General features: G+C 44.4%; 1 protein-coding gene across 1 annotated transcript; it reads right to left on the minus strand.

Moving 5' to 3' along the window:
• Positions 1 to 2,564: 2,564 nt before the first annotated feature.
• LOC146809255 (zonadhesin-like) lies at positions 2,565 to 31,606 on the minus strand. Its single transcript, XM_085614322.1, has 4 exons — positions 31,566 to 31,606; positions 14,568 to 14,625; positions 14,427 to 14,477; positions 2,565 to 3,063 (listed from the first exon to the last, which is right to left on the minus strand). The coding sequence occupies exons 2-4, from the start codon at positions 14,605 to 14,607 to the stop codon at positions 2,690 to 2,692; spliced, it is 465 nt and encodes a 154-aa protein (XP_085470448.1). The 5' UTR covers positions 14,608 to 14,625; positions 31,566 to 31,606; the 3' UTR covers positions 2,565 to 2,689.
• Positions 31,607 to 72,089: the final 40,483 nt, after the last annotated feature.

Genomic DNA, 72,089 nt, shown 5'->3' on the forward strand with positions numbered 1-72,089 from the left:
TCCACCACGAGTGACTCCTTCTTGATCACCGAACACTTTCACTTCCAGATCTAGACCAGCCCTAGAAACACACTTTGCAGCACCCTCGCCAACAGCCACCCCAGACCCTGCACTCCGTTTACCACTACCATCGATGACCTCATCGCCCCTCACCCCATCACCTCCACGAACTACATACTCATCAGAGACCTGAACTATCACCTCAAGGACCCCAGTGACGCCAACTCCGCCACCCTCCTGGAAAACCTTGCCAATGTCGGCCTGAAACCGCTCATCACCACCCCTACCCACAAGGCAGGACACACCCATGACCCCATCTTCGCAAGCGGGAACAACATCAGCTTCAGTTAAACCACACAACCCCCATGGATGGACCACCACTGCGTACACTTCACCATCAACAAACCCACGCACCCAAACCTGCACCTCGTCCTCCACAAAGAAACTGGAGCAAAGTCACAGAGGAGCGGCTTATCGCCACCCTCAACTGTGACAACTCTACCACCTGCACCTCCGCCAACCTCGCAGCCAAAGATCTCCACAGATAGATCTCCAATTACGCAGACAAGCTTGCACCCCTACATCAACCCGACAGACAAAGCCCCAGGAAGGCCACCTGTTCACTGCTGACCTCCAAGAATCCAGGAGTACCTGCAGACGTCTCAGTAAGAACTGGAGAAACAGCAAAAAGTCAGAAGATTGCACCCCCTACAAGAACGCCATGACTGAATACCACCAACGGTGTAGATCCACCAAAAGGACCTTCTTTCAAAATAAGATCCTCACCAACTCAAGCAAATTCAAAGAACTCTTCAGCGTCATCCAGGAATTCACCAAGCCACCCAGCGAAACCATGGACATTACCCCATCCCAGGACCTCTGCAGCAAGCTTGGCACCTACTTCCACCTGAAAATCAAGGGACTTTACAACTTCAACAACCAGATGCCCAACTCCGAAAACACCTCCCTCTCCAGCAACGCCAGCTTCGCTTCCTAGACCCCAATCACCACTGAGGACAAAACTTTGACCATGAAAGGCATCCACTCAGGGGCCCCCATGGACCCCTGCCCGCTGCACATCTTCCACAGAGATGCCATCGCTCCAGAACTACGACGCACCATCAATGCCACCTTCAAGACCGGCATCTGTCTCGACGACTGTAAATGCACAGAAGTAAGACCCCTGCTCAAGAAGCCCACAGCAGATCCCACGGATCTCAAGAACTACCGTCCCATCTCCCTCCTCTCCTTTGTAGCCAAAGTCACCGACAAGACCGTCAATGAACAACTAACAACATTCATTGAAGAAAACTACATCCTCGACCCCTCCCAATCTGGATTCCGCAGCAACTACAGCACTGAGACCACCCTACTCGCTGCAACAGATGACATCCGCACTCTCCTCGACCAAGGACACACCACGGCCCTGATCATACTCGACTCCACAACGCCGGCATACAAGGGACCTTCCTCGACAGGATCCACTCGTTCCTAACTGGCAGAACCCAAAGAATCAGACTAACAGCCTTCCTCTCCGAACCCCATGGTTCATTGTTCGGCCACAAGCTCTTCAACAGCTACATGGCCCCCCTCGCTGCCGTCGTCAGACAGCATGGACTTAGCATAGTATCCTATGCCGATGACACCCAGTTCATCCTCTTCCCCACCAAGGACCCCATCACCACCAGAATCAACTTCCAGGATGGAATGAAGGGTGTCGCATCCTGGATGAGCAACAGCTGTCTGAAGCTCAACTCAGACCCTCCACATCTACATGGAATATCACCTGGTGGCCCACCACTCTCGGCAGCCCTCCCACCCCCACGGACCATGCCCAGAACCTCAGCATCATATGCGACTCCTCCCTCTCTATGACCCGACAGGTCAACGCCGTCACCTCCAGCTGCTTCAACATCCTCCGCATCTCCAAAAGACCTTCACATGGACCCCCCCCCCGAATCAAGAAAGACCGTCACCCATGCACTCATAACCAGCAGACTCGAATACGGAAACGGCTTCTAGACCGGGATCAACAAGTACCTCTGCTCCACAAGCTCCAGACCATACAGAAAACTGCAGCCTGACTCGTACTCGGCATTCCTCAACACAAACACATCACTCAACACCTACAAAATCTCCACTGGCTCCCCATTGAGAAGAAAGTTACTTTCAAGATACTCACCCATGCCTAAAAATGCCTCCACAACACCAGACCCCAATACCTCAACAAAAGAATCTCCTTCCACCTCCCCAAGAGAAACCTACGATCGGCCGACCTCGCCCTTGCCAAAAACCCATGAGTCCGCAGAGCAAGAACAGGTGGAAGAGCCTTCTCCTACATCGCGGCCAGGACCTGGACACTCAATACCTGGCTTTTAGACTGAACGGGTCTGCTTACCCCCCTCCAGTGACTTGAGACCCTCACGGTTGAGTTGTGTGCTTACAATTCCCCTGATTGATTGATTGATTGATTGAGCTGCCATGTAACAACAAATCTATATTTCTAACTTACATTGCAGATCTTAGAGCGTGACAAAAGGAGTTGACAGGAATCTTTTGGCTCACATATGAATTTAATAATGCACATAAAACAGAACAGTTTTAGAAAAAACATGCATCATCGACAGTATATTCGGTGAACAAGAAGGTTACGCAAGAGAATGCATTAAAAGATAACTCTTTTTCTTTGTTAATTCTTCTTTAAGGGACAATCAGAGATGGGCACGCATGTGCGATCGTTATTAGAGCGGAACACATAGCCCCCATTGCACACACACCAGGGCTCGCAGGTTCTTCCGTCGACAGGTTTGGTATCCGGATTTGCACAGGTTGCATGATCGGACTTCAAACAAGGCTCATAATGCATGTTCGCCGGGCACCTAACTGGGCAAGTTTTGTATTTTACACATTCCTGAGAGCTGCTGGACTTGAATATGTAACCCGAAACACATTCACACCCGTTTCTGCATTCCATGGTACACTTAGGGACTGTGATATCGCTTAGCTTGTCGCAGTTTTCTCGACAGGTCCTCATGCAAGTACGTTCGGCGTTAGGTTGGCACACTATAGGGAGACACAAATGTGTAAGCCAAATTTTTGTTTTTATTTCAGCATCATTTGCAATAAAATATTACACACAATACCAGTAATAAAAAACAGGCATTCTTAAATATTACTGAGAAATATATGTAAATGCATCTTGTATTAACACCAGCTATTCTTTAACTGAAGTATCCTATCCACATTGCATTTATAGGACCAACTACTTCTAATTCCTCTGCCTTCTTCAAATCCTGCAGCTGGGAAATGGCATCATGATTGCGTCTATGTCCCGGTGCGGAGGTTCTCCTAATATTTTTGAAATTGCGCGCCCAGAGATGCTGCACCGGTGAGTCTGCAGGCATAGATGCAACTTGTCCAGTCCATTCAGATATTTGACCACCGTCGTCTCATCTGTTCTTTATAAAGGTGGATTCTCAAATGTCTGAATCGCAGTGGGTGACAGTCAGGCCTACCTCATGAATATTAATAAGGTAGTTCACTATAATTGGATGGCATCACAGGGAAGGTGGCCTGTGGGGGCCAGCAGACCATCATGTCTGTGCCTGACTTTCAATAAAGTAAGCTTTTTTTAAATGCCTCCCATTTTTCTTAAAGGAAACAGGATTACAGTTAAAAATAAAAGTGGACAATTTTTAATAATGTATTTTTTAAAAAGGGGACTCCTTTCTTTTTGTGAATGCATTATCACCTTCTCTAAGATGTCAGTAAAAGCCAACATTGTGTTCAATCATTTATAATGTTGTATAGTTTTTGGGCCATTTTACATCATTTTCACAAAGGAAATTACAGACATTTTGCTCAGGCCGTGTCACTTTTTAACCAAACCTCCCTTGTACAGAAGGGTAACCTAAAGCACCTGGAAAAAATTTAGTTAAGCAGTGTGTGCTAAGAATGCTAAGAATAAACATCAAACACCTTCACCAATACATAAGCCGTCCAATAAATACCAAGCCAATAGTTATTTTTCAATCTTTTCTAATATGCATATCAAAGCAATTTAGCAGTACGCCTAAAGAGTTGTCCCTCCCTACAGCAGTCTGCCCTGTTTTGCATCTTTCTGTGTCTACAAAGAAGATATAACCACCTCAAAAAGGGATTACATATGTAGGTGTCAGAAGTGATTTATTAATTAGGAATGGGGTGTCCCATCAACCAAATTTGGCAATTATTCTAGGCTACAACACAGTTCACTGTGAAATGGCTGGTGACCCATGAGTCGGTCGAGCACAAAGTTCCAGCCTTATTTTCACGAGAAATGCTGGCTACATTCAAGAAATACCAAACATGATTCAAGTGAAGAACACCATAACATTTTCAAACCAAATTAGGAAATCCTAGACACATATATTATGCTAAATGGCTCAAAATGCTTAAAGGACGGTTAAGGGAACAAGAGATATGAACCCATGAAGTGAATGTAAAAAAAAATCCTTTGCAACAATGGGGCTGTAAAAGTCACTGTTTAAAAACAGCCAGTAGAAAGGTAACAAGAATTACAAGCAATCTATTCTAACTGAGAGAGACCAGAACCTCAGAGGCAGAACAGGTTGCCTTCCAGGCTGGTACACTCCGATGCTTTCAATTTTCCTGAAGCTCTATTGCAGGACTCAAGTAGCATGTCCAAGAGTATGACAGAGTACCTTCCTCCTGATTCAGAAGGGGGATGGGAGCACACTGCTACCTCCCAGCACAGTTCGCCCCTTTGCATCCTGGTACATGCAGTTCAATTTAAATGCTTACTTGAAATTTTGCAGAGTGTCTCACCAAAGTTGGTGCAGGTTAGTGCTGTTAATCTCTAGACACATGTGTTTCTGGATTTCATCCTTCTTCAGTAGAGATAAAACAAAATTCTTCTGGGGTCTGCTGAGAAAGCTGCCACAATCCTCTCAGGTCTCTGTACCTCTCCCTGGCGCACAGGTGCCTCCCATGAGCTCGTCAGCCCAGTGGCTCAACGGAGCCTTTTTGAAACAGAAGGGGGGTGGGAGCACACTGCTACCTCCCAGCACAGTTCGCCCCTTTGCATCCTGGTACATGCAGTTCAATTTAAATGCTTACTTGAAATTTTGCAGAGTGTCTCACCAAAGTTGGTGCAGGTTAGTGCTGTTAATCTCTAGACACATGTGTTTCTGGATTTCATCCTTCTTCAGTAGAGATAAAACAAAATTCTTCTTGGGTCTGCTGAGAAAGCTGCCACAATCCTCTCAGGTCTCTGTACCTCTCCCTGGTGCACAGGTGCATCCCATGAGCTCGTCAGCCCAGTGGCTCAAGGGAGCCTTTTTGAAATAGAAGGGGGATGGGAGCACACTGCTACCTCCCAGCACAGTTCGCCCCTTTGCATCCTGGTACATGCAGTTCAATTTAAATGCTTACTTGAAATTTTGCAGAGTGTCTCACCAAAGTTGGTGCAGGTTAGTGCTGTTAATCTCTAGACACATGTGTTTCTGGATTTCATCCTTCTTCAGTAGAGATAAAACGAAATTCTTCTGGGGTCTGCTGAGAAAGCTGCCACAATCCTCTCAGGTCTCTGTACCTCTCCCTGGCGCAGAGGTGCCTCCCATGAGCTCGTCAGCCCAGTGGCTCAAGGGAGCCTTTTTGAAACAGAAGGGGGATGGGAGCACACTGCTACCTCCCAGCACAGTTCGCCCCTTTGCATCCTGGTACATGCAGTTCAATTTAAATGCTTACTTGAAATTTTGCAGAGTGTCTCACCAAAGTTGGTGCAGGTTAGTGCTGTTAATCTCTAGACACATGTGTTTCTGGATTTCATCCTTCTTCAGTAGAGATAAAACGAAATTCTTCTGGGGTCTGCTGAGAAAGCTACCACAATCCTCTCAGGTCTCTGTACCTCTCCCTGGCGCACAGGTGCCTCCCATGAGCTCGTCAGCCCAGTGGCTCAAGGGAGCCTTTTTGAAACAGAAGGGGGATGGGAGCACACTGCTACCTCCCAGCACAGTTCGCCCCTTTGCATTCTGGTACATGCAGTTCAATTTAAATGCTTACTTGAAATTTTGCAGAGTGTCTCACCAAAGATGGTGCAGGTTAGTGCTGTTAATCTCTAGACACATGTGTTTCTGGATTTCATCCTTCTTCAGTAGAGATAAAACGAAATTCTTCTGGGGTCTGCTGAGAAAGCTGCCACAATCCTCTCAGGTCTCTGTACCTCTCCCTGGCGCACAGGTGCCTCCCATGAGCTCGTCAGCCCAGTGGCTCAAGGGAGCCTTTTTGAAACAGAAGGGGGATGGGAGCACACTGCTACCTCCCAGCACAGTTCGCCCCTTTGCATCCTGGTACATGCAGTTCAATTTAAATGCTTACTTGAAATTTTGCAGAGTGTCTCACCAAAGTTGGTGCAGGTTAGTGCTGTTAATCTCTAGACACATGTGTTTCTGGATTTCATCCTTCTTCAGTAGAGATAAAACGAAATTCTTCTGGGGTCTGCTGAGAAAGCTGCCACAATCCTCTCAGGTCTCTGTACCTCTCCCTGGCGCACAGGTGCCTCCCATGAGCTCGTCAGCCCAGTGGCTCAAGGGAGCCTTTTTGAAACAGAAGGGGGATGGGAGCACCCTGCTACCTCCCAGCACAGTTCGCCACTTTGCATCCTGGTACATGCAGTTCAATTTAAATGCTTACTTGAAATTTTGCAGAGTGTCTCACCAACGTTGGTGCAGGTTAGTGCTGTTAATCTCTAGACACATGTGTTCTGGATTTCATCCTTCTTCAGTAGAGATAAAACGAAATTCTTCTGGGGTCTGCTGAGAAAGCTGCCACAATCCTCTCAGGTCTCTGTACCTCTCCCTGGCGCACAGGTGCCTCCCATGAGCTCTTCAGCCCAGTGGCTCAAGGGAGCCTTTTTGAAACAGAAGGGGGATGGGAGCACACTGCTACCTCCCAGCACAGTTCGCCCCTTTGCATCCTGGTACATGCAGTTCAATTTAAATGCTTACTTGAAATTTTGCAGAGTGTCTCACCAAAGTTGGTGCAGGTTAGTGCTGTTAATCTCTAGACACATGTGTTTCTGGATTTCATCCTTCTTCAGTAGAGATAAAACGAAATTCTTCTGGGGTCTGCTGAGAAAGCTGCCACAATCCTCTCAGGTCTCTGTACCTCTCCCTGGCGCACAGGTGCCTCCCATGAGCTCGTCAGCCCAGTGGCTCAAGGGAGCCTTTTTGAAACAGAAGGGGGATGGGAGCACACTGCTACCTCCCAGCACAGTTCGCCCCTTTGCATCCTGGTACATGCAGTTCAATTTAAATGCTTACTTGAAATTTTGCAGAGTGTCTCACCAAAGTTGGTGCAGGTTAGTGCTGTTAATCTCTAGACACATGTGTTTCTGGATTTCATCCTTCTTCAGTAGAGATAAAACGAAATTCTTCTGGGGTCTGCTGAGAAAGCTTCCTCCTGATTGCCGTTTCAGCAAGGGCTCACACTTTCTTGACTATCATAGAAAAGTCTCCTCTGGTCTCTCCCAAATCTCTCAAAAGGCTCCTAGGGTGCAGGCCTCTCTCCAACCTGAGCTCCCATATAATCTATTCTGTTGCAATTCATTTCCACCTCGACAGCTAAATCGTCCTCAAACGAAATAAATCCTTCTCCATCTTCCTGTGTCCATAAGTCAATACATAAGACCATTGGGTGTAGTCAAGGCTGCCACTTGTCATAAGGACAGAGAATATGCCCTGCGAAAACCACTAGCAGTGTCATGATCCTCTGAATCTTAATGCCAGCACAAAGCAGTCCATAAAAAGGCGAACATCTAATGAGACCTTGCAGAAAACATTACATTTCTAGAGTATGTATATTTTTGTGCATGTAACCACATTACAAACGTTACTTGAGCGCAATGGAGGAACAGCAGCACAGAAGACACGTGAAAGTTCATGGGCATCTAAAGTGATGGAGCGAGAAGGTGGTAACTTTTCGGGTAAGATGACATTATTCTGTGGAGATGTGGCTCTTCAGTGGCCTTCTAAATCACAGTGGAGTTGAGCAGGTGTGATGTCTACGGGGATATGCTTCCAGGTAATGGGCGTATAGACTGAAAAGGAATGGACTTTTCCTTCCTGCGTTAGCTTGTCTATAATCTAGCAATAGCCTGGCTCTAACTGTGGAATTGAGAATGCAAGGGGGCTCATTTCTCTGCAGGTATAGTTAAGTGTTGCTGCTGAAGGTCTTGTAGGGGATGCTGGTGGTTTTGAAAATGATGCAGGCTGTGAGGGGGAGCAGGTTAAATGATCAAATTGCTCCCGGTCCTAGATGAGTCGAACTTCCAAGTGGTGGATGCCTTTGAGAGGAGTCAATGCAGTCAGTGATGTAGTAGACTAGAGCATTGCCACTATCTAGTTAGGAGAGAACTGGTCATTGTTTAACAGAAATCAGATTTAAGTAGGAAAGGTTTACATTTTTTCGGGTGAAAGAGCTGGTTCCATGCGATCATGTTGAGTATAAATCAAAACGATTTTGCATTTGGTGTCAGGTTGAGGGTCAAGAAGTCTAGGCTCGTGCCTGCTAGCAAAGCTTGAATAAAAGGTTGATTGACATTGTTGGAGAACAGTAAATATTCTGGGGCAGATTTACAAGCCCCATGCATCACTTTTGCACTGTTGTTGCGTCACTTTTGTGATGCATCGGCAGCTTAAAAGTTGTGGCCCATTTACAACGTGACGCATCTAGGAAGATGCGTCACGTTGTAAAGCCCTGCGTGACATTATACCTGCGTCAGGTATAATGTATGCAGGGTAGGCGTTCCCACGCAGGAAAGCCTCGTAAAAGTGACGCAGTGAAATCTACAAGATTTCACTGCGTGACTTTTAGGATGCCACTGCGTCAAAACTTTACGCCTGCTTGAAGCAGGCATAAGGAGTGACGCAGTGTATTGGGAATCGGCTGCAACATGCATTGCTGGAGTTGCGCCGTGCTGGCGACACAACTCCAGCAATGCGTGACTTTTCCATCAACAGATAAGTCAGAATTTTTTACGCATCTGTCAATCTTTGCACCATGGTGCGCCGTATTGTAAATACGGCGCATCCATGATGACGCAAGAGTTTTGCATGGTGGCCCAGAGAAAGTGACGCATCTCTACAGATTCATTACTTTCTTGTAAATCTGCCCCTAAATATTTATCAGGTTAAGCTTTAGGTCAGAACTTGGCATTCAGTTATTAATTAGCTTGAGGCAGAATTTAAGTGGCTGAGTGTCATCAACTGGACTGATTTTGAGATACAGTTTTGTGCTTTTGTGTATATTGGCACTATTGTGAGTAAGTAATATCCCCTGGGGTTCCAAATTGATGTTGAAGTTGTGGGTACAGTATGCATCTTTGAGAAACTACAAACTATACAGGGAGTTTCTGCAATCTTGTGGCTCCCATTAGGATGAATTGGTTGTTGTTGACAAACTGATGCTGTAGTTTGATAACACTGTTCTCTAAATTATTCTTCAGATAAATGGAAGGTGGTTGGTTGGTAAGGTTGTCCGAGGTCAAAGGTGGGTTCTTCAGCAAACAGATGCTCTGTTGTGGTTTGGGATCATCCACAATGTTCCCTGTCAGAGGCAGGGTTGATGTTTTTGAGGTTTGCTTTTAAAGCATTTAAATGAAGCGATTCTATGATGAATGATCACAGTGTATTGTGTAGGAGATAGTGATGAGTGACATTAGAATACCTGTTTATTTAGCATGCAAGAGGAGCTCCAAAGCTATCCACTTGAAGAAGATGCAGAGTAGGTTTGTCTGTTTCATGTTCATGTTGGTCAATAGCACTGCAATTGTTGACTTATTGTCATATTCTGTAATCTGGGAGTAGTGTAATGCAGTGCTTGAGAGACTTGAAGAGAGATGTGTTTATATTAGTCATTGTTTAATTTCTATCTTGTAGAGGAGGCTGTGTTTGAGTTGATTCACTGGCTTAGTGGAGTGCTTTGAGTTGGATGAGGTTGCCAAAGGCATTGGCCTGTTTCAATTTCTTATCTTAATTTCACATATTTCAATTATTATCTGTTAGTTCATTGGTTTACTAATAGTGCACATGGATTTGGTTTGGAGGACCATGTTTTAATGATCCATTTATTGGCACATGTGCTGTTTTAGGACAGTATTGTATTTGTTTGGATGTTTGCTAACATCTTATGAGGTCTGGTGGTGTTTGAGACTTTAATGAGTTCCATTTAAAAGTCATCCTTGACAAAGTCTTAAAGGAAAATGTTTTAGATGTTCTCTTTTTTGTTGGGTGTGATGCTTAAATGTAGTGTGGAGAATAGCATAGTATTTCATTTCAGTGGTAAAGGGGCATTGCCTTGTTATGATGCAGGGTGCTGCTCTGAGAGTAAATAGGTTTGATGAGTAGTTTCTTGGTGTCAGACACTTGCCAAGTGTATATACAGATTCTTTCACTGCTTTGGTTCCAAAGATGTTCAGAAACATTGAAGTTGAACATTGAAGGAGGTTTTGGTGGGAGGGCTGAATGGGGGAGTAAAAGTAGGTGGTAAGCCAGTCACAAAGGGGAAGGGGTCCCCAGGTCTTTGTGACTGGCAGCGAAAACTTTTGTTTACGAGCAGGAAGTGGTCCCACAGACCATTGCCTTCTCTTAAAAATGAAAGAGAAACTTTTTTTTTCTTTTTGAAACACATCTCGTTTTCCTATAAGGAAAACGAACTGCATTAAAAAAAAAGTTGCTTTTTTAAAAAGCATATATAGAAATCCCCAGCAGGCCACGATCCCAGTGTTACTGCTCATTCCCAAAGGGTTGCAAATTGCGACCTGCCTCGTGAATATTGATGAGTTAGGTCCATAGCGACCCCATTGGGAATCGCTAATGCATCTGAGACACATTAGTACATTTAATTTTGCGAGTCTCTAATTGCGACTCACACAAAAATAGCAATTACAGAAACAAAATAAAATGGTTTTACATGTGACCCAAAGCATGATATTTAGGAGCTTGTGTGTAAATGGTCTTTGCATGATGCAGAGAGGTTGAAATGGGAAGTGAAGAGGTTGTATTATGATTTGGGTGGTACTTGTTCTGTGAGAAGGCAAGGCGAAATATGATTGTGAATGATGGCAATCCCCACTCTCCCCATTCAGTGTATGGCCATTATGTTCAGTGATATAGTCTGCTGTGTCAAAGACATGATTGGGGTGGAAGAGGGTCATATTTCCGTGATAAAAAAATGCATTGTTTTTGTTTCTTGCAATAGTGCAGCCTATTTCAAGACAATGTATGGCTGCAGAGTGTGCATTATTCAGCATGAGGTAGCGAATTTGTTTTGTAGTTGGTGTGTGTGCACTAGTGAGTAGAATGCAATTAAGGTTTTTGGAGATTGCTCAGTAGTGAGTGTATTTTGTGTGTGGTGTGTGTGCATGTGTAGCACAGAGTATAGGTATCTCATTAGAGGCTCAGTGTTCTAGGTCTAGGCACTTCCTGCCCTGAACAGGCCTAAAGGCGTGACAACATTGTCAGTGTCTACCTGGTAGACGGCACCTTAAAGCTGTGGAAATTAAATGGCAAGCTCTGGTTGGCTAGAATACGTGGGACTCAAGGGAGCTTTCTGTGCCGTATAGTCAGGGGCATTACTTGGTTGTCTCCCCCCATCTCCAGATGTAGGCCCGCCCTTTATCAAACGCGGTTTTTAAAGAGCGAGTCCTGGCGATGATGAAGCACGACACCTGGTGGTGTGTGAGGACAGTCCTTACATTTTTTTGAGATGCCCAACACCACATAAATTACCGGCCTAGTGTGCCTCATCCTTCACTAAGAATCAGACACTTAGTCAGGGTAGTTTCTTTTTGTGTGATACATGTTATATAGGAGGCCAGCTGAACCTGACTGCCCGTAGCCTTCCGCTCCATCCCCTTTTGAATTAAAGGGTTTTGTGCGTATATGTGGTGGAAGTGGGCCATATTTACGTGATAACAAAATCTACAATGGTTGTTTTGTGCAATCATGCACCTATTTTATGAAAATGTATGGCTGCAGAGTGTGCATTATTCAGCATGAAGTAGCGAGTTAGAAGGTTTGTTTTGTAGGTGGTGTGTGTGTGCTAATGAGTAGAATGCAATTAAGGTTTTTTGTGTTTGCTCATTGATAATCTGTGACAGAGTGCACTGTAGTATGTGTATTGTGTGTGTGGTGTGTGTGCATGTGCAGCACAGAGTATAAGTGTCTCATTAGAGGCTCAGTGTTCTAGGTCTAGGCACTTCCTATCCTGAACAGGCCTAAAGGGGTGCCAACATTGTCATTGTCCACTTGGTAGATGGCACCTTAAAGTTGTGGAAATTAAGTGCCAGGCTCTGATTGGCTACAATAAGTGGGACTCAATGGTGCTTTCTGTGCTCTAGAGTCTGGGGTATTACTTGGTGGTCTTCTGTCTATGGGAGCACTAGTTCTGCTAATGTGTAAAAGATGAGCTTGGCTCTGTTTGGCTCGGTCCAGCAGGAGGTGAGGAAAATGTCTGTGTGGTTCTGGCTGGGATGTTCCTCAGTAGCCTGCTAGCCTGAGAGTGCTGCTTGGCCTGGTTGAAAGTAGTAGTTATGTTGAAAAATGTGGTGGATTTTGTTGGGCTGCGCATCGGAGCTGTGAGTTAAGAAAATACCCACCATTTTCTGAAATGTTTCCTAGATGGTCATTAGACACTGAACACCGGAACACTGCTGTCCAGTGCCCACTCTATATGCTCTAACCCCTAAAAGGCCTAGTCCCTGGTTGGCTTATTTAACCTTTCTATAAGGCCATCTTTTATGGTGTGAAAATAGACTTATTGTGCCATCCACTTTTGTGACAAAGGAAAACATGGCTGCAGGCTTAGCATTGTCGCCTGGTTGCTGCCAGTGTAAACCATGCATTGCGACCTGTTATCATAACCCTTTTAAAGAGTTTAAGGAACCCAATTTTAAATATTAATAAGTCAGTTCTATGTAAGTATGTTAGCCCACAAGCTAGGTTGCATGGTATTTAAAAGGGGGGACATACAGAAAAGTAATGTTACCATGTCCCCACACCAACAGAACCCTAAAAGCTATATTCACTGTGGCAGGGGTAGCTACCATGTGTAAAAAATTGAAAATGAAGATCGCTATGTAGAGAATGGGACAAGCTAATAAAATAATGAAATAACTATCTTTAATAGGTGTTGAAAATCCAATTTAATGGTAAAGTTTGTTTTTAATAAATATTTTAAAAAATGAACATTTTAAAACCTACCCTTAACCTGCCTGAACTGATAGAAGGCACATTAGCACAATCTTCTGCAAGCTTCTATTCTATGCTCAAGCACAGGAATTGATGTGAAATGCCCTAAAAGAGCAAACAATAGGTTCACCTGAATAGGCAGGGATGACCCTTCTGAACTCCACAGAATATTCTGTGTAGGGCATTGTGGGCATTCTGTTGATACCCCAATGTCAAATCCTGATTGATATACATGTCATACCACATATAATACTTGGGGCACATTTGAAAGGGAGAGAACAGGATGCCAAGAGAGTTCTTGTGTATCCCCTCTTCAGTTTCTGTCACAGGGTTTAGTACCTGATTCAAGCTGGATTTTAATGCAAGTTGTTAAGAGGACACTGTGGATTTCCCTATGACACTCCTGTACACAGCCGTCGGAGCCCAGGTTTAGTGTGGCTGTAGACATTTGTTATCTTTAAAATGCGCTGTCTCATTGCATTTTAAGCTTGTTTGCTGTAACGCAAAGGTCAGCAGTTTACCCTCAAAGGCAAATGTGCGTTCTGGAGACATACTACTCAACTATAGAATTGATTGTAAAGTCAGAGAGTAGTGAGATGGTTTGGCAAAATATCACTTTTACTTTAAAAAGATAAAGGCCAGAAAGATAGTTGGGGAAGATAGGTTTGCATAGAGGTAGTTGTAATATATGTCATGTCAAGCTTCACAATTGAGAGCAACAAAAGGACCTGTAATAAAAGGGCCTGGTTGTGTTATACTCACATGAATGTATGTTTTTTAGAAAGAGGGGATATTTTTAGCTTTAAATGTACATTGTTCTTTGCTTGATTCATCTTCTATTGGCTTTCAGGACATTAGCTTTTGGGCAGCTTCTTCACTGCCAAATATTGTATTAAGCTGTAAGTGAGATTGGAATTTAGCAAAGCTGCATGGTAACAAATGTGCTTCCTCTGCCATTTTGCAATGTTGAACATGTGATTCCATTAGAGGAATGTAGCACCTTCTGTTTAGTGTCCTCCTAAAAAAACTGCTTAGAGTTGCTTTGCCACAGAACTGGCACTGAAAGTGATCAAGGGACTGCACGAGGAAAGGGATAATCAATGTATTTAAAAAGTCCAAACTTCACCAAATGACTATGACATACAGAACAAGTACTTTGGGGGTAAAATGTCATACCTTTTGGAGGAAAATCAGCCAGAAGTGGGTTCACAAAGATCAGTAATAGACCTGAAAAGATACATAGTGTGTTAATGAGCAGACTGGGTTGTGGCAGCATCAGTGCCATATCACCCTTTTTCTAGGTAAATGCTTACTCACCTAACATCAGTAGCTGAAGGTATGAGCTGGGTAGCTTCATGTTGTCCTCTCCTTGTTTCTGGAAACAATCAGTACCAGAGCAAAATGATTAAGTAAGTATTAAAAGGCAGCTATAAAACCATAAATGCATAGATGCATTCCAAATAATACCCTGTGAATAGAGAGATGTGGCATACAGCTTAAACCCACAGTTGGGCAAATGGGAAGGAGTTGGGATAGTCTTGAGGTCAAGGTTAAAACACTGTGAATGATGAGCTGACCAAAGGAAAGCTACAGTCGACAGAAGGAAATATGAAACTACTTCACATGCACATACATGGACACAAAAACATTCATACAGAAACACACTGCACACATATACTCACATATACATACACACACACACACGCAAACATTGCGGTGCAGTGAACACAGGTAAGAGAAACAGCACATATCGGAACATACCTACCAGTATTTACATTTTTGAACATCAAAAAGAATATTGTGAAGATAAGTATATGTGGGTAAGTAGGTAAGTATAGGCTTACTGTATTTCACTTCTCAAATTTAGTGCCTAGACAGATATATAACACAAAGGTTAAAGTGATGTTATAGTTAGGCTCAGATTTTACTCATACAAAGTCAGTGAAATTCAGCACTTAATGTTACCTGAGCTAACTATAACTTACACCCCCGTAATGCACTGCTTATGACTTCACACATAACATCACTCATGACATGGTCAGTGACATCACTGATGACACCTCAAATGACATCCCTGATGACATCAAAGTGAGCGAGTGCGTGCGAGTTTGAGGAGGTTATCGAATGGGTGTGTGAGTCTCCATGTGGGTCTGTGAGTGGGTGCCCGAGTGTCTAAGTGTGTCTGTGAATGGATGTATGAGTATCTCAGTGGATCTGTCAATGGGTGCGTGGGTCTCAGAGCATGTCTGTGAGTCAGTGCGTGAGTGCTTGAGTGACCCTGTGAGTTGGTACATGACTCTCTCAGTAGGTACGTGAGTGGATGCATGAATCTCTGAGTGAGTTTGTGAGTGGGTGCATGAGTCTCTGAGTGGGTCTGATGTCTGTGACTGGATATGTGAGTGTCTGAGTGAGTCTGTGAGTGGGTGTGAAAGTCTCAGACAGGGTCTGTTACTGGGTGCGTGAGTTTCTTAGTGGGTCTGTTAGTGGGTGCATGAGTCTCTGAGTGGGTTACCAGCTGAGCTGTGAAGTGTCTGCTTTTTAAAGGGGCATAACACAGGCCCCTGCACCTAAGGGGCTGCAGAGGCGTGTGTTACTCTCCTCACTATCCTCTGCAGCTCCAACCAGGATTTAATGTGCTATGGGACTGCGGGGGAGCCTCAAGGCCCCCGTGGTTCCAGCAGACTCTTCGCTGGCATTGCTATATAGATATATAGATATATATACACATACACACACACACACACATATTTATATGTGTATGTGTGTGTGTGTGTGTGTGTGTGTGTGTGTGTGTGGATGTGTGTGTGTGTGTGTGTGTGTGTGTGTGTGTGTGTGTGTGTGTGGTTGTGTGTGTGCACATAAAAAGGTTGTTCTCTGATGAAGCCATATTTTAAATTCAGCAAACTCAGTAATGTAACATCGGATTTGTCCACTGGAGTATGATGAACTTTGTTTTAATTTCAAGCTACAGCAAACCCATTTGGGTAAAGGGTATAGTGCAGGACCACAATTACCGACATGCACTGTTTTGAACTCACTTAGGAGGCCCACTGAAGGGCAGCATTGTTATTTAACAGGGTGAACAGGTGCCTGCAATTAGCTTGCTGTACCGCCAGGCATTTGGCCTGTGAGCAAATGCTGGGGAAGTCCGAAACCCTTTAGGCTTCATGAAAAAAAATTCTATATTAGTTGCTAGTTTTGCTGCAGTCTGCAATAAAGAAATTCAGAACTGACTGTGAGTGCGCCTGCATCAGAGGACAACCTTTTCTTGTGGAAATAAAGTATATATATATATATATATTCACTGAAAAAACCATAGGTTTCAGGGGCGTTATAGTTAGCTGGACTTTTCACTCGTACAAAACCATTGAAATTCACCCGTTATAGTTAGTTCAGCTAACTATAACTCACGCGCCCGCAATGCACTGCTGATGACGTCACATATTACATCACTCATGACATGGTCAGTGACATCACTCATGACATCACTGATGACATCCCATTCAAAGGGGATTTGACAAAAATTCGACCAAACTATGCAAGAAACCCCCCTCACGGTTAATAGAATACACATCCACCACCGGATGTGTAATACTTTTTATTTTACTCTCTGGAAAGGAGATGAATCTCACTTGAGAGTCACAGCGTGCTCCGGGCTGAGCCCAATGCTGTGTTACACCCACCAGTGCCCGCCGAGTGCCTCACGCCTCTGTGTTGTATTCCACCAGCTAGTGCGTATGCTATGACACTCTCTAGCCCATGTGCACTGTAACACCACCCCGTGAATATGTCATGCCACACTTGCCTTCGCACGGGTTATATTGCCCCATCTAACGTGCCTTCCTCGGTGCCTATGTTATAACGCACAGCGCTATGCCATACATATTACAATCTGGGATCCATATCTTTGTCACAGTGCATATGCAACGTTACACTCCCCAGCACATATTTTATATTACAACTTTAGATACTAGTTAGGTTACACAACACTGCCCTGTGCATATTACACTCCAAGGCGCATATTGCATAGCACACGCTAGTGCCTGTGCTATCTCGCGCTCTCCAATGAATCTGTCATTGCGCACAATGTATTGCATATTATATTTCAAGCCCCGGTTCATCTTATATCACACTTTTTGGTGCATAGTTTATACCATATACTATATCTAGTTTTCATTTTCAATCGTGCTCTCAGGACTTTGTTCTATATAACACTGCGTCCACCTGCCCTTTTCACGGGCATTACATTTTGCGATGGGGGTGGAGGGTCAGGGGCTGTTTCTGCCAAGTGAGCCCGGAGTCACAGTCAAAAATGTCCTCTTCTTCCTGAATAAAAGTGAGATTATGCTGCATACTTGTTCATATTTTAAGTAGTTCGCACAGACACACATTTTAAAAACAATAAAGTTCCTAATACCCACCTTCTCTGAACAGTTAGCTTGCTGCCCCATCCACCTCCTCCCTATCCTCTGTTGTCTGAATCCATGGACTAGCCTCCTCCCTCCTGCCATGCATGGTCTGATGTGCTGCCACTGAGCTCCATTTAGCATGATGTACCAGTCCACTCCACCTGCCCTCCATTGCCCAATTCTATGGCCCATCATTGACCTCCTGCTTAGCCTCAGTGCTTAGCTTGCCGCCCCTATTCTCCTTCCCCCTGCCCTCCGATGTCTTTGTGCATGCCCCTGCTCCATCCTTTTTGCCCACCATGTACCATGGACCTGCCACTCCTATCTACTCTGAGTGTTCTGTTGAGCTGCCACTCCCCTCCCACCTGCCTAGCATTGTCAGATGACTGTAACTTGTCCCTGCCACCTCCACCCTGCCTGTCCACATGCCATGCCCCTATCCCCTTCCTCCTGTCCTCCAAGGTCCATTTTACTGCCACACCCTTCTGCCCTCCCTGGTCTGTTGTGCTGCAACTGCTCCTCCTGCCTGTCCCGCGCGGTCTGTTGAGAAGCCCGTTCCCCTGAACTCTCTTGTCTGTGCCAGGTCCTGACCCTCCCTTCTATCCTCCATGGTCTTTTGTGCATTCCCCTGCACCCTCCTTCCTGCCCATCATAGCCATTGTGCTGCCACTAACCCTCCCACTTGCCATGCATGGTCTTCTGTGCTGCCATGGCCCCTCCCACCTTCCCTGTGTGGTCAGCTAGCTGCCCCTGACCCCATCCCACCTTCCCTTCATGGTCTGTGTGTATGCCATCATAGTCTCATTGTTGCTCTCCATGGTGTGTCTTGTTTCTAGTGCCCATCATGCCTGACCTCCATGGTCATCTTGCTGCTCCTGTCCTGTCCTCTTGCCCCCAGCCCTCTGTTTCCATGTGCAGACCCCTATTCCCTCCCTCCTGGCTTTTCTGTTCCATTGTAATGCCCCTGATCCGTCCCTCCACCATTTATGGTCTGTTATGCTGCAGCTTTCTCTCCTGTCTGTCCATTATGGTCAGCTAGCTACCATTGCCTCTTTCCCCTCTGTTCTCTGTTGTCCATGTGCATGGTCCTGTCCCCTCCCTATTGCTTTCTATGGATTGTTGTGCTGCACTCCCGTCCCGCATGCTGTGTGGTGTATTGTGCTGCTGCAAACCCTGATGCCTGCCCTGTAGGGTCAGTTTGGTGCACCTCTCCATGTCCCTCCTGTCCTCTGTTATCCAAGTCCATGTCCCTACCCCAACTCCTCCTGCCTACCATGATACAATGTACCATACTTGCGAACATTTTGAACTTGGTAAGAGGGAGATGTTGAAAAAAACTGGGGTATTGATTTTCCCCTTTCAGTTACATTGAAAAAGAGGAGATTGTAGACAGGAGACAGATCAAATAAAGCCCATTTGAGCTGAAACGGGTCTGTTGGCATGTATGGTTGTACTACCACTGCCTCTTCCTTCTGCCCACAATGGTCTATTATATTGCCACAGCCTCTCTTGCCAGTCCTGTATTGTTGGTTTGTTGCCCCTGCCCCCCTTTCCACTGCCCTCCCTAGTCTTTTGTGCTGCCACTGCCCTTCCTGCCTGCCCAATGTGGTAAAATTGTTGCCTCTGCACTCTCCTACCTGCCTTCAATTTTCCGAGTCCGTGCCCCTGGCCTCTACCTCTCAACAGTATCCCAATGAACAACTAGATTGCTAACATTCTATATTTATTACAAAAGTGTGGAACGCCTGACGTCATCTTGATGTAATCAAACCTGTAATACCTAGAGTATTTCCTTTAGAAATTACATATATGAGAGGGTCTTCTTTGCATCAAAATTATGGTTAGTGCTCTAAAAACACTAAAATGAGGACATATTTTCTGAGTTTTCAAATAGAGACAAAGAACTTTTAAATTATTTGTAATCTTTATGTTTTTTTATCCAGTTGACCACTTGAGTAAATGTTGCACCTAGGGGAGAGGATGTGGTGTTACTTCCAGAGCTGCAGACTTTGCAACTGGGGAACCAGGTTGGAGTTTCTGCTTCAGCTCAACATTCTGTGCTTCTGGTCAAATCCCTTGATCTCCCCATGTCTACAACCAAAATGAATTTGATCTTGTGTGATGTAACCAATGCTCATGTACAGCACTCCAATACCTGACAAGTCTGCCCTATATAAAACTGCAAATACACAAAAAATAAGTGTTTTGCACACTTCTGTCATTGGGCTACATCTGGGCAACATCTGGGTGATATTTGTGCTGCATTTGGGCTCTTTTGTCTCTGGTGGCCATCTTGGGAGATTTATTTGTTATGAAGTATTAAGTGTTACCAGTTTATTCCAATCAAGATGGCTTCATGTGCGCCATACTTTTGTCATAAGTAAGACAGTAAGCGCTCTAGTTGTTCTTAAGAACACTCTGGGACATTCTGTCATCGGGCTATACTTGGGCTACATCTGGGTGATATTTGGGCTACATTTGGGCTCTTTTGTCTCTGGTGGCCATCTTGGGAGATTTATATGTTATGAAGTTTCCTAATTTCCTCATTTACTGCAGTCTCCTCAGTGGGAATACTTTCAGTTATTTATTTTGGTTCCATCAAGAAGGCATTCAGATGTGTCACACATTTGCCATAAATTCTGAATGTTAGCACTCTAGTTGCTCATTAGATCACTGTAGTAAAACTACTGCTCACCAGGGAAGTCTGCTGCTGGTATTCAAAGTGCATGTGTCAGTCTGCATGTCAGAATTTGTTTATGAAATAGAGGAGGATTTGAGAAGTCAAAATGTGCCCTAATTTTTTTTTCTGCAGAACTAATCATACTTTCTATGGCAAAATGAACCCCCTCATGTTGTTCCTTGGTAAATTAAATGTTTTAAGTGTTACCACTTTATTACAATCAAGATGGCTTCAGGTGCGCCATACTTTTGTCATAAGTAAGACTGTTAGCGCTCTAGTTGTTCGTTAGAACACTCTGGGACATTCTGGCATTGGGCTATACTTGGGCTACATCTGGGTGATAGTTGGGCTACATTTGGGCTCTTTTGTCTCTGGTGGCCATCTTGGGAGATTTATTTGTTATGAAGTTTCTTAATTTCCTCATTTACTGCAGTCTCCTCAGTAGGAAATACTTCCAGTTTTTTACTTTGGTTCCATCAAGAAGGCATTCAGATGTGTCACACATTTGCCATAAATTCTGAATGTTAGCACTCTAGTTGCTCATTAGATCACTGTAGTAAAACTACTGCTCACCAGGGAAGTCTGCTGCTGGTATTGAAAGTGCATGTTTCAGTCTGCATGTCAGACATTTTTAATTAAATAGAAGATGATTTGAGAAGTCACTCAAAATGTGCCCTAATTTTTCTTTCTGCAGCACTAATCATACTTTCTATGGCAAAATGAACCCCCTCATTTTGTTCCTTTTTAAATTAAATGTTTTAAGAGTTACCACTTTATTCTAACCAAGATGGCTTCAGTTGTGCCATACGTTTGTCATAAGTAGGGCTGTTAGCGCTCTAGTTGTTCTTTAGAACACTCTGGGAAGCTGCAGTAGAACACAAATGAATCAACTGACAGTCTCTGCCCTTGTTGGATGTACATGTTTTATTGAGAATGTCAGACTTCATTCTCACGTGACTGAGAAAGATAATGTGAATTTACAGAAAATATGTTCTCAGTTTAGCTTATAGATCACCTTCCAAACCTCTGTGGGAAAAGCATGAGAAAATAGTTTTCTCTCAAACATGATTCATGATATCACAGCAGAAGGCTTTTTCACATGGTAAAATCACCTTAGAACACACCACAATACCTAAAATGAGTATGGTACCACCAACAAATGATTTATAATGTAACTAAAGTCTTAAAACCTTCTATTAACTGCAATGCTTTTTAATGAGGTGCTATCATGTATATTCGTCCCAAGATGGCTGCCAACACTTCTTGGATGAAGTGCTGACAGCCAATCAGATCTCACGATGAGATGTGTAGTTAGGCTCCGCCCAGATATATATGTGATTTTACTTTTGATTTTCTCAGGAACTACAGAACAGATTGACACCATATATGCAAAAGGCACATGCCTGACCTGAGGACTACCTCTTTGCCAAATTTCAAGTAATTCTGTTCAGCCGTTCGGGCTGTGCCTTCGACTAAAGGTCCTATGGGAAAATGCATGGGGAAAACGCGTTTTGGGACCCCCTTTTTTTCTCAGCCCCCGCTTGACGAATCACCCCGAGACTTTCAGGGTAGGAGCTGAGCGGAGTGCCCCATTAGTTTTGAAAATTTCACGAAGATAAGTCAACCGGCGCCAAAGTTATTCAAAATAGAATTTTCAGATTTCCTATGGGAACTCGGTCCTAACTATAACTATCTACTGGCGATCGCCAGTAGACAATATATATATATATATATATATATATACATACATACATACATACATACATAGCGCGAGCAAACAAAATTCGTTATCTTTATTTTTTTAGTGACTTACCTGCAATCGGCCGCTTGCCACATTTTGCAACCCCCCACCCTGCCCCTCCTCTGCCCCATGTCACCGCCCCGGTAACACGCCCTATACGGGCCATCGCTGTTCAGTTTTACAGTTGAAATTCCCTGTGATGTTGAATTTTTGTGGGCTAAAAGGAGTGGCATATTGAGTGGTGTTTGTTCCGAACTTGCAAGCCCTGCAGCTGGAACATTTTACAAATCCCGGCTGGGGTTGTAGCCACATTTGATCCTTACTCAATTCTGAAAAACTTTTTGTAATTTGCGTTCTCATTGAGGGCTCTTTCCTATATATAATGGTCGGAGTCGCAGGGAGTCTAGGAGCCATAACTCCATCAGTTAGTAATATGGGCCAGCTTTTAGTTATAATGGCTCTGATCTGTCTTTCTTGGCGATTATAAGTTGTTATAAATCTAGGAGCCGATTCATTGTCTTTTTTGTCTTTTAAGTCAGGATTTGCATCAATTGTATCTTTTGCTCTTAGGATCAGGTCCCTGGGCTTGGCATTTATTTTATTGACTGCCTGTTTTAGGATAGGCTCTTTGTATCCTCTCTCTTTAAATCTCATAAGGGCCTGATTAGTACATATGGCTAAATCTTCTTCCGTGCTGCAGATACGTTTAAGCCTAAGTAGCTCTCCATAGGGAATATTATTGATGACATGTATGGGATGAGCACTGCTGGCATGTAGTATGGAATTTCCAGCAGTGCTCTTCCTATGGAGGGTGGTAGCTATTCGTCCCTCACGGATAAAGATGGTAACATCTAGGAACACTACCTGTTGATTGTTGATATTACTTGTAAACTTAAGATTTTCTTGATTTATATTGATGTTGTCAACAAATTCAATGGCAGTTTTCTCATCTCCTCTCCATATAATAAAAACGTCATCAATATATCGCATCCATTTTAAAACATGATTGGCAAAATAGAATTGTGAGTGCGCTTGAGGACCTGCTCCTCCCACCAGCCCACGTGTAAACACGCGTAGCTAGGAGAGAAGCAGGCCCCCATCGCCACACCACGCTTCGGTAAATGAATTTCATTGCCAAACATAAAATAATTATTGTCACCAGGATACTAGTTCCATAATCATTTTGTTGTGATTCTAACATTGTAACGGTCTAGTACCCAAAAAAATATTCCAAAGCTTTTAATCCAGCAAGATGTTCAATACTAGCATAAAGGAACTCAATATCTAACGTAATAAACATTAAGTCCTCAGCCCATGGAATATGCATGATCTTAATTAAAAAATCTCCGGTGTCTTTGATATAAGTTGGTAAACCTGTAACCAAATCATGTAAAAAATAATCAATGTATTGGGTGATATGTTCTGCAACACTCTGTATTGCCGATATGATTGGTCTTCCAGGGACTGGTACCGTTCTTTTATGCACTTTAGGTATCAAATATAATCTAGGTAGAACAGGATTTTCAACATGCAGGAACTTGGATTCCTCCGCTGAGATCATGCCCTCTCTTTTCCATTTTAGAAGTGTTTTTTTAAGATTGTCTCTTGCATTATTATATTCTTTTAGGGTAGATTTCTCATAGCATGTCAGATCATTCAATTGTCTCCGAGCTTCTGCAATATATTCATTTTGTGGCCAAATAACAATATTACCACCTTTATCTGACGTGGTAACAATAATTTGATGATCATTGCTCAATTTTTAAATCAATGCCGTGTATTGATTTTCCTGCTCACTTTTATACCTTTTTCGGTGTTTGATTTGATAGTGCAATTTCTTCAAATCTTCCACTATGACATCATGGAAAGTGTCGATGGCATCCTTGGGCATGTTCGGCACAAAAGTGGATTTGGACTTAAAAGGACTTGTGTGAGCTCCTATTTGCGAAATAGCTGCTACAGTTAATTTTTGTTGAGTAGACATACTCTGTTCTGAACTGCTATTATCCTGAACAAGTTGGTGCATAGAAAGCAGGGTTCTCGTGTCTGATGCCATGAGTTGGATATTGGCCTGATTGTCAGAGATAGCTTGCTGGTCCTTTAGCCACTCTTTCATGCTAAAAAACTTTTTGAGCTTGAGTTTTCGAATATAGCAGAAGACATCAACATGTGTCCGTGTGTAATCAAAGTAATTGCAACAGTATCTCAGTAGGAGTTATTAAATTATTTGTAGTCGTATGTACAAGACATTACAAACACACAAAGAGAAAAAAGAGGCTACAAGAGTTTTTTGGTTAATGCGCCCGTAGGCGTCATATATTAAGGGAAGATTAACAAATTATAGCAGCACTATACAGTACAATTACGAAAACAACCCTAAGGGAAAAAGTGTACAATGTGCTCGTGACATAAGTGTGACGGCGCAAGTGACAACGTGTATAAAACCATAGCAAGGGGCGCAACACAGTAAATACAAGGTATGTACAATTCAAGGTTCCAAGTAATAGTTCCAATTATTCATTTAAAAGTTCTCAGGGAGTAATTTTCGGGGAACCAAAAAGATCAAAGAGCGCCAAAAGCATTTGGAGCTGATGGGAACAGGTCGACGACGTTTCGATCCTTAATAATTCCGGATCATCCTCAGGACCAGGGTCGTTAATTTCAGGGAGTGCTGTATAAAATAAAGGTCAGTATCAGAGCGGTGGTGGGAAAACGGACATAGGAAACAGGCGAAGGAGAAGGTGGGTCTCGACTAAAGCCTACCTGTGGCCCAGGTTAAGGGGACTTGGTTAGCTAGGGTTCCGGGTAAGTAGATTCACGGTCACGGTGTGTCTAGGAGAGACATCGAGGGACTCGGAGTAAGTTCAAGCGTCTCTGCGGGATAAGAGGGTGAAATGAGCCAGGGAATAGGGAGAGTGAATGAACAGGGGAGGATAGCCTGCGCTATCGAGTTTTCCACTTACCGCAGTAGCGGGGCAGCGGAACCGGAGGAGCGCAGAGAGGCGCTTCAGTGTTTTCCTGCGAAAGGAGAAAAGGATCGGATGAGTAATTCCGCAGACTTAGCAAGGGATGAGAGGGAAGGGGAAGGGAGAGGGGTGTCAACTTACAGAAGGCAGGTCAGGGGAGTCGTGGTCCAAAATTCCACAAGGTACAACAAGCCGCCACGGACGTGTGCGGAGCTCTACCGAAGCCTGTGTAGAGAAGCCGGGCTCTCTTCTACATAAAGGAAAATAATCGTCATGGTGAGGAGCGCCGATTGGACCAATGTGAGGGGGGAGGGACGGTAACTAAGGACGCTGGGGCAGTGACCAATGCGGGAGTGGGGGGAGTGAGTAAGGAAGGATGATAGGATCATGGGTGGTAACCAAGGACGCCTGGGCAACGTGAATAGAGGGAAAGAGAAAAGTTACGGAGACGCGTGAAAACTAATCACGTAGGCACGGCGGGAGTGGCCGAAGTAAATTAAGATGCGATGGCACGATCATGGTGATTGTAAATTACAATCTCCACTGAAGGTGATAAAAATTAATAGTAAATTAAGATGCGATGGCACGATCATGGTGATTGTAAATTACAATCTCCACTGAAGGTGATAAAAATTAATAGGGGGGGGGGGGGGTTGAAAAGGGAATTGCTTAGTGGGCGAGAGACAGGACCAGAAGGGAAATTCGTCTTCTGTTGGCGATGTCTGGTTAATGATACATGTAAGTGGAGACCCAATGAGAACAACAACAACATGTATAAATCATACAATTTCTGGAAAATCTATTTAACATAAATTTCAGAATGATCAAAAAAAGTTAAGCATGACTAATTCAGAAAGGGGGCAGGGGAAGAGGAGAAGGACCACTGGGAGATCATGGAGGAAGATAAATGGTGCTATTCCACTCATCGATAGTGTTCAAACCATGGTTCACTGAATTACAACGAGTAATCCATTTGCATTCGCATTTGTTCAAGAGTTGTTGTAAATTACCCCCACGGGGAGGAAGCCGCGGTTGGTCAATAACTTGCCACTTCATGTCAAGTACATCATGGTTTTTTTCAAGATAATGTGATACCAAAGGAGCTGTAATGACCTTACAGTTTATCCTGCTTTAACCATTTGAGTTGTCTGACCGATGTAGAGGAGATGACAAGGGCATTCAATGGCGTATATCACGTTTTGTGACCGACAGTTGGTAAAAGTGTTGAGGGAGTGTGTTTGGTTGTCAAATTTGAATTCCTTTGTATTGATGGTAAGATCGCACACACTGCATGACTGGCATTTGTAGTGACCTAGTACAGGTGGTAGTCCCCACGCGGTGGTGATGGCATTAGAGTGAGCAGGTTTGATGGGCCAGGTGATAGCATGCACCAAATGGTTAGAAAGATTGTTGCCTCGTTTGAATGAAAAGAGCGGTGGCTCTTGGAAGGATTTGTTGGTTCTCAAAATAGTCCAATTTTTTGAAATAATCTTTTTGATTTGGTTGCTGCTGGGACTGAATTTGGAAACAAAGGGGATGCGAGAGTTTGTTTTTTTCGGCTGTGGTGTGAGAAGGACGTCGCGATGGCAATACCAAGCTCTTTTGCGGGCGCGTGAGGTCAATCTGCGAGGGTAACCTCTGTCTGTAAGTTTTTTGAGTAAGACATCGGATTCCCTGAAATAGTCTTTACGCCAGCTACAGTTTCTTCGGATGCGAAGGAATTGGCCATAGGGTAAGCCATCTTTGAGTCCACGTGGATGGTAGCTGGAGTAGTGTAGTAAGGTGTTCCTTTCCGTCGGTTTGCGATAAAGCGATGTACCAATTACTCCTTCTTCCGCATGTATGTTAAGATCAAGGAAAGGAAGGTCATTGCTTTTGTATTCATAGGTAAACTTCAAATGTGGTTGGGAGTTGTTCAGCCAATTTACAAAAGCTGTGAGAGTGTCAGCCTCACCTTTCCAAAATAGGAGGACATCATCTATGTAGCGTCGCCATAAGGAAATTTGAGGTCGGAATGGATTGTTGGGACTGAGTATGAGGCATGTTTCAAGTTTGTGAACAAACAGGATAGCAAAGTTTGGGGCAAAGCAAGCTCCCATTGAAACTCCCTTGACTTGAAGGTAGAAATCATCATGGTATAGAAAATAATTGTTCTCTAAGGCAATGCGTAGGAGACTCATGATGAATTCTGTGGGAATCCGTGTAGGTCTTGGTCTTTTTTCCAGTAGTTCTTGAATAGCTAGTAGACCTTCATCGTGTGGAATATTAGTGTACAAGGATTCGATGTCTAGACCCGCCATCAGTTCAGTTTCTGGATCAAAGGGTCTGTCTTCAATGGTTCTGATCAGGTCCATACTGTCTCGTATATAGGTATCCGTGAGAGGAACAAATTCCTTGATGATGGCATCTATGTATTTGCCCAGGGGTTCCAGAATAGAGCCACATCCGGAGACAATGGGTCTACCGGGGGGATTTTGAGTGTCCTTGTGGATCTTCGGTAGAACGTAAATCACTGGTGTACGTGGATGGGCATTGTTGAGGAAGGTAAACTCTTTGGGTGAGATGATATTTTGAATCTGTGCTTTCTTGGTAATATTGTTGATTTTAATTTTGAGATCAGGAAGGGGATCTTGGGTGAGTTTGCGATAATGGGCAGAGTTGGTCAGTTGTCTTTTGATCTCCACATCATATTTTTCATTGTCCATGACAACAATGCCTCCGCCTTTATCCGCTGGCTTGATGGTCAAATCTGTTCTCTTCTTGAGGCTGATTAAGGCTTGTTTTTCGACCAGTGGGAGGTTGTAGGGAACAAATTCAAAAGCCTTTTGTACATTTGCAACTTCATGTAGTACTATTCTCTCAAAGGATAGAATTTCAGGAGGCATGGTGTGTGAGGGTGGATTAAAGGTGGAAGGTGGATGAAAGAGATTGGTGTTGGAATGAATAGGACCAGGTTTATCTGCAAAGAATTGGCGTAACCTGATTCGTCGGAAGAACTGTAGTAGGTGTGTATGTAGTTCAAAGAAGTTACTTCGTTCCGTGGGTACAAAGCTCAGGCCTCTACTGAGTAGTTTAGTCTCATTCTCAGAGAGATTGTGTTTAGAAAGATTGAAAATGGGGATTAGGTCCAGATTGGAGTTGGAGGCAGGAGCAATAGAGTCCAGGTTTATGATGGGGGCATTTGCTGGCATCTCTGGAGTAGTTATTGCTGGGGGCCCCAGCGGTAGAATTTGTTTCTGGTTTGTCTCTCTCCGGAGTATTGATTTTGGTAGTGATTGCGTGTGTAATCAAAGTCTCTGATAGGGAAAAATGACAGACCATGGCTTAAAAGCTGTTTTTCCGCCTCTGATAATGTAATATTAGAAAGATTTACAATTGTGTTATCTTTTATTGATTCTTTCGCCAGTATTGCTTTCTTGATTTTTGTGAAAGCTTCCACTTTTTACGGTGCTCTTTCTGTATTTTATTGATTCTTGTTCTTTGTTCTTTTGACTTCGTGGTCTCAGTGTCTGCAGGCGAACGAAATCTAAAAAATCGATCTCTTCCCCCAGATCAAGGATCTTAGTTTTATCACATGTCCCTGTTCTGTTTAGACTGCCTTCATCTGAGGACATGCTGCTTATTAGTGATTCATTGTCACTACTTTCTGGGGCTGAGTTGATATTAGTGCTTGTTGTTGCCACTGCTTGTACCGTTGGTTTGACTGGCTTTGAATTTAATTTGGATTTTTTAGCGTTTTCATATTTTCGCGCAAAAGTGAAAATGCGCCCCTGCTCGTAATCTTCTTTGTCTCGCGCAAATTTATACACTTTGCGGGCTTTGATTTTGTCTTCCTGCTTGATCAGCCTTTCCTCTATTTCTTTTTTAGATTTTGTAATCAACTCATTGGGTTCAAATTTTGATAACTGTATAGTGTTTTCATCAATTTCTTTTACAAGAACCTGTCTGTCAATTTCTGAATACTTCACCAAAACCTTTACCAAGTTAGCCGACGCTTCCAAATTGCTGTGCCCCCATTCCTTGAGCATTTCTGGATTGGGGTTCTCGTAACTTGGGGCTAGTAAAATGCGTAGCCCCCTAGGTACTCGCCCCTCTTCAATATACTTTGATAGTGACTTATGCTCCCATCATTTGGTTACCTCAGAGCGCATGCACTTCTCCAACCGTTTTAATAAGTTTTTTATTTGGCCCTCATTGGACAAGTCCGTATTGCTAAGAGTTGCCGTTGTCGTTACACCTTTGTTGGTTACTTTGGGGAGATTTAAGAATAACAAATCAGCGGCTGCCTCCCTGTCACGTACTGCCTCTGCTGACATAATAATGCTGTCTCTATTCAATATAACTGAAAAGTATATACTACGGTTGCTCCGTGTGTGCCGCACAGTCCTCCCCACCGCTGCAGTAAAGCGTTTCACACCGCAGACAGGAAATGTTATTGGGCGAGGTGTAGCTCGCCTCGTTGTACTACCTTCGCTGCGTAGTCCGTGTGTTAGTCCGTGTGTTGCTGCAGTCAGGGGCCACCACCAAAACTTCGTTCTAGAAACATGAAAATACTGGTTGATGGCGGTAGCCTACTTCCGGAGAGTGGATTCGTTGCGGAAGCAACCACCTTCCACGTTTTCAATCAGGTAAAAAGCAAGCCGTCTCAACGTATCCAGGTCAGTGGATAGAGATCACACGAATCCCAAAAATCAGGCACAAGTAGATTTATTTAGTTAAAGAGCCAGCGAATCTGACGCGTTTCAGGCCGTTGCCCTTGTTCACAGATAGACAGATCTCGGCCCGCCATTTTTAAAAATATGCTTAAACATATATATATATTATGTATGACCCATTCCACTCAAGGTTTCAACTTCCGTGAGTCGCCCAACACTTAACATTGGAAAGATTTGGAATAAACAGCATGTTACAATTTGCACATATATATACATATATATTTGTGCAAATTGTTACATGTTGTTTATTTCCAATCTTTCCAAGGTTAAGTGTTGGGCGACTCACGGAAGTTAAAACCTTGAGTGGAGTGGGTCATACATTATTCCCCTCCCTCATATCTTCATGGTATATAGGTGTGGAGTTACAAATGGGCAATCTATGCATAGCAAAAAATTCTTACCTTCACAAAATTCTAGTTGAGATAATTGGGACAAACATTTTTGCATGTCACTTGGTCGTAAATAAATCCCAAGGCTTTCCCGAGGCAGGGTGCCTCCGTGTCTGTTAAAATCACCTTGCGGAGAACTGCAGCTTTTTAAAAATATCGAGTCTTTCTCCATCTAAAAGTCGGGTTTTCTCCCCTGAATAATTCTCCAAACGCTGCAGCGTTTCAAATAATGGTAGCACAGGCGTTTACACTTTAGAAAAACCTTCGTTCCCCCTTAAGAAATGTTGGCAAAGTCCACAATTGAAATTTCACAAGATTTTCCATCCCTTATTTCTTGCTTGATGTATTCCTGACCATAAACTGTATCATCAGGCCGCATGCACGTCTCCCTTATGTATTATGGCATTTCTATACCGTGTACCTAGCCAAAAGGCAGCAGAGCGCTCTCGTTTTCATGTTAGAGTAGCCATAGAAATGGCAGCTCCACACTAATTTGTAAAACGTTAAGGGCCAGATGTATCAAGCCCTTTTGCGTTCGCCTATTTGCAAATGCAAAAATTGATTTTCTGATGTAGCAAATCCGATTTTGCGATTCAAAAAATGGGTTTGCGATTCGGTATTAGGAAGGGGCGTGTTTAGGGCATCCCTTCCTAATACCGAATCACATCGGTATGTATGAATGTTTTGTGACCGCAATTGCGGTCGCAAAACATTTGCATTTTACCACCGACTTCAAGAAGGTGGTAACGCATTCGCAAACTGGAAGAGGACCCCAAGGGACCCCTTCCCCTTAGTGAATGTTTGTAAAACCATTTCTAAGAGCAAGCAGTGGTTCCACGGACCACTGCCTGCTTTTAAAAATGCTCTTGAAAAATGAAAAGAAAATTTTCTTTTTGAAAAGCATCTCATTTTCCTTTGAGGAAAAAGGACTGCTTTACAAAAAAAAATAGCTCTATTTAAAAGCAATCACGGACATGGTGGTCTGCTGATCTCAAAAGCCCACCATCCCTGTGATTTTTGCGATTCCTAGGAGGTCGCAAATTGCGACCTACCTCATTAATTTTCATGAGGTAGGTCATTTGCGACCCACTAGGAATCACAAAAGTTGTACTATACACCTTTATACATTGCATTTAGCGATCTCCTAATTGCAAATCCTTGTGATTCGCAATTAGGGAATCACAAAATGCTATCTTCATACATCTGGCCCTAAGATCCTTATCTTTCTTTTTCAAAGCAATGAGTTTAATTTAACACACAGATAAGAATAAAGGAACAAAGTAGCAGCATATTCATCAACACAAGAAGGAATCATGATTTTTAGCTCGTTATCCATGACACCATTTGATTCACTCATTTATTCATCCCTTGAATGACACATTTTTATTTATAAAAACTTTCTCCTAGAAACATACCTCTCTCTCGTTATATTGTGGATAGACTGTTCTGCACCTCCGCTTCTGACTTATTCTAACAGGCCACCTGCTTGCTTTTATATCCCATAGCAGGTCATTGGGCACAGCCCTTTGTATGCAAATATTATTGTTGGAGAAACAAACTTTTGCAACACTATTACCTAATAGAGCAACAGGAACTTCCCAATGTTAATTAAAGCATGAATCACAGGTGTCCTTGCCCAAGCCTATTGCTTGTAGGTTTATTCTGAAGTGTCAGTGATGGTTTATGCCAAGTGACGGTTGATGACCCACAAAAATTATGGGTCGACAGAAATAGAATATGTTTAAAAACATACATAAAAATAACGAAACATTTAACCCTTGCACTGCCAGGCCTCCCCGGTGACACCCTCTTTTTGGGGTACATTGCACCTAGACCCCCATAAAGTTTTGTCCACATAAGGTATCCACCCCAAATTTGCGACCTTTTCTTCTAACATCCTGAAGATTTTAAAAATACCAGGGGTTTGTGGATTCCCCTTAAGGGGGGATGAGAAAATATGCAAAATACATCTAAATGTGTTTTTTTGGGGGAAAATGTGTTAAAAGGGCTGCAGAAGAAAGCGTCTAGATTGTTCCCTACTAATGGTATTAATGAAGGGTTTATGCTGCTAAAATCACCATTTTCCCAGCTTTCAGGAACAAGCAGACTTTTGTCAGAAAAACAACATTTTCTATACGGGTTTGTCATTTTACTGGACATAGCCTATTTTTCCTATTTTTTGTTCTTTCAACCTCCTTCCAGTTATTGGTCAAAATGAGTATGAAAACAATAAAGGATCCTGGAAAGCTAGATGTGAGAAGTTGACCTGGCATATTTTTTTTTAAAATCTTTTTATTATTATCAGGACAAGAGGTCATTACGCCAATTCAGTTCAAGATACATAGCGAATTATAATAAAACAAATCAAATTACATTGAATCAGGAACGGCGGGAATACAAGATTCAAAATTAACCATTGTACATATTATAGTTATTCAAAAAAAAAAAAGAAAAAAAAATGTATTAAATTATTAAATGCAGGTCCCCTTCTCTTTCACATGAACGATGATCCCCGAATTCTTTCTATCTTCTGCAAGGATTTAACACCTCTAATCTTGGCGAGAGAAGATTCCATAATGTATGTTTCTTTAACCCCTTCAGCGCGGCGCGGATTTCCGCGCCGTGCTGAAGGTTCCGTGCGCGGGCGGGGCCGTGACGGAGCGGTTCCGTCATGCGCACAGCGCGACCGTAGTGCATGACGGAACCGCTCCGTCACAACCACTCCATAACATGGGGCTGATTGCTTAAAATCCAAGTTCTGGCGATTATCAATCTAGCACATCCAATTAAAATATTGATAAGGTCTGCTTGTGGATTATTTGAAATCTGTATGCCAAGCAATACACTTGTTGCATTAAGGGTTATTGGTTGAAGCAGTATCTGGGCTAACCCCTGGCTCACTTTCGACCAAAATTCAGTAAGTCCAGGACACGTAAACAGCATATGTTCCAAACTTGCGGCTATAGAGTCGCATTTGGGACATCTAGTCCGTTCATTACTCAAGTTGTTACTGGACCACTTTGAAATTCTTTCTGGAGTATAGTATAGCTGGAAAATAGTTTTATATTGTTGGATCCTCAAGCTAGAAGAGTGAATAGAGCGATTGAAGCTGCAGAGAGCGGCAGAGATCTGATTAGCAGTGATGTTTATACCTAATCTTGCTCTCCATTTCTCCGCTATTTTCCCACAGTCATCTAATTTATAAGAAATTAAACTTCTGTATCCCACACTAATAAGTGATCTAGCCTTAATAGAATAGAAGCATTTCCAAATATCAGAATCTAAGATATTTAATAGCTTCATTTTGCGTATGAGATAATCATAAATTTGGATGTATTTGAAACATGAAGTTTCAGGTAATTTATAGAGTGTTTTTAGTGTCTCAAATGCCATAAAGCCGTCATTACCGTATAAATCACCAAGTGTTTCTATTCCAGCCATATTCCAAGTTTTAAATGTCCCCTCATGAAATATTCCTGGCAGGCCAGGGTTCGCCCATAAAGATAGTTGAGGATGAAAAAACGTAGTGTTACATTTAGTTAAAATAAGTTGCCAGATTTTAACACTGTCTCTAATAGTCTTAAATTTCACTCGCTTGAAGTAGTTTGGATCATTCACTTTAGCTAGAAACATATTAGAATCCTCGCCCAACATAAATTGATAACAAAAATATTGTTGCCTGTTCCGAATAAACAAACTACGGAGACGACTAAGGAAAGCTGAGAAAATATATAATCTAAAATCAGGAAAGTTAAGCCCTCCTTGGTTAAGCGGCAATTTAAGCAGAGTAATTGATCTTCGGGCCTTCTTATAACCCCATATAAAACTAATGAGGATCCCATCTAACCGTTTAAAGTAAGTATTATTAACCAAGAGTGGTATGGACCTGAATAGGTACAGAAATTTGGGTAGTATACTCATTTTGATTAAATTAATCCGACCAGAGATACTAAGAGGTACCTTATGCCACTTTTTTAAAGTAATGACAGTTTCTTTAAGAAGAGCCTCGTAGTTAAGGAAAATTATTTCATTAAATTAGAAGAGATTTTGACACCAAGATATGTAGCTGTTCCACACATACCTACAACCGGAGCCGGTGGCTTATAATTCAAAATAACCTGTGTTTTATGAGTATTAAGTTTGTAACCTGATACAGTCCCAAATTTATTGGCCTCCTCAATAATACCCGATATAGCTTCTGTTACATTGGTTGAGTAAATCGCTATATCATCAGCATAAGCCGTAGTTTTTAGAAAATTCAAACCATGTTTAAATGGAATAATATTGGGATGAACCTGTAAAGCACATAAGAAAGGTTCCAAAGATAGCGCAAATAGCAGGGGTGATAAGGGACACCCTTGCCGTGTACCTCGAGCTATTGTAAAGTTAGCTGAAGTAATCCCAGCATAGCTAAGCTTAGCTGTTGATTGATCATAGAGAGCCTGTAGCCATTTAAGGTATTGACCGTTAAACCCCATAGTTATCAGTGTTGTCCAAAGATAGTCCCACCCCACTTGTTCGAAAGCCTTTTCAGCATCCAAGAGTATCATACCGAGTGGGGTGGAGCCAATCCCAGCAACATCAAATGCAGTGATGGCCATGTTGATATGGGCGGTGGTGTCTCTCCCCATAACAAAGCCATGTTGTTGAGGAGTCACCAGGTGAGGTATAAGTGGAGCTAATCGTGTGGCCAATACCTTGGCGAAAATTTTAGCGTCTGCGTTGATGAGCGAGATGGGTCTGTATGACCCACATTGGTCTCCTGGTTTGCCTTTTTTAAGAAAAAAGACAATCCTTGTTATATTCCAAGATTTAGGTGCCTTCCCAGTTATTCCTATATTGCCTATCACAGTAGAGAATAATGGTAATAGTTCCTCTATACATAATTTATAAATTTCTAATGGGATAGTATCCTCCCCAGCAGCTTTACCTGTAGGTAGCGTGGCAACAGCCAGTCTAATCTCTGCCTCGGTGATATTTTCAGACAACAACTCAATTTCTTCAGTCTCCTTTTCCTTAGTTAGGTTAGAATCTAGATATTCTTGAATCTTATTCATGGCCGGATATGCTTCCGGGGTATATAGTGCACTAAAAAATGCCACAAATTGCTCAAGGATCTGTTCTGGTTGAGTATATATCATATTGTTTTGACCCCTAATTTCTTTTATGAGAGTTCTAGATCTATCATCAGCAACTTTATATGCTAAAATTTGCCTATCCTGTCGCCACTCTCATATTGAGAGAGATGATATTTATGTAGGCTAATCAAATTTTTCTCCATAAGTCTAGTTTTGATTTTAAGTTTTGAGCTGGCAAGTTTTTGACATATATCCGCTACATTTGAAGATCCCTGGGTCAATGCATGTGATAATTGCTTTTCTAATATACTAACTGCATTAACCAGTGTATCCCAACCAAGTTTGTATAGTGAGTTTTGTTTCAATACGAACTTCTGAGTGAACCCCCGTATACTAGCTTTACAAGTATCTCAGACTACACTAGATGAAGCTGAGTTTAGATTAATAGCAATAAACTCCATTAAGTGTGCCTTTAATTGTATTGTGTAGTCCTTATTAGATAACAAATGTCTAGGAAATGTAAATGGCCGGGGCTTCTGCCGATTCTGTAGGGTAGTAAATGATAGTATAATTGGGTTATGATCTGAGGCCACCCTTGGACATATCTCCATAAAGCTATTCGCTAGAATATTGTCCAAAACCCAGGCCATATCAATTCTTAAACATAGTTGGTGAGGTGCTGAAAAGTAAGTAAAGCCAGCAACAGAAGGGTATAATGTACGCCATGCATCTTTCAAATTATGGATACGTCCCAGTTCAATACCGGCAGCTCGAGAGCGGCGCATCCTGTGAAACGCTCTGTCTCTGGTAGTATCTATATCATAATCCATGATGAAATTAAAATCCCCCATTATCATAAGTTCACCACTGCTATCCAGTAATTCTATATTTAACCTATCTATAATAGAAGAATCATCAATGTTTGGGCCATAAAATACGCAGAAAGTATAGCTGTTGCCATACCATAATAGTTGAGCGATGGCCCATCGCCCACCTTTGTCAACCTTTGTTTTAGTTATTTCTAAGTTTAACCTCTTCTGTTTTAAAATAGCAACACCTCGGGTTGGGGTATTACATTCAGAACACACCATCACATCATATCCTAGTTGCCCAAGAAGCTTACGGTCCTTATAAATAATATGCGTCTCTGAAAGTAAAACTATTTGAGGCTTATACATTTTAAGTTCTTCGGAAACAAGTCGTCTTTTATTCCTACTGTTAAGACCTGCAACGTTCCATGCCATACATCTAATTCTATACATCAGCTACACATGTTTCGCCCACCCGTCCATTCTTTTGCAGTTCCATGTATTGTTTCAAAAAATAAAAATAAATCGTATCTTAATAACTTCCCTCCCATCCTGATCTTTTTAGAAATTTTCCCCCCCAACCTACCCCTACCAACCCTCCCAAGGGGGTTCCACCCAGAGCCCCACCCTCTCTCCCTAAGAGGAGGAAACCCTCTTATACCCTGCTGCCGCTAGATGGGCAGCCCTACAGAACAGCAGCAAAGGAGATCAACCTGCTAAGCTCCATATGCTTGTTTATTTATGTACAGTTTAATGTTTACTATTTAATAAAGTCATGACCATGTGTTATTTCTCTTCCCCTTTTTTTCCCCCCTTTTTTTCCTCCTTTTCTTCGCTTTTCTCCCCCCCACCATTTCACCGACCCCTACCCCTCTCTTTTTTTATTTTTTTAAATCAGCAATTATCTACTATTATTGTTATACATATGGGATAAAAAACATCATAAAAAAACAAAAATCTTTAGCACTAAGACCTTTTCCTTTAACACCCCTTCTAGGACGTAAGTTTTGAGAGCACCTGTTCTGCCTCCTTCTCATCTGTGAATAGATATGTACGCCCACCATTAATCACCTTTAGGCGAGCATGCTCCTGTAAATAAGCCTGACCGCCCAAGGATTTAAATGGCTATAAGCTGGCGTAGCTTCCAACGTCTATCCATAGTGCTCTTACTTAAATCAGATCTTACAAAAAAAGATATAGTGTCAATTACAACCGGGGAGTTGGGCCTAGCTTTTAATGATACCGCCTGTCTTAGCAGGAAATTACCAAAATAAATCAAAAAAGGTCGTGGAAATTTACTCCCCCTTTTTGCTGGATAAAGTGGCAATCTATGGACTCTCTGAAGCTGGGAGTCCCAATCCCAGTCCGAAAGATCGGGGAAAGCCTTCTGAAATAATAGTACAACATATGTCCTTGGATCAGCCCCTTCAGATCCTTCAGGTATACCAAATAGTCTAAGATTGAGACGTCTTTGTCTATTTTCCATATCTTCCAGTTTGTCCTGCAACCACCCGATTTGTTCCTGATGATTGTTAACAGCAGTCTGATTACTAGCAGTCATTTCCTCGGCAACCAGAACCCTTTGTTGTAGTGTTTCCAAATCCTGTGCAACTCCTCCAATTTTGTTGTTTAACTCCTGCATGGAGTTCTGTAACTTGATATTATCTTCCCTTAATTGAAGGAAGTGCTGCTGCGTTTCCTTGTGTTGATCAATCAAAGTCTGTAAAATAATATTAAGGGGAAGATGCGGTTTTCCAGAGATATCAATATCGATTGCAAGAGGAGTAGTTGGCAAAACAAGTACGGGGACGCTCACCGCAGTAGGAGCTAGAGACTGTTTGAGAGTATGTTCATAACCTGAAGGCGAACACTCATCCCCTACAGATGTCGTGACATCGGCCACAGGGTCAAGCCCACACGGTGATTTAAGAACTGTTGGTGAGACATTAATAAGACCGTAAGTGGGAGACGGCAAAGAAGATGTTGATATGTCTACTTGTGTTTTAAATTGAGTTGGGGACAGTTCTTTTGTCTGATCTCCGACTAGTGAATTAATACCAGAAAGTCGTAGAGCCATTTTCTTCACCTTTCCGTTAGCCTGAATCCATTTACGGAGTGGGCTATTATCAGCTGTTGGCCTCCTACGTAATTCTGGGGTGGTTGTAGAGACTTTGGAGATAACCAGAGTTTTACCCTGCTTAAGCTTATTTTTAGCCTTAGATTTCCCCTTTTGAAGTTGGCCTGGCATATGCTGGTCACTAGTTATAGTGGCCACCTTGCACCAGTCCAATTCGACTCTTATGGTGGATAGGTTTAAGACAACCCTTTAAAGAAAGCTATCCTAGTGGTAGCTGTGGAGAGCAGCCTTCAGGCTAAGTCTCAGAGGAATGTAAAGCAGCTTTTTTTACCTTATAATCTCTTGAATTAGCAAATGAAAGGACACCACACAGGTATATATATCAAATATATATGTATTTATTACTAGACACACTCTACTAATCTCTTTATGAGATTAGAAGTCAGATACACATTCAAATGTCAACGTTTCACAATAAATTAAGCACAAATATTGCTGGAGCCCTAGGGGCGTACCAGACCATATACTAATAAAATGGTATAAGAATGTCGACTTGCATAATAGAAGAATCATCAATGTTTGGGCCATAAAATACGCAGAAAGTATAGCTGTTGCCATACCATAATAGTTGAGCGATGGCCCATCGCCCACCTTTGTCAACCTTTGTTTTAGTTATTTCTAAGTTTAACCTCTTCTGTTTTAAAATAGCAACACCTCGGGTTGGGGTATTACATTCAGAACACACCATCACATCATATCTTAGTTGCCCAAGAAGCTTACGGTCCTTATAAATAATATGCGTCTCTGAAAGTAAAACTATTTGAGGCTTATACATTTTAAGTTCTTCGGAAACAAGTCGTCTTTTATTCCTACTGTTAAGACCTGCAACGTTCCATGCCATACATCTAATTCTATACATCAGCTACACATGTTTCGCCCACCCGTCCATTCTTTTGCAGTTCCATGTATTGTTTCAAAAAATAAATCGTATCTTAATAACTTCCCTCCCATCCTGATCTTTTTAGAAATTTTCCCCCCCAACCTACCCCTACCAACCCTCCCAAGGGGGTTCCACCCAGAGCCCCACCCTCTCTCCCTAAGAGGAGGAAACCCTCTTATACCCTGCTGCCGCTAGATGGGCAGCCCTACAGAACAGCAGCAAAGGAGATCAACCTGCTAAGCTACATATGCTTGTTTATTTATGTACAGTTTAATGTTTACTATTTAATAAAGTCATGACCATGTGTTATTTCTCTTCCCCTTTTTTTTCCCCCTTTTTTTTCCCCCCTTTTTTTCCTCCTTTTCTTCGCTTTTCTCCCCCCCACCATTTCACCGACCCCTACCCCTCTCTTTTTTTATTTTTTTAAATCAGCAATTATCTACTATTATTGTTATACATATGGGATAAACAACATAAAAAAAAACAAAAATCTTTAGCACTAAGACCTTTTCCTTTAACACCCCTTCTAGGACGTAAGTTTTGAGAGCACCTGTTCTGCCTCCTTCTCATCTGTGAATAGATATGTACGCCCACCATTAATTACCTTTAGGCGAGCAGGCTCCTGTAAATAAGCCTGACCGCCCAAGGATTTAAATGGGTCTATAAGCTGGCGTAGCTTCCAACGTCTATCCATAGTGCTCTTACTTAAATCAGATCTTACAAAAAAAGATATAGTGTCAATTACAACCGGGGAGTTGGGCCTAGCTTTTAATGATACCGCCTGTCTTAGCAGGAAATTACCAAAATAAATCAAAAAAGGTCGTGGAAATTTACTGCCCCTTTTTGCTGGATAAAGTGGCAATCTATGGACTCTCTGAAGCTGGGAGTCCCAATCCCAGTCCGAAAGATCGGGGAAAGCCTTCTGAAATAATAGTACAACATATGTCCTTGGATCAGCCCCTTCAGATCCTTCAGGTATACCAAATAGTCTAAGATTGAGACGTCTTTGTCTATTTTCCATATCTTCCAGTTTGTCCTGCAACCACCCGATTTGTTCCTGATGATTGTTATCAGCAGTCTGATTACTAGCAGTCATTTCCTCGGCAACCAGAACCCTTTGTTGTAGTGTTTCCAAATCCTGTGCAACTCCTCCAATTTTGTTGTTTAACTCCTGCATGGAGTTCTGTAACTTGATATTATCTTCCCTTAATTGAAGGAAGTGCTGCTGCGTTTCCTTGTGTTGATCAATCAAAGTCTGTAAAATAATATTAAGGGGAAGATGCGGTTTTCCAGGGCTATCAATATTGATTGCAAGAGGAGTAGTTGGCAAAACAAGTACGGGGACGCTCACCGCAGTAGGAGCTAGAGACTGTTTGAGAGTATGTTCATAACCTGAAGGCGAACACTCATCCCCTACAGATGTCGTGACATCGGCCACAGGGTCAAGCCCACACAGTGATTTAAGAACTGTTGGTGAGACATTAATAAGACCGTAAGTGGGAGACGGCAAAGAAGATGTTGATATGTCTACTTGTGTTTTAAATTGAGTTGGGGACAGTTCTTTTGTCTGATCTCCGACTAGTGAATTAATACCAGAAAGTCGTAGAGCCATTTTCTTCACCTTTCCGTTAGCCTGAATCCATTTACGGAGTGGGCTATTATCAGCTGTTGGCCTCCTACGTAATTCTGGGGTGGTTGTAGAGACTTTGGAGATAACCGGAGTTTTACCCTGCTTAAGCTTATTTTTAGCCTTAGATTTCCCCTTTTGAAGTTGGCCTGGCATATGCTGGTCACTAGTTATAGTGGCCACCTTGCACCACTCCAATTCGACTCTTATGGTAGATAGGTTTAAGACAACCCTTTAAAGAAAGCTATCCTAGTGGTAGCTGTGGAGAGCAGCCTTCAGGCTAAGTCTCAGAGGAATGTAAAGCAGCTTTTTTTACCTTATAATCTCTTGAATTAGCAAATGAAAGGACACCACACAGGTATATATATCAAATATATATGTATTTATTACTAGACACACTCTACTAATCTCTTTATGAGATTAGAAGTCAGATACACATTCAAATGTCAACGTTTCACAATAAATTAAGCACAAATATTGCTGGAGCCCTAGGGGCGTACCAGACCATATACTAAAAAAATGGTATAAGAATGTCGACTTGCAACATGACAAGGCCTAGGGCCTGGGGCTTCACTACTGCAGTGTTAGCAGGTAAGTAACAGGCCCACGGCAGACGCGTGAAGTGTGTGAACACAGCCGCGGGTTCCCTTTTGATTACAATGGAGCAACTCGCAGTTTGATTTTTAAAGTTTTAGGGTACTTCAAGGAAGTCTACAAGCAAGCCACTTACAAGGTAAGTATTTCGAGGGCCAACACACACTAGGGCACCGGAGTGCACGAGTTACCTCACCCAGGGAAGCAGGGTGCATAGGTGTCTTTTGGTGTTGGGTCGAGTCGCTGTTTTCTATGGAGACCAAAGAACACTTGCTGCTTGCGTCGACTGAAGAAGTGTCCGGTGGAATCCAAGGGTGGGTTCAAGATGCAGAAGACCTGAAAATTGAGGGGACAGTGTTCAAAGTCACTTGCCAGTGACCGGTGGCCAGGAAGATGGATGACCACAGATGTCGGGTGATTTCAGGTCGTCGATGGTGTTTTGACTCTTCGCTCACGAGGTCCAGGAAGGATCGACTATGACCAGCAACTGGATTCGGAGTTTCCCACAACATCTGCAGCTGATGGCGGTGTTGGCAACCGTATTGGAGCCAACAAACCTTTGCAACTGCAAGTCATGTGTAGACTGAAGAAAGTCGATGGTGCAGACCAGCAAGATTTGTGGGACTCACCCAGTGAGGGTGAGTGAGGGCAGGCCTAGAGCAACCAGGGGAGCCCTTTTAGTTGATAAGAAAGTCCTCGGGGGATCCACTAGCCAACGGGCAAGTGATTGCAAAGATGCCTCTTCAGGAAATGCTTCACAGGAGCCCACGGTCAATTGGGATGGGGTAGGCCTCTGATTTTCGCTGAAAAACTTGCTGGACGCTTGGGCCACAAATGTTCTAAAGCACAAGTTCATTGAATGTCGGGAAGGGATTGCACTTGACAATAGTACACGGTCCCTGGGTATTGCTGTTCCTCGTCAATCGTGGGGTCCACTTGCCACATCTTTGCTGGGGACTCACAATGGCCATCGAGAAGTCAGGAAATTTACTTCTGGGGCAGCAGGGACTTCCAACTCCGGCGGGAGCGGGAAAGTTTGCACCTCCCATCTTGGGCGCGTGACTGTTCATTTCTTCGAGGGAGGATGGCAAATCTGCTATAAACAGATTAAAAAGAAGGGGTGCCGGTCCCCAACTTCACTTGTACCCACGTGCCCGAATGGAGTTGGATTATCGCGTCCAGAAGTTTGTCTGGGATCCCCCATTTTTTTAGCTTCTCCCATAGAGCGGCCCTTGGTACCCGATCAAATGCAGCTTTAAAATCTATGAAACAACAAAAAACCATGCTGGATGTGACTAATGCTTTGTTGACAATAATAGACAATGACAGTAAGTTGGTCATAGTGCCAGAGGTAGCGGTGAAGCCAGTTTGGTTCAATGGAATCAGATTGTTCTGCTCTACCCATTATCTCAGTTCCCCCAATAGTGTTCCTGCAAAAAACTTGGCTTCAATATCTAACAAAGCTATTAGTCTATAATTATTTGGAGAAGCATGAGAGCCGGACTTATAGATCGGATGGATTATTGCCCCTCGCCATGAATCCGGTATGGTTGAACTTGTCAGTGCACAATTGAAAAGATTGGTTAAATATCTCGACCATAAATCAATGTCTGTTTTAAACAGGGACTGTGGTAGGCCGTTTGGACCCGGAGCGCCATCAGATCTTGCTTTTGATAGTACTTTGGTGACCATTTCTTGAGTGACTTGTAGATCTTCACTTCGTAGATCTGAGCGGACCATAGAGCTACTCCTGATCAATTGTGGGTTGAGTGTCAGTTGTTTAGGAACAGATAAAACTGTAGACACAGAGACATCTGAGGCCCTGAAATGGTCAGTCAAATAGGCAGACCAGGCCGCTTCTGCGATGTTTGCTGACCCGGATCTAGAGGGGCTAAAGTTTTGGCGGTTGATTAGGGTCCAGAATCTTTTAGAGTTACAGCTTTTGCTCTCCCATAGTAGTTTGCACCAAAATTGGGCTAGATGGCGTCGTTTATCAGATTGTGTTGCATCCCTGAGTAATTTTTGGATTGCTTTATACCCATTCAAGAGCTCATTGTTTCCTGGGGATGTCTTAAGAATCCGCAGAGCTTTGTCTCTAGATTTCTTCAATGCCTTTGTTTGACTGGAGATTTGGAACTGGCGGCTGAAGTGAGCCTTGTGAGCATGTTGGCTAGAAGGAAAACAACTTGTCAATTGGGAGCAGAAGGATGATCACGCACCAGTGGAAAAAACCGCTGCGGCGGTACTTCCTGTTATAAATACCAAACAAGCTTCCATGATATTAGGGCTGATGTCGTCATTCCATTTTAACCATTTTAGGTTTTCTGTATAAATTCCTGGGCATGTCGTTGAGGCAGGTTCGTGAAACTCTGGCTGAATATTAAGGATGACGACTTGGGGACGGTGATCACTTCCTGATCGAGGAAGAATACTATAGTTGCTCAGGTGTTGGAACAGCGCTGAATTGCAGATGGTGTAATCTAAATAGGAGCATTTGCGGCCATTTGACCAGGACCAATTGGGAGGAGTATCATTCGTAGATCTGCCGTTCATTACCAGAAACCCAATACTTAAAAATTGGAGCACACAAAGCTCACCAAGGCCAAAATACGCTTGGTTTGGGGGTTTGGACTGGGCCTTGACTTCCGGGGTTGTTGATGGAAAAAGTCCTTCGTAATCGGTGGAATTACCCTGGAAAAAGTTGGTATTGAAATCTCCAGTAATAATGTAATCAAAATTGGGGTAATCCACCACCAGGTCACACACAATTTTCATTAAACGCGTTAGATGAGCCTTTTTTGAACGGGTATTAGGGTTGATGTAAACATTAAGGATTAATAGAGAACGCTGATTGTTCCATGCACTAATTTTAACACCAAGTAACCAGTCTTCGTCAAAGGTCAGTGTCTCAATCGGGCCTTTTAGGTTATTTGAAACATATATCGACAGACCACCTTTAGGGTGGCCGTAGAGACAAGTTCTGATTGCCGGTTTCCAGAATTCAATGAAACCAATAACTGGGCTGGTTTGAGAAGCCCAGGTTTCCTGAAGGGCAATTAAGTCATGACCAAAAATGAAAGAATGGATCTCTGAATTTGTGAATTTGTGAGAGAGACCACTAATGTTCCATGAACATAGGGTGAGCAAAGACTGCGGCTGGGGGGACGGAATAGTGCAGGAAAGATGTAGAAGGCGTCCTGATTGAACCTGGGCTACAGGATGTTCATCACGTGGTCAATCTAATATATTACGGGACAGAGTGGCTGGTAGTCAACCCCAATCAGAAATGTTATCAAAATTCAGGGGATTAGACTGTCCATCTTCGGACGATTGTAGTGATCCTAAGGCGTTTTTAAGGACTGAATATGGCCTATTTTTCTCCCCACTTAGCAAAGTAGAGGGTTGTTGAGATAACACTGTGGGGTATCCTGGCGTGGAGTAGGGGAAGATTTTGATGCCCCATTTCTGAAATAAGGCCTTTTGGTCTAAGAATAGTCGAGCCCAAATGGTAGACTTAAAGGACACCACGGTTACCTCAGAGGGTTGAAAACCCCTTGGGGGGAGAAATTCAATTGACTCAATGTCGTCCGAAAACAAAGTCTCAAAACCCGGAACACCGTTTGCTAATTTAATTATATTTGATCTGTTAAGAATGTCCTGCCGACCTTTTGATTTAAATTCGGGGGCAAGGAGAATTTTTAGGGAATGTGTGTCTCTAATAACAGTGTCGGTAATCCGGGATGAGTTAGGCTGTAAGAGATTGGCACTTGGAGTATCTGAGTGTGCTCTCTGATGAGATTGGAGTAGGGCCCGTGTGCCTTGCCCGGATATCCGAGAATCTTTCAATAAAGTTGATATATTATTGAAGATTGTGTTGTGGATTGTGGGACTACGTCGAGATGGACTTGGCAGCTCAGCCACTTGGGGTCGGGGTAATGTGACTAATGACCTCATTGTGGTTATCTCAGTGGGATTGCCTCTTGGTTCGTTTGTGGCCGGCTGAGATTCTGAAGGCCCATTTTCCGGTGGTACAAGGCTTTGCTCAAGACTGCTCCGAGGAATCTGTTGGTTGGTGGTTGTGGTTATGTCAGCCTTGTGAGGGCTTCGAGAAAAACTTACTGGCGTTGCTAAAGATAGTGGAGTGCTTGGGGTGTTTTTGTTATTAGCGATTGAAAACAACGGGAATAATTTGGGAAGATCAGCTTTGGTGTTAAGTCTTGATTTATTCCTTTGTTTTCGTTGACGTTTACGCTCTCTCTTACTACAGGGTGGCAAGGGGGAGTGGAGCATTTCCAGGATGGTGGGGGCCACGACCGCTGAATTGACACTTGACCCTGCCTTATTACTAACGATGCCATTAGGAAGCCCTTTAACTGTCTGAGGGCTTGTAGCGGCTTGTACCAACGGTACCGTCAGACATAAAGAGCCTTGGGCTGGGTGAGGGTCATCTTGATGATCGGTCTGTGTCATAGAACATTTTCGTTCCTCTCTCATCTGTACCCCAGAAGTCGTTGATGTTGGGGTAATCGCCTTATCTGATTCATGTGTTAAGAGAGATCGAGGGGGTTGGTCAAGCCGAGACGGAACAACGCCGCCCTTCAGCAGTTTTACTTCATTTAGGACACTAGTTAAAAAGTCTGGGAGCGAGGAAAGGGAATCAATAATAGGTGAGCAGAAACAGATTGACTGAACCAGTTTTGAAGATGCTTGCGCTCTCATTATTGGATTGTTGAGTTTGTCCAGCTTGCTATCGATCCCTGCTGTGAACAAAGCTAAAGTGTTCAATAGGTCCACCTGAGTGTCCAATTTGTCCGAATGGTAATTTAGGGCCGTAACTGTAGATTGAAAGGTCTGAAGTAATTGGGGCCAGAAGGTCGGGGTTGTGACAGGATCATAGTGGAGCTCCTTTTTTGATCTAGAGTGGGGTGTGTTATTTGGTGAAGTGAAGGTGTTCATAAAAGAAAAATACAGATCTACTAGCCGTTGATCTTTTAATTCTGTCTTTTGTAAAACCTTTGGAAAGGTTGAGGTTACTGCTTGGGGTGAGAGTGGACGCTGTTGCGGTATAACTTGGTCTGTGCTCCCCTCCAGAAAACTTAGGACCTGCGGTGAACCGGAACTGAGCGTATCAGAAATGGGAATTAAGTCATTATGACTGTGAATTTGTGGAAAAATTAAATTAAAATGAGGCACAATGGGAGCCGTCTCAAACTCCTGGGGGTTATGTGGAGACATAACCAAAAAATTCTCTGATTGAGAAACATGCGGAGCTTGGAGACTTAGATTATAAGTTGGACTCACAAAAGGTTGCTGATTAGAGCAGTACTCTTGATTAGCAGAAACATGGGGGAGGGAAGGCTGACTTGGTGAGGGTTGATGATGACTTGAAACCGGTGTTTGAGAAGTAATCAAAGCACATTCTGAAACAGGTTTCCGAACGTCGGGTGCTGACCCAAAGATGAAGACATCCGGATCATGGGCCGGAGTGATGGATGATTTGGTGAGCAAATTTGGCTCAGAGGCTTGAATTGGTTTGCAAGGTTTAGTTGCCTCAGGTGTTTTTTTAAAGTAATCCAGTAACGAGTAAGATTTTGAGGAGCACGCAGAAGATATATGGAATGGTTGCATGTCGCTTTTATTAGTATGTTGCCATCCCTTTGGGTTGGGAGACTTCGGTAAATCCGAAGACTCTGGAGCAATCGCCGGAATGGCGGGAGCAGACTCCGCGACTGCGGCCAACCGTTTTAATTTCTTCCGTTTTAAAGCTGGAGGTGCTTTTCTCGTATTCCTGGATCTCATCTCTTCTGTTGTTGTGCAAGGCTTATTAAAGTCTGTGAGTTGATGGACTGGGTCGTTCAGCCCTTAGTCAAGTACACCCTTAATTGCTGGGAGAGTCAGCCAAACTGGAGTGTGTTTACAGGAACACGAGGGGGCGTATGAGACCGGATTGACTCCCGGACAGGCTTACTGGGATTATCCAAGCTCGGCCTGGACGGAAAGAGCAGACTCAGCTGATTTTGACAGCTTGGACAAGGGCACCCCCCCACTTGCTTAGACCCCACTCCACCACTTGCTAACCCCTATCCGCAGCCTCCCAACAATTGCTCCCAACGGCTTTGGGGGGGAAGACCCTCGAATCTAAACCCCCACCAAACTCCCAGTACCCTGCCCCCCCCAAGACATCGCGTCCGCGACTGACCGGTCAAGCAATACCCAGTTCGAGTAGCCGGTAAAGTCGCAGCGCGACGGCAAGGGGAGGGGGGAGGGGAACCGGGCCAGCGGAAGGGGGCCAAATTCCCCCTGGGCAGTGGGAGCAATGCTGGATGCTGGTAGTGACGGGCTGGGGTGGTTGAGGGGCGCGGGGGGAGCAGAACCAAGGCTGGAGAGCCCACTAACTGGCGAGCTAGCGGGCGACCAGAGCAGCTGACAAACTGCCCAGTTGGCTGACTGACTGAGGTGAAGGTGGAGTGGAACTGAGCGCTGCAGAACAGAATGATGAGCGGCGATCTAAGAGTCCGAAGCTGGCAGAAGCCAGGCGAGATGGAGAGCCAGAGAGTCAGAGAGGCCGGAACCGGGGGCAGTCAGGAAAGGGAAACCAAAGGCTTAAGAGACCGCAAGCGGGGGGGGGGAATGCGGGGGCGGGAGCACAATGCGACAATGCGACGTATAGAGGAACTTGGTGCATAGGGCGTAGCAACCACACACCCCCAAGTACCCAGGTCGGCTTACTTGGTGCTAACTTGATGCTGCTCCGCCACCTTGTCTTCCTCGAGGCTAGCAGCAGACGCTGCCTAGCTGGCCTCTACCCCCTGCTCTCAGCCGCTCTCACCCGCTGCTGCCACTGCTGCCGGTCGCAGGACCGCAAATATCAACCGGGTCTCTGCGAGTCAACCACGGCCTCTCACGGACTCACGGACTCTCGCGGACCTCACCGCAACGCTCGCAACGTTCAGCACGCAGTGCTCAGCACGGCTCCACCCACAGAGCTCCCCACGGTCAGCTGACTGATGCCCGATGCTCGTCACGACGCTCCTCCTTCCAAGGTTCGCGGTCACCGAAGAGACGAGAAGATCAAAGGAAACAGAGAACCTGTTTACACAGCGCGGACCTGATGTTCGAGTCTTTCGATTCATAGGCCAGCTGGCTAGTACCATGGCAGGATTGATAGGGCCTGCCATTGGGGTGGCTGATAGGTTTATATGTGTGTGTATGGTGAGATATAGGAACCTATACCTCAGTAAGGAGTGCTAACACTACCTCACACAGGCTGCAGTAGTAGGCCTGTGGTGCCAGATTGAGAATGCTTCCCAGGGGTGGCATAATACATGCTGCAGCCCCTGGTAGGCCTGTGAAGTACCGATGCCCTAGGTACCTAAGGTACCATATACTAGGGGATCATAAGGTACCACAGTATCCAATCACTAGTGCATCTAATATGCACTCCAAGTTGTTTAGAGTGAACAGAGAGACTGGGGCCCTGATTAGCAGGGACCCAGCCAGACTATAGCCAGAAACCAGTGTATACATCAGAAAAAAAATGGGGGCAACATAAGTGCAGATCCTACTCTCCTACACAACCCCCCCTAAACGCAGGGACATTAAACTAACCTTGACCAGTTGAGTCTTCATGTTCTAAGTGGAAATACCTTGAGAGTCCATCTGCATTGACATGTTGAGTCCCAGGTCTCTGTTCCACTGTATAGTCCACCCCCTTTAGGGAAATGGACCACCTGAGCACTTTAGGATTTTCACCTTTCATCTGTTTGAGCCATAGGAGGGGCTTGTGGTCAGTCTGAACTCGGAAGTGAGTGCCAAACAAGTATGGCCTCAACTTCTTCAGGGCCCACACCACAGCAAAGGCCTCCCTCTCTATAGCTGACCAACGTTTCTCTCTAGGGGTCAGCCTTCTGCTTATGAAAGCTACTGGCTGGTCTTGACCTTCATCATTAAGTTGAGACAGTACAGCTCCCACACCCAGCTCTGAAGCATCTGTTTGAACAATGAACTTTTTTTGTAATCTGGATTCTGCAAGATGGGGGCAGTGCACATTGCCTGCTTGAGGTAATCAAATGCCTTTTGACAGCTAGCTGTCCACTGAACCTTTTTTGGCATTTTCTTAGAGGTCAGATAATTTAAGGGGGTCACTATAGATCCATATCCCTTAACAAACCTCCTATAGTACCCAGTCAGGCCTAAAAAGGCTCTAACCTGTGTCTGGGTTGTTGGAGCTACCCATTCCATGATGGTTTGGATTTTGCTCTTCAATGGTTGAACCTGGCCTCCACCTATAAGGTGGCCCAGGTACACAACCTGACTCTGCCCTATCTGGCACTCAGTGGCCTTGATAGTGAGGCCTGCTTTTTGCAGGGCCTCCAAAACATTTCTGAGGTGGACCAGGTGATCCTGCCAGGTGGAACTAAAGAGAGCAATATCATCAAGTTAAGCTGAGCAATAAGTTTCCATACCAGTCAGAACTGTATTCACCAACCTCAGAAAAGTGGCAGGTGCATTTTTCAAACCAAAGGGCATTACCACAAAGTGATAGCGCCCACCAGGGGTTGAAAATGCTGTTTTGGCCTTGGCATCATCAGCTAACTTGATTTGCCAGTAGCCAGCTGTTAGGTCAAATGTACTAAGATACTTGGCTGAGGCCAAAGTGTCTATAAGTTCATCTGCCCTGGGAATTAGATAGGCATCAGTCCCGGTGACTGCATTGAGGCCTCTGTAGTCAACACAAAACCTCATCTCTTTCTTAGCACCCTGGGTATGAGGTTTTAGCACAAGGACTACTGGGCTAGCCCAAGGGCTATCTGAAGGCTCACTCAATAACACCTAGTTCCAACATTTTCTGGACTTCAGTCCTGATGCAATCCCTGACATGGTCAGGTTGTCTGTAGATTTTACTTTTTACAGGCAGACTGCCTCCAGTGTCCACCTCATGGGTGCACCAGGAAGTCTGACTTGGGGTCAGGCTAAACATATGTCTAAACTGTTGCAGAACTTGCCTGCATTCAGTTTGCTGATGATCAGTGAGGCTGCTTGCCAAAGCAACACCATCCACTGACCCATCATCAGGGTTCTGTGAGAGCAGGTCAGGGAGAGGGTCACTCTCCTCCTCCTGGTCCTCATCCGTTGCCATGAGCTAGCCCATGTCAGCCCTGTCCACATATGGCTTAAGTCTGTTGACATGGAACACCCTAAGGGGGCTCCTGGGAGTTCCAAGATCCACCAGGTAGGTGACTTCTCCCTTTTTTTCAACAATTGTATGGGGGCCACTCCATTTGTCCTGGAGAGCTGCTGGGGCCACAGGCGCCAACACACACACTTTCTGGCCTGGCTGATAAACAGTCATGATAGCCTTTTGGTCATGCCAAACTTTTTGTAATTCTTGGCTAGCCTCAAGGTTTTTAGGTGCCTTCTTCATGTACTCTGCCATCCGGGAGTGGAGACCAAGTACATAGTCCATCACATCTTGTTTGGGAGGTTTGAAAGGTAACTCCCATCCCTCCTTCACCAAACAGAATGGTCCTCTAACAGGGTGCCCAAACAGAAGTTCAAAAGGGCTGTAGCCAACCCCCTTCTGTGGAACCTCCCTGTATGGAAACAGAAGGCAGGGAAGTAAAAGGTCCCATTTTCGCCTAAGCTTTTCTGGGAGGCCTTTAATCATTCCCTTTAGGGTTTTGTTGAATCGCTCAACTAACCCATTGCATTGTGGGTGATAGGGAGTAGTGAATTTGGAGTTGACACCACACTCCTTCCACATTGCTTTTAGATATCCTGACATAAAGTTTGTAGCTCTGTCAGACATGACCTCCTTAGGGAAACCCACCCTGGAGAAGACTCCAATGAGGGCTCTTGCTACCACAGGGGCTGTGGTAGTCTTTAGGGGTATAGCTTCTGGATATCTGGACGCATGATCCACTACCACCAGTATAAATCTGTGCCCAGATGCAGTTGAAGGGTTAAGGGGACCAACAATGTCAATCCCTACCCTTTCAAAGGGAACCCCCACCACAGGTAGTGGTATCAGGGGGGCCTTTGTTGTGCCACCTGACTTGCCACTGGCTTGGCAAGTGACACAGGAGCGACAAAACTCCTTGGTGTCCTCTGACATGTGTGGCCAATGGAAATGTGGAACAAGCCTGTCCCAGGTCTTGTTTTGGCCCAGGTGTCCTGCCGATGGGATGTCATGTGATAGAGTCAAGAGGAACCCCCTAAACGTCTGAGGTATTACCAACCTACTGGTGGCTCCAGGGGTAGGATCTCTAGCCTCAGAATATAGGAGCCCCTCATCCCAATAGACTTTATGGGACCCACTAGCACTCCCAGCAGCCTCAGCAGCAGCTTGCTGTCTGAGGGGTTCAAGAGAGGGGCAGCACTGTTGCTCCTTACTCAGATCTTCCCTGGAAGGTCCCCCTGCCCCCAAGAACTCAACCTGATCAGGCTCAAGTCCCTCTGGGGCAGTTCCTTCTTCAGGATCTGCTTCTCCTACCTCAGGAGGGGAATCTGAGATCTGAGACAGAGGGGAAGGTCCAGCCTTTACCCTACTGCTCCTCCTCTTGGGTAGCATCTGGTCCATAGTTTCAGGATCCAGAGCTGGTTCAGCTTTATGCATTTTGGCTTGTGACCTGGTCACAGCAAATACCTCTGCAGGTATGCCCAACATCTCATCATGAGTCCATAATTCTACTTCGGACCAGGCTGAAGTCTCCAGATCATTGCCCAACAAACATTCGACAGGGAGGTCTGCACTGACTACTACCTTTTTGAGGCCAGTTACCCCTCCCCAGGAGAAGTTCACAACTGCCAGGCTATGGTTGTTCCTGACATTGCTTGCATTGGTTACCTGGTACATTTCACCCAGGATGATCTGTCCAGGGTCCACTAGATATTCTGCCACCATGGTGACACTAGCACCTGTGTCCCTGAATGCCAAAGCCTGTTTGCCATTTATGATAGGCTGCTGTTTGTACTTGCCCAGATTACTGGGGCTCACTAGGAAGGACAAATCAAGGTCTCCCTCACAAACTAGCAATGCCTTTGTTGTTACTCTGACTAGGCCAGAGTCCACATCAGAACCCAGCGTCAACCCTACTACACCCTTATTCTGATTACCACCTCCACCAATGACTGCACTAAGGGGAACAGCTGCCTTAGGGGCTGGAGTGGTGGTGGTTTGGTCTTTGGACTTGGTACAATCAGAAGTCCAGTGCCCTTTCTGTTTACAGAATTTGCACCAGGGCTTCTTTTGGCCTTTTCCCTTTGTAGACTGTGAATCTCCACCAGATGCAGATTTTTGGGGCCCTTGTGAAGACGTCTGGTCTTTTGACTTATCCCCACCTGTATCTTAGCCTTTAGGATCTTGCTTCTTGGTGTCACCCCCTTGGTTCTGGGTTTTCTGCCTCACCCTGGTTCTGACCCATTTGTCTGCCTTCTTTCCCAATTCTTGGGGAGAGGTCAGATCAGAGTCCACCAGGAACTGATGCAACAACTGGTTTTGGCAATTATTAAGGATCTGTTTTCTCATTATAAGATTATACAATCCCTTAAAATCAGTTACTCTACTACCAACCAGCCAAACCTCTAGAGCCTTGGCTGCACAATCAACAAAGTCAGTCCAATCCTGAGTCTGTGCTTTCTGGGTATCTCTGAACTTCAACCTGTACTGTTCAGTGGTTAAGCCAAACCCATCTATTAATGCACTCTTCAGGGCTTCATAGTCATTAGCATCCTCTTCTCTAACAGTGAGGAGCTTGTCTCTACCTTTATCAGAAAAGGAGAGCCACAAGATTGCTGCCCACTGTTTCTGGGGGACCTGCTGAACTTTACAGGTCCTCTCCATAGCAGTTATCCACTTGTGGATATCATCCCCACTCTGGTAGGGAGGAACAACCTTGGACAGGTTCCTATGGTCTGGAATGTAATCTCGGCATCTAGGGACACTGTTGCTGCCACCAGGGGTATCTAACCTCTCTTTCTTAGAAGCTCTGGAGCTCAAAGGCTTCTCTATCTAAGACCAATTGCTTTGTTCTGAGGGCAAGCCTAGCTTCCTCATACTGGAGCATTTTGTACCTTCTTTCAGAGGAGGTCTCTTTATGAAAGTATGAGTTCCTCTGATGGACAGAATCCTTGTCAGAGTGATATGAGTGGTTAGATTCCCCGGATAGGTACCTAGGCCTCTCTTCCACTCTGTCAACTCTCTTAGGGAGAATTCCTCTGTCCTGTTCAGACCTTTCTGGGTCCGGCCCTTCAATCACAGACTCCAGGTCATCTTGATTTTCATCATCAGACCCAGAGACTATGGTTGACCCACCCCCTGATCCAGATCCACTAGCTCCTATAGCTAGTCTAAGATCATCTGCTACTAACAGATCTATCAGTTGTTGGGCTGAGGGACTCCGTCCTAGCTTCAGGTGTCTTTCAACACACATGGCCTTCAAGTCAGTGTAGGCCATGTCCTTGTACTGAGGCTGGGTGGACCCATTGGCTCCAAATTTTAAGGACATTCTAGTGGTGTGCAGTGTTGTACTACCTACACTAGTTTGTGGCCTACTGAACCTAACTTGAGCTGTAGCAAGGGTGTGCTATCCCTTCACAAACAGCTCTAAGTTCAGTAGTACTTATTGATACTAAGCTTGACTTTATATGTACCTTGAGTACCTTTAGTGGTTTTCAGTTAGTAATTCAAATAGAGATTTTCTGGTAAAACAATGGCAAGCTGGAATCCCACACGCTGCTCACCAATGTGAGAAGTTGGCCTGGCATATGCTGGTCACTAGTTATAGTGGCCACCTTGCACCAGTCCAATTCGACTCTTATGGTTTAAGACAACCTTTTGAAGAAAGCTATCCTAGCGGTAGCTGTGGAGAGCAGCCTTCAGGCTAAGTCTCAGAGGAATGTAAAGCAGCTTGCTTTACCTTATGATCTCTTGAATTAGCAAATGAAAGAACACCACACAGGTATAAATATCAAATATATATGTATTTATTACTAGACACACTCTACTAATCTCTTTATGAGATTAGAAGTCAGATACACATTCAAATGTCAACGTTTCACAATAAATTAAGCACAAATATTGGCGGAGCCCTAGGGGCGTACCAGACCATATACTAAAAAAATTGTATAAGAATGTCGACTTGCAACATGACTTAGGGCCTGGGGAATCGCTGGGGCTTCACTACTGCAGTGTTAGCAGGTAAGTAACAGGCCCACGGGAGACGCGTGCAGTGTGTGAACACAGCTGCGGGTTCTCTATTGATTACAATGGAGCAAGTCGCGGTTTGATTTTTAAAGTTTTAGGGTACTTCGAGGAAGTCTACAAGCAAGCCACTTACAAGTGGAATCCAAGGGTGGATTCAAGATGCAGAAGACCTGAAAATTGAGGGGACAGTGTTCAAAGTCACTTGCCAGTGAACGGTGGCCAGGAAGATGGATGACCACAGATGTCGGGTGATTTCAGGTCGTCGATGGTGTTTTGACTCTTCGCTCACGAGGTCCAGGAAGGATCGACAATGACCAGCAGCTGGATTCGGAGTTTCCCACAACATCTGCAGCTGATGGCGGTATTGGCAACCGTATTGGAGCCAACAAACCTTGGCAACTGCAAGTCTTGTGTAGACTGAAGAAAGTCAATGGTGCAGACCAGCAAGGTCTGAGGGACTCACTCAGCAAGGGTGAGTGAGGGAAGGCCTGGAGCAACCAGGGGAGCCCTTTTAGTCAATAAGAAAGTCTTCAGGGGACCCACTAGCCAATGGGCAAGTGATCACAAAGACGCCTCTTCAGGTAATTCTTCACAGGAGCCCATGGTCACTCGGGATGGGGTAGGCCTCTGATTTTCGTGGCAAAATCTGCTGGAGGCTTGGGCCACAAATGGTTTAAAGCACAAGTTCTTGGAACATTGTGAAGGGATTGCACTTGACAATAGTGCATGGTCCCCGGGTATTGCTGTTCCTCGTCACTCGCGGGGGCCACTCGCCACAGCTTTGCTGGGGACTCACAATGGCCATCGAGAAGTCAGGAAATTCATATCCGGGGCAGCAGGGACTTCGAACTCCAGCCGTTGATCAAGGTTTTTGGTGCCTGCCAAGCCGGGGAGTCCCTCCTTTACTCCAAGGGAGATTCTTCTGTCTTCCAAAGGTAGTGGAACGTCGAAGGGCCAGGATTCTTCTTTGTAGAGCGTTGTCCAGGGTTATCTGCTTTGCAATGGCAATGCTTGCTCTCTTATAGTGAAGATAAGGGAGGGACTAGCTCTATGACCACTCCTCTAGGAGGGTCAGGGTAGGGGGTGGTTACACCTACTTCCCTTTGTCCAGTTTCGCATCAGAGCAGGGACAGGTAGCCCCTTAACCGGTTTGAGCTGGCATATGCACAGAGGAGCCTACTGCTCCCCCAGTGCAGGACTTCAAAGCACTCTAGGAGTGCATCCACCCAGCTCCAATACACTAAATCCAGTCTGGAAGGTGGTGACACCTCCCTGTGACAGGATGCTTTTGTTGGGCCTCCTCCACTGCGAGTTTCAGTCAGCAGCAGAAGGGCAGCCCAGTGTCTGTGCTGGTGGCATCCATTTTGTGATGTCAGGGCTCTTTCAGATTTCTGTCGTTTAAGTGCAGTGGGTACATGTCGTCCCCTCTAGAAGGGTGGGATCATACTCCCACACCGGTTACTGGTGTGGGGGTATGATTCCAAGTTGTTTGACACCAAACACGACATGTTTTGATGCAGTCATTCCAAAGTTAGCATTTACCGCGAGGTTATAATGCACTTAAGAGAATATGGTTTAACCGCATCCACAAACAGCCACAGAGAATAGACACTGCCAGCTGCAGAGGGGTCCTGCTCATGCAGAGGCACCCCCTCGCATAGTAAACCAAGCACCCTGCCCTCAGGATTGATAGGGCCTTCCATACGGGTGGCTGATAGGATTATATGTGTGTGTATGGTGAGATATAGGAACCTATACCTCAGTGAGGAGTGCTAACACTACTTCACACAGGCTGCAGTAGCAGGCCTGTGGTGCCAGATTGAGAATGCTTACCAGGGTGGCATAATACATGCTGCAGCCCCTGGTAGGCCTGTGAAGTACCAATGCCCTAGGTACCTAAAGAACCATATACTAGGGGCTCATAAGGTACCACAGTATCCAATCACTAGTGCATCTAATATGCACTCCAAGTCATTTAGAGAGAACAGAGAGACTGGGGCTCTGATTAGCAGGGACCCAGCCAGACTGTAGCCAGAAACCAGTGTATACATCTGAAACAAAATGGGGGCAACATAAGTGCAGATCCTACTCTCCTACACTATACATTTCTGAAAATTAGACAGAATTCTGAATTCAGCAAGAGGTCATTTGTGTAGATCCTTCAAACACAACAGTTGAAAAAAAAGAATATTGAAATTTTGTTGAAAAAACAGCCATTTGTGCCTACATTTTCACTGGCAACTACTTCTAACTATGGTAGATTATTGAAAGCTATGTAACGTTATGTCAACTGGACCATTTTGATTGTGGGGTTTTATGAGGCTTGTAGGTTCACCAAGAACAGGAGGTATCCAGGGCCAGTAACTGAGTTGCACCTTGCAATGTTTTTTCATTGTGTACAAGGTATATAGTAATTCATTTGATAAAATATAAAGAGTGACAAATCAGTATCCAGGAAACCTGTGTATTTCTGAAATTGAAACAGGATCTGGACCTTAGAAGCAGTGGTTATTTGTGCATCTCTGAATTTGTGGATACCCATATTAGCATGTGAATTAGAGGATTTTTTTCAAAAATGACTTGTTTTTTATACACTGTCTTACATTTGGAAGCCAGAAATGCATAGAAACACATATAGTATTAACACTTATTGTACTATTCTGTGTTTCCCTAAGTCTCCTGATACAAATGGCACCTCACTTGTGTCGGCAAGCCTAGTGTACGCGAGAGAAAACTGCCCAAAATGCAACATGGACACATCACATTTTTCCATTGAAAATTGACCCTTTTGTTGTAATGTGCATAGCTGTGGATTTATGGCCCTAGCTCAGCTGGCACCAAGAGAAACCTAGCAAACCAGTAAGTTTTTTAAAACTAGATACACAGGGTAATCCAGGATGGGGTGCCTTGTGTAGCTCTCATTAGTTTCTGTTACTCGGAATCCCTTGCAAACCTCTTCCTCATATTTCTGTGATGGAAAGTTCTGGAACCTGTGGGAAGCCACACACTTCTTACAACCTAGCACTCCTGCAAGTCTCCTGATAAAACTTGTACCTCACTTGTGTGGGTAGGCTTGTTACCCGTGACAGGAAACGGCCCAAAACGCAACATGGACACATCACATTTTTCCAGTGTAAACTGTCCCTTTTTTCGCAATGTGCTTAGCTGTGGATTTTGGGCCCTAGCTCAGCCGGCACCTAAGATAACCTAGTAAACCTGTACATTATTGAAAACTAGACACCCAGGGGAATCAGGACAGGGTGACTTGTGTGGCTCTCACCAGGTTCTGTCACACCTCAAACTTTGTGAAAACAAAACACATTTTCCTCACATTTCTGTGATGTAAATCCTAGAATCTGTTGGGAGCCACAATCTTCCACCAATCCAGCATTCACCCAAGACTGCCAATAACAAAGGTATCTCATTTGTGTGGGTAGGCCTAGTGTTTGCGAAAAGAAACGATTCAAAACACATAGTGGACACATCACATCTTTCTAATAAACACTGACCTATTTTTGCAATGTACCTAGCTGTGGATTTTGGGCCCTAGCATGGCTGGCACCTAGGGAAGCCTAGCAAACCTGTACATTTTTTTTTTAAAACTAGATACTCAGGGGACTCTAGGATAGGGTGACTTGTGTGGCTCTCAAGAGGTTCTGTTACCAAGAATCCCTTGCAAACTTCAAACCTTGTAAATAAAACACACATTTTCCTCACATTTCTGTGATGGAAAGTTCTGGAATCTGTGGGGAGTCACAAACTTCCACTCACCCAACATTCCCCCAAGTCTGCCAATAAAAATTGTACCTCGCTTATGTTGGTAAGCCTAGTGCCCGTGACAGGAAACAGCTCAAAACAATGCGTGGGTTCATCACGTTTTTCCAGTGAAAACGGACCCTTTTATTGTACCGTGCCTAGATGTGGAATTCGGGCCCTAGCTCAGCCGGAACTTTGCGAAACTTAGCAAACCTGTACATTTTTTAAAAGTAGACACCAAGAGAAATCTAGGATGGGGTGACTGTGTGGCTCGCCCCAGGTTCTGTTACCCAAAATTACATGCGAACCTCAAACTTTATAAAAAATAAAAAAACACATTTTTCTAACATTTCTGTGAAGGAAAGTTCTAGACTTTGGGGGGAGCCACAAACTTTCAGCCGCCCAGCATTCCCCCAAGTCTATCAATAAAAATGGTACCTCACTTGTGTGGGTAGGCCTACTGCCTGCCACAGGAAACATCATATTTTTCCAGTGAAAAAGGACCCTTTTCTACAATGTGCCTAGCTGTAGATGGTGGGCCATAACTCAGCAGGCACCTAGGCAAATCTAGCAAACCTGTACATTTTTTAAAGCTAGACACCCAGAAGAATCCAGGATGGGGTGACTTGTGTGGCCCTCACCAGGTTCTGTTACCCCGAATCCCTTGCAAAGCTCAAACTTTGTAAAAAAATATATATATTGCCTCACATTTCTGTGATGGAACGTTCTGGAATCTGTGGGTAGTCATAAACTTTTACCCACCCAGCATTCCCCCAAGTCTGACAATAATAGTGCCCATGCCAGGAAATGGCCCAAAACACAACGTGGACATATCACATTTTCCCAGTGAAAACAAACTCTTTTTTGTAATGTCCCTAGTTGTGGATTTTGGGCTCTAGCTCAGCCGGCACCTAGGGGGGACAGTTAGGGGTGATAATCCTCTTCTGCCTACTGAGGGGGCAGAAGAATGTCCCTTTTGTGTTGAGGGTGACGGCATTGGCATGCCCATTGTGGGCAGCCCCCACCACACTTTTATAAAAGAAATTCATCCCTGGTGGTGAGAAGGCTTTATGCCCCCCTGGGGGGAGATAGGGGACTATTGCCTTCAACTGCACCCCGGGTGGTGAAAAGACTGTGCCTTTTTTGAGGGGTGAGTGCATTATAATGTTCATTTAGGGCAGCCCCCACCTCTACGTTTTAAAAATAAGGAATCCCTGGGGTCTAGTGTGCTTACTGCCCCCATCTGCCATCCAGGGGGGCAGAAAGTTTGAATATACCTAAAATTATAAGGGGGGAGCAAATGCCCTTGCCCAAGGGGCCACTCCCCCCTCCCTGGTGTCTAGTAGGTGGATCCCTGCTTGAAGATCTCTCTCCTGTGGTGAACCCCAAGCAGGGATCCACTAGGGAAGGGTACCATTGGAAAGTGGATTTTCCCCCTTTTCCAATGACACCTCTCCCATTTACCTACGTGCTCGGGGGGCTGCGATAGTCCCAGGAGCACATAGGCAGTGAAATGAGCCAACAGGCTCATTTCACTTTCACATTAAGTGTAATGATGTAGGCACGCCGATCATCATTACTCTGAAAAACAAAAATGCTTCAGCCAGCTGGGGAAGATCTTCCCCAGCTCCAGAGGCAGAAAAAAACAATAAGAAATCCATCTGCTCTTTACTGAAGAGAGATTTCTTACTGCTGTGCCGAGGACGTAATGGTTACATCCTTGGCACAGCAGCTCCACAGCCGAGGATGTAACCATTACATCCTCAGCATAGAAGGGGTTAAATATGGGAATAAAAGATTTACTTACACAAGCTGCAGCACATCCTCAGTGTTCTCCAGTCCCCGGCTCCAGACTCCTCTGAGTGCGAGGTCTCACAGCTCCCACAGGTCCTTATCCAATCCAGCCACTGCTATCATACTGCATCAGAGAAGTGTCTGGATTGACTGGAGCAGGCTGCCTTAGCACTGGAGGACTGTGTCTGCTCTCCAACCCAGCTGTCTAAAACAGCTGGGTTGGAGAGGCTGAATTGTGCATGTCAGTTTGGCTGTAACAAGGTATCCAGCCAAAATGACATGTGCAATTCACACTGAATGGGGCACTTATTATTGCTGACAATCAGCAGCAATGGCATATTGGCCTGCGCTGCCCTCTCCGTTGGGCAAAAATCTGGAAAAATAAAATGGTAATAAAATCGTTTGACTTAGGCACAAATCCCTGTCTACAATTCTTTGTAGTTAGGTGTTTGTATGAAAACCCATGGTTGGTTGCATGGCAATGTCCATGCACCATCTATGGCATGCCCAAAACACAAAATATGCAAGGCAGCACATTGCGCATATTTGCGTTCGTTTTGGTTGCAATCGAATGCAAATCAAAATGTGCACTGTATTTTAAATACCAACACAACACTTTGGGTTTTCATGAAAAAGTTAAGCAAACCAGAGCTAGAGTCTAAGTAAATCTAAGCCTTGTGTTCTATGTCCCATAACCCTGGATTGTTTTTCTGGATAATTTGTCAGGAGTAAAGAAATTTCTTTTTCTAAATGTAATGATGTTGGGATATGAATATTACCTGCATAGTAAACAGGCATGTACCACTGCTCTGATTAACTGACTGCATGTGAAAATGGTATCCTGACTTTTATTTTGGCCGTAGCCTCATCTTAACATAGCATGTGCATAGAAGCCCAGTCCTGTCTCTGAAAATTTGAAATCCAGGGTGTGTCTTGTGACTTGGAGAGGTGTACAAAGCGTGCTCTCATATTATGCAATGGAATACTTCCCTTTCACTGGATACATCACATAAAGCGGTCGTGGCAGCACACAATGTTATGTGAATTTATAAAGTGACCAGACCTTTTTCTCTGTGTCAATGAGAGTGTGGTCTATCTTGTGTAAAGATTATGTTACTTTAAACCCAGACTGACCTTGCTCTGACATACTGTGTGTATGCTGAAAATGTTTGTACAACCCACTGGTAGTACATATATTGTAGCGTGTTGTCTGAGTACTGAAGCAAGAGGGATCCATTTGAAATGCCCCTGGATTAGCATAGCAAATAATGGATGAGGATAGCTTCACTGGACAGTGGAGGTGCATAGCCAACATTCCTGAGGCTGGTGGATGACGACACGGACTCTGAGGTCAGGAGGATTGAAACAAAGCTGCCTTTACAATTTTTCATGAAGTCCTTATTTGAAAAGAGCTGCAGATTAGTCCTTTGTGAGCACTGTCATTTTAAAGATGACAGGGATGACAGATGGAGTGCAATTTCTGTTGTTGAAAGTGAGGAGGACAAGGCTTGCCTTTTGTCTGCCTTTTCGTCTGCCTCTGATTACTGCTTTAGGAGCACTGATGATAACCATGTGTAGAGATTTAATACTTCATTATGCCCAGGTTTGGGATACTCACTGGTTAGAGGCGGCAGACCCGTAAGCAGAGAATCGGCCAAGGACCAGGGTTCAATTCCCGACGCGGCAGGGTCGTGGACCAGGGTCAAAACGGACTCGATAATTCTCGCCTCGGTACCTACTCTAACCAGGAACACACTCGGCAACTCTGGGCATTAAGCTTGCCTCATCTCTACAACGGCCCCCCACAGACGCCGGGGATGCCTGGTTTCACCTTGGAGGTACCCAGAAAAGGGACCATCTCACAGGGATAGCCAGGACGGGTTCCCCAGCGGTCTACAGCGCCGGGACGCCGCGTTGCTGGGGCAGCTGTGCGCTTTACAAGTCTACAACATAACATAACATAACTTGTTATTGGAGTCAATCTCATCACTGTGCACAAATATTGCAACCCAAACTGTTTCTGAAGCTCAGGACAGTGGATCCACATCCTCTGCCTAGAAAACAATGTTTATAAAAATATGATTCAAGCGACTCACTTTATTCCATTTCCAAAGACTCATGACCTCGGAAAGGAGTGATCCACAGAGTACTTGGGGGACTGCTCTGTGACCAGGGCCTATGTCTGCATGACAGCCAGTCTTGTAGGGATGATAAGACATCAGCTAAAATCTGCAACTTACAGGAGAAGCTGAAGATCTGCCTGAGTGCCTAGAAGCTGTCTTGCAAGCTCAGAATGTGAAGGACAGTGCCTGATCCTGTAGGAAGAGAGACTGTCAAAGAGGAGGGGCTCAGCGTGCTACTGGAGTGTGGTGGACCCAGAAGTAGCTGACTGCTGATACGAGGCAAACCTGGTACTGACCTGAAGTCTGTGGGGTCCTTTTGTCTCCTATTGGACTTCCAACTGTGGGCTGCATAAAAACATATTGGCCAAGTGGTCATTGTGCGGCCTGATGTTCTTCTCTTCACCCCCAAGAGTCTAGTGCTGCTGCTGCCACTAGAGATGTCCACCAGAGATGAGATGCTACTGTTGCCTCCAGGGCTACAGCTACTGAAAACAAACATATACCTACATCCACCTCCATGGCTGCAACTGATGAAGATAAGCATCCACCTTCATCGGGCTCCAGGTCAACAATTACTGACCACAAACACCCTCCTGCATCATCCTGCCACAATTGTAGAAGGTGAAATGATGTATTAGATTAAAGGCTGCAACCTCAGACAAGTCTACAGACAATATTGCTGAATACCAAGGTATCTTATAGGGGCTAGACCACAGTCCATGGTCTCCTGCCACAGTGCAGAAATTTAAGAGTATGAAAATGCTGATATTACAGGTCCACAACAATGACTCAATAGTTTCACTGAGAATGTAATGTGGCACTGAGTCAGCATGAACTCAAATGCTGAAGGGCTTAAACAGAAGAAGAGAGAAACTGGTGTTGCTGACAATAGCCTTTCCTTGCACAGAATTGGGGTAATTACTAGAGACGTGAACCTGAGTCTATTCTTTGCTTGAATCTTTGAGTGAGTTACATTAGAGAGAGAAAAAGGGGGTTGAAGCGGGCACTACAGGGACATTTTAATTTCATTAGATCCTGTAGGGGGTATACAACCCTGTAACTTAACCACATTTGGAATGCGTAGCATTTAGTATTGCTGTGTGTTTAACGTACTGGACTGAGCAATACTTTGATGTGTCTGCTAACTGATTGCTGAGTTCAGATCTGTTGTCATCACACTACCTACTTCAGAAGCCCAAGTCTAATCAGCCTCACGACCCCTAAAGTCAAGAGCAAAAATGCTTATACTTTCTCAAGTTTGCACAGCCATAGTAGAAAAGACTGCCGTATGACTTCATCCACCACAGATATGGACCAGTATCTCTTGTCTGTTAAATTCAAGAACATCGTCTGAAAAAGGAAAGTTTGAAATGCCCTCCCTTATCTTCCTCAATTAAGTATACTAAATGTTAGACCATACATCCCTGGCATTGAGCTCCCTCAAACACGTTTGCTACATCTCTCCTAATTTGCTGAATTTGTTTTTGTTGTCATGAGGACTTCGTGCACTTTACCATTGCTAATGAGTGCTAAAGTGTGTGTCCTCTCTCTTTTCAAAAATGGTAAAATTGAACTACCGCTATTTGGCAAATTTAATTCACTTGTAAGTCCCCAATAAATTATGCTACCCATACCCAGAGCATGTAAATTAAATGCTACTGGTAGGCCTGCAGTATCCATTGTACTAACCACACAAGCATCCTTTTAAACCATGGCTTAGGCCTACCGCTGCAGCCTGTGGTACAATTTTCAACTGCCATAAGGCCTAAACATTTCTTTTTAATACTTATAAGTCACCCCTTATGTAGGGCCAGCAGCTGTTTCTCCATAGTTGGCCTCCCAGCCCCAGAAGTTAATGTAGATAAAATCTACTGTTTATTTTACCTTTATTTTTCTGTTGAGGGCACGTGGTTTAGTTCCAGCATGACATCATGATGAGTGGGCGAGGCTTCACCCCCTGGTCATTGGCATACTTGCACTTCAAATAATGCATCTCAGGTTGGCCGTCTGTCTTTCTGTGGCCAGCCCGACATGCATACAAGAGGCCTTGACTACCTCTGCATACTGAGTGGGAGGGGGCATCCTAGCAGTAGCTCTCTAGACTCAGATTGAGCGTTGGTGCTACCTGCCTCATCCAGTCCTGGCGTTGCTCTCAGCAAGGACACTTGATTAGGCCTCTGGTCCCTAGTGGTCCTGCACACGTGGCACTCCGGGGTGGGGATGTTCAGGTCCATGGAGCACCTGGCCAATCGCTGCATGGCTTTCATATCATCTATGCAGTGAATGGCCCGTCTGTCCCGTGCTTTCTTCCCTCCTTCCGTTCCATGATGTGTGAGGCAGCTAACAGCATTGCACAAGCAAGAGTGGATGAGGCGAGTCATTGTGTTGTGTCTCCAGCCAAGTTCCATCCTTCCAGCACTCCGCGACGGAGCGACACCACCATGGTGTAAAATAATATGAGGTGTGCGTTGTTCAGACTTGCCTTGGTCACGACGATCTGAAGCACAATAATAGTTTCTGTCGATGTAGCAGTCTGACCGACCCGAATAAGCGCTCAGGCCCTTTTAAAAGCCAAGGGCAATTTTATAGTCACACTGCAGAAGACGAACGAGGTGCATATTAAAACAATCAGCTGTGAGTCACTGTGACTTATGCAACCAGTCTGAGTGTGCTTGTTTGAGGCCAACACTCGCTTTGTGCATACAGTATCAATCTGACATTCTCCAAGCATCAGTCAATTTGATCAGAAAAGGCGTGGCATTATGGCAAGGCAAGTGGCAATATATTCAATTTGCTTGTGGGGCCAGTCAGCTGAGTGTATATTAAAAACAATTGAATTGTGTGACATCCCTGAAGCTTTACTGATTCCCGCTTGTTTAAAACAAGCATTAGCATAGCCAATAGGTCTCGCCTTTGGGACCTTATAAGTATTTAGTTATGCAGCACAATATCTTTGGTGCAACAACATCAACTGTTGCATTGCTAAACACTTATAAGGTCCCAAAGGCGAGACCTATTGGCTATGCCAATGCTTTTTTTTTTTTAAAGGACAAGCAGTGCTCTCAGGCTCTGGCTGCCACTTAGAGGTAGAGAGAGAGAGGTGTGTAGCGAGAGAGAGAAGTGTGTAGAGAAAGAGAAAGAGAGAAAGAGGTGTGTAGAGAGAGGTGTGTAGAGAGAGGTGGGTAGCAAGAGGTGTGTAGTGAGAGGTGTGTAGAGAGAGGTGGGTAGAGAGAGGGGTAGAGAGAGAGGGGTAAATAGAGGGGTAGAGAGAGGTGTAGAGAGAGGGGTGTAGAGAGAGGGGTGTAGAGAGGTAGATAGAGGTAGAGAGGTAGAGAGAGGTAGAGAGAGAGAGGTAGAGATAGAGTGGTACAGAGAGGTAGAGAGTTAGAGAGGTAGAGAGAGAGGTAGAGAGAGAGGTAGAGAGGTAGAGAGAGAGAGAGAGAGTGGTAGAGAGAGGTAGAAAGTTAGAGAGGTAGAGAGAGAGGTAGAGAAAGATAGAGGTAGAGAGGTAGAGAGAGAGAGGTAGAGAGAGAGGTAGAGAGGTAGAGAGAGGTAGAGAGGTAGAGAGAGAGGTAGAGAGGTAGAGAGAGGTAGAGAGGTAGAGAGAGGTAGAGAGGTAGAGAGAGAGGTAGAGAGGTAGAGAAAGAGAGGTAGAGAGAGGTAGAGAGAAGTAGAGAGGTAGAGAGAAGTAGAGAGGTAGAGGTAGAGAGAGCGAGGTAGAGAGGTAGAGGTAGAGAGAGAGGTAGAGAGAGAGGTAGAGAGAGAGGGGTAGAGAGAGAGAGGTAGGGTGAGAGAGGTAGAGAGAGAAAGCAAATAAACCTCCAGGTGGGGCTTAAAAGGATAGCAAATGAGACGCCATGAACCCAGACAGCAAGAGACATCTGGCCAGAAGGAAAAAGGTACCCTGGCTACAGATGTACGGTAATAGCGAATGATTACGAAAGAGACACCCTCGGAGGAGGATAAGGATACCCAGGAAAGAAGAGAGGCAACAGAACCCTTGCAGAATAGACTGTAATGATACGGGTAAACAAAGAAGAGAGAGAGAGAGACGGGCAGCAGAAGAAGAGACAGAAGGAGGAAAGACGGAGAGCATATATATACTCAAAAGGAGCGAGACAGCCAGGGATGCAGAAATGATAAAAAAGAAAACAGCACCAAAGAGGCAAACAACCACTACAGAGAGACGGCCAGGGAGGAGACAGAGGCTTATGACACATCACAAGGAGAGAGTCAGCCGGGGCACTCTACTTGAGTCCTGACACCAGGAGATTACACTGCCAAACGAGGAGAGACACTCTTGAAAAGGGCACAGTGGAGCAGAGCATCGGGGAAACGCCGAACAACACCCCCGGCGAGACTTACTGACGTAGAGACATGTGGGTGCTCTGACACCCTCTGTACTGAGAGACATCCCGGGACGCTGATAGGACCTTACATTGAGAGACAACCTGGGGCTGTGACGTAATCTGACGCTGATGCTGAGAAGCATAATTGCACTCTGGCGAAAACAGACCAACTCTGACCTCAGAGTCTTCAGTGAAGAATTAAATAAGTGGGAGGGGTGGGTGAAGTGCACGCGGGCGCTAAGCAGCAGCTGTTTGCTCTTTATGTCAAGAGAGGAAAGCCAGATTGCGCCTCTTCTCATAACCGCGAGTGTAACCGCAAGCTCTAGGCCACAAGCAAAAGCGCGTGGTCAGACTTTTTAAAGCCCAATTACTAAATGTCTCGCCAGAGCAGCGGATGCGCTGGCTCAGGCGAGGCCTAAAAAATGAACACCACACTCAACTTACTAACACTGGCCCTGCGTACACTGCCACCTCACAGTCATGATAATATGAGCAGAGGTTAACTTTAATTTTACCTCAGAGCGGGTATCAGAGACTCGCCATTGTAAAAAAATCAAATGCTGAGGATAGAGTAGGTTTCTGTCCCGCTTCTTCAGGAGTTTTAGATTATATTTTTTCATTGCATACAATTAGACACTGCAGTACCCCAAGTGCTCTTTCTGTGTTTCTAAGTTTGACACTGTTTGTCCCGGCCAAAGGTAGCAATGTAAAAGAATAATACGTTTTGGGATTCGGATGTAAAAATAATTGCAGGGTGGAGTAAGTAGGGTTTAACAACTAGTATGTGATGTGCCTGCCTGTGTCCAGTGTAGTGTGTTTAACTATCGGACACTAGAGTTCAGCTAAGCCCTGCATGTAAAGCCAATTTATCACAGGCAAGGAAGGCAATGAAGGTAATCATAAGAGTGCCGTGTGCAGCGCTGCCTGTGCACATGTTAAAAACAAGCATTTGCAATGCAATAGGTCTCGCATTTAGGCGAGTTTAGGCTATTGGTATTGTAAGTGACTGCATGTTATTTATGTTTCAAAAACCAAAACGTAAATTAAAAGCATTGTCATTTACAATGCCAATAGCTGGAACTCGCATAAATGTGAGAACAGTTGCATTGCAAATGCCTGTTTGCAGCAGCAATGATCGCTAACCTGAAGTCACATATTATAACCTTGTTGGATATGGAGAGGCCTGTGCAGTACTTTGTGTGGAATGGAACTATAATCTACCCTAGCAGCAGTATGGAGAACTACCAGTTCCACAATGGTCTTTCCACTTGAAGTGGGAAGGATGGAGACAATGGTGTGTAGTTCATGCATCAAAGGAAGTCAACAGCGATGATTCACTGGGGTTGCTCAAAATGATCTCAACTTCGCTAAGAGTTTAAATTAAATACAAGAATGAGTGAATAAGTAACCTTTTAAATAATCAACTATTGTGGTCTTGGGTTAATACAAAAATGGTGGACTTTAATACGCTCCATCCTCTGATCATTCACTTCTACAGATACACTGACTGAATCTAGTCCAACAAGCAGATTGTCACTGTTAATGGAACACTGACTCACAACCAAACACAAACTAGGTTTAAAAACCAAATGGGCAGGAGACAAAAATAGCATAAGGGTACCAGAACTCTTACTCTGCTAGCTATTGTCAATGCAGTTGAAAAAGGTACTGTGCGAGTTTTGCCCTTTGTAGACTGAAAAACTAGAGTAAGGCTAACCATTTCTGCTAAAAGGAGGCTTAGACAGCCATGGACAAAAAATAACTGATTTACACCTCTAATGATGGATCAGCCAAACAGACTAAGAAGAGAGGGCTACTGCTGGGAGGCCCTGGTGGGTGAGGGACTCCCATCTCATTCAGTGGCTGATCTTGTGTGACATACAACAGGTTAGTTAGAAGGAACCTTGCAAGTCTGAAGGTTGGATAATCACCATCTACACATCACAAGAAGATGAACGGCAGGCGGCCAGCAGGCCCGAATGGAACAGAAAGGTTTCTCAGCGAGGGACCGTGCACTGCAAACTGTGCCTGTACGGAGCAGGAAAGGGATCTAAAAATGCTAACACTGTTCAAGTGTGTAGCATGCGATGCCCAGGAGCACGCATTGTAAACAAGAACGTCACTTCGCTTTTGCACACCCCTGCTACTGGCAAAGCCATGTGAAGGAATTGGCTACCCCAAAGTGGGCTAAGCCTTACTCTTCCTGTGCCCCCGCGACCTGGAACTGTGTGTTCTAGAATGTTATTTCTCCAGCACCCTGTTTTGTTCCCACGCATCCTGTAATTGGCAGATTCCATTCCCTCTCTGCATTTCCCGCTGTTCACACACAGCCGTGGTGGACCTGATGCTACACCCAACTGTTCTACGTATACCACCCTCGATAAGATGGGGCCTCCTTGAATGGCCGACATCACGTCCTTAGACGGGGGTGGCACAACTGTACTGTCCTGAAGCGCCGATCGATCGAGCCCACAACACATATAGGGCCATATGTAGGTAGCATCACATTTACCGATTCATAAATACGGAATTTTACCGATTCGGTATTTATGAATCGGTAAATGTGATGTAGGTAATGATTCGGTAAATTTTACCGAATCGGAAAAATTCGGTATATATGAATCGGTATTTACCGATTCGGTAATGGGGCATACCTTCCCATTGATTCCTATGGGCCTGGAGGCCATTGGAATCAATGGGAAGCCAGTCACCATTACCGATTCGGTAAATACCGATTCGGTAATGGGGGGAGCATATACAAGGGTGGCAGGGTGTCACATTGACACCCTGTTGCACCCCTGATTCTTGCATGTGTGCACAAGTGGCGCACATACATGGCCTAAGGGCATGTATGTCTGCCACATGGCACTCTTACATCTGCAAAATATTGCGTTTTGCAAGGTATTCGTTATTTATCACCAACCTGTATTTGGTGGTAAATAACGAATTCTTAATACTAATTTGCACTCTTTAGAGTGCTCCCTACATTCAGGATTCGGTATTTACCGATTCGGTATTTACCGATTCGGTATTTTACCGATTCGGTAATTTACCGAATCCTGAATTATGCCTCCTACATCCCAAATAGCTAAATACCGGTCGGTAACGGGATATTTACCGAATTTCGGCCGTTACCGACCGGTATTCAGCTACCTACATGAGGCCCCAAGTGTGGTAAACAAAGCGGACTACACTCATACCTACACGTGGGCAGGGTGTCGAACAATGATTCTTGGTTCATCTGAAAATAGACAAGCATTTGCAATGCAATAGGACTTGCATTTACGCGAGACCTATTGCATTGCATCACAACCAATGGGAGGGGGAAGCACGGACAACGGGACTGCGGGCGGGGGAAAGGGGGAAGAAGGCATGGACAGCAGGAGTACTGGTGGGCGCAGGGGGGAGAAGGCATGGACAATGGCCGTGCGGGCGGGGCAGAAGGGGGTAAGTAGGCATGGACAAGGAGAGTGTGGGCGGGGGGAGGGGGAGAAGGCATGGACAATGGGAGTGCGGGTGGGGCGAGGGAGGACAAGGGGACAGGGAGTGTGGGCGGGGGTGAGAAGGCACAGAAAAAAATAGTGCTTACAGTCTAAATAACACCTACGGTACTGTGAAACACTCTTCAGTAAAGGGGCCAGTAGCCATGGGAGGGTACAAATGACGACATGGCCATAATAAGGAGGGACTAACTAGCCTCAATCAATCAAAAGACAGCATTTACGAAGGACAAAGACACAAGCCAATGAAAAAATGGGTGGGGCAGTGGGCGGGACTTCCCTCACATAGTGAACTACAACAGATCTTCCCTAGAGCAGCCCTTGCATGCTGACTCTAGGCTCGACCTAAAAATTTAGCTCTAACCTCTGACTCATTCAATCCGGTGCATAATTTATAAATGCAATTCCATTAATATCCAGGCTCGGGCTCTTCAACTCGCCACAGTCAGTCTGATCAGACTATGCGTGCGTCGCATTTTGTGGCAACTACCAACTAACTATTGTAGTGTGGGAATGTATGTTAATTGTGTGACATGAGATGCTTTTCTGACCGCATTTTTAAAAAAGAACACCTATTGCTTTACGGCGTCACACAAATCACACAAGTTACAAAATGCTGGCACAGTCTGCTAGGCCGGCATGGTGAACTGAAAGCCGGGAATGCTGTGCTAGCATATTGAGTTTAAACAGGAAACATGTAAAACAGCTGAAAAGAAAGACATCCTTTGATGAGCCCCTGCCAATCATCATAACAGTGAGCTCAGTCTGTGTTGAACCCTCCCTAACCATCCATTTAACTTAGTCATGAACTATAAGCCAGGCATCTTAAGAAGAAGCGCGACCCCTTGACTGCCACTGTCTGCAACTTGATAGGCCCCCTGCTGAATGCGGTGCACCTAACATTTACGCCCCTACCACTTTCAAAAGTCACCATCCGCCACTGTGTCGGGCGTAATGCCTCATAGGGCAGTGTGCCTTGAATTTAAAACGTAGGACATGTGTACTTACTCCTAAAGTTATTTCTCACTGTTGGAAGCCCTAAAGTAATTTCTCACTAGAAAGGCCTATATCTACCATCTCCTTGTTACTTTCTCTTATTCTTGATGCTGCAACTCTAGCAGGAGTAGAAAGAGAAATATGTCTCTAAGGATTATTCTGTGAAGTAAGATATCCCTTCCTTCACAAAAACAAACCTGCCCGTAATGCAGACATCCAGGCAACATGGGGCAAGGTTGTCTGCATTGGTGCTGGGCTGAATACATTGCACTAGCACCAGAAAGCAATATAAATGTGTCATATTTGAGTAGATATGGCACATTTCTGATTTCTCCCTTTCATGCAAACAGTGCAGCAACTTTGCTTGTTGCCATGCGTTGTATGAAATGCAAGGAAATATGCAAGAAGTGTTTCTGAGAAATGGTGAAGAATTTATAGGTGTATGATTTTACTGTGAAGAGTAAAGTGTTCACGTGTGAATGGAGATAGTTGAACGACCTATGGGTATTTGAACAAAATATTGGAAACAAAATGTTGTGATACAAAAATATTGTGTCAAGAATATTGGGATTGAAAAAAAAATGTCTTAGACATAAATATCAAAGGTAAAAATATTGTTGTTAGTGTTGTTCTTAACCTCTTCAGCAAGGCGCGGATTTCCGCGCCGCGCTGAAGATTCCGTGCGCGGGCGGGGCCATGACGGAGCGGTTCCGTCATGCGCACAGCGCAACCGACGCACGTGATGGAACCGCTCCGTCACAAGCGTCGAAGGGGTTAATATCGTTGTCATAAATATAGTTGTAGCAAATACTGGTGTATGTAATATCGATTGTAAGTGTTAATTGGTGTGTTGGACTGTATATGTTTATTCATTTTATTTATTTGTATTTTAGTATTATACATTTTTAGTTATGAAATTGCTGGCATTTGTACTTTTTGGTTGTCTTCATCTATATAAATGCTATATATATATATATAAATTCACTGAAAAAACCATAGGTTTCAGGGGTGTTATAGTTAGCTGGACTTTTCACTTGTACAAAACCATTGAAATTCCCCCGTTATAGTTAGTTCAGCTAACTATAACTCGCG

Source organism: Triturus cristatus, chromosome 7 (assembly GCF_964204655.1).
Source record: "Triturus cristatus chromosome 7, aTriCri1.1, whole genome shotgun sequence".
Classification (NCBI taxonomy): Eukaryota; Metazoa; Chordata; class Amphibia; order Caudata; family Salamandridae; genus Triturus; species Triturus cristatus.

Coding starts and splice junctions, on each gene's coding strand:
- LOC146809255 (XM_085614322.1), bottom strand. CDS start 14,607: ATGAAGCTACCCAGCTCATACCTTCAGCTACTGATGTTAG. Junction 14,478..14,567: donor CCTTCAGCTACTGATGTTAG/GTGAGTAAGCAT, acceptor GTATCTTTTCAG/GTCTATTACTGATCTTTGTG. Junction 3,064..14,426: donor GGCTGATTTTCCTCCAAAAG/GTATGACATTTT, acceptor GTCTCCCTATAG/TGTGCCAACCTAACGCCGAA.